This window comes from Crinia signifera, chromosome 6 (assembly GCF_055691185.1).
Source record: "Crinia signifera chromosome 6, ASM5569118v1, whole genome shotgun sequence".
Lineage (NCBI taxonomy): Eukaryota > Metazoa > Chordata > Amphibia > Anura > Myobatrachidae > Crinia > Crinia signifera.
This window is the reverse complement of record NC_139222.1, coordinates 198,042,870-198,114,958: the sequence shown is the minus strand read 5'-3', so window position 1 is coordinate 198,114,958 and position 72,089 is coordinate 198,042,870. Positions and strand designations below refer to the sequence as shown.

Sequence of the window (72,089 nt, the reverse complement as noted above, 5' to 3'; positions counted from 1 at the left end):
GGAGCTATGTTAGGTGTATTTTAGGTGATTAAGGATCATCACCAATTTGAACAGTGATTATGGTACTTGTTTCCTAGCACGGCACCCATCGCATGGCACCTTATTTAGTGGCGTGCGATGCGTGCGGTGCGATGCGATGCTTGTACAATTAAATATCGCATAGCATCGCATGCCAGCAAATGGGATGCAATGCGATTTTTAATTGTACAAGCACCCATGCCATGAGATGTGATGGGTGCTTACAATGAGATGTAACCCCCAGTATGCACGCCATCCAGAAGCATGGCCAGCGCAGCGGTACGCGTCCTCCGACCTTTTCATACCCCCACTATCCACATCGGCGTGGAGTTGATTTCAGATAGTTAGCCCGAAGCGCGGGGATGCGGAATACGAGCCCGTAGCATGGCGAGCGCAGCGAGGGGACGCGTAATACATGTAAAGTAATCCGTGTCCCCTCGCAGGGCTCTCTGTGCTCGCCACGCTTCGGGCTCGTATTCCGCCTCCCCTCGCGGGGCTCGCTGCGCTCGACGCGCTTTGGGCTCGGTGGCTCGCTGCACTCGCCACACTATCTAAAATCAGCTCCACACCAATGTGGATAGTGGGGGAATGAAAAGGTCGGAGGACGCGTAGCGCTGCCGCTCGCCATGCTTTGGGATGGCTTGAATACTGGAGGTTACATCTCATTGTAAGCACCCATCACATCTCATGGCATGGGTGCTATTAAAAATCGAATTGCATCGCATTCATCGCATGCCCCAATATTCCAGGGGGATGAGATGCGATGCAATGAGATTTTTAGGAGCCCATACGATGGAAATCATCGGCGCCGTTCTAGGAAACAAGTACCGTGATTATTTTAGGAAATCAGTGTAACCCATCCAACCAATCCAGTTCCGGATTTAGTTCAGTGTATGGTATTAAAAATTCACAATTCTTGGAAACTTGGGACTACTAAATGGTAGTATGAATATGATTTCATGCTGTAGCACTAGCCATACAAATCTACACCTATTTCTATTAAGTTCTCCAGTGTAACATGCTGAGCCTTTGCCTAGCTTACTGGATATCATTTCTGTGTCCAAATAGCTTTTATTGAGTCACTTTGCACAAACTCTCAATAGATTTTCTGGGCTATGTGTCAGTAAGCAACACTCAGTGCCATATCTAGCTTGGTGAATCCGCCTGGGGCTGTGCTGATATAGTTTGGAGTGAACAGATAAACACAGCAAGATCTAAATTGTGCAATAAAAAAGACAATCATTTCTGTGTTATCATGTGAATTATTTTCATATTATTGTCACATAAAGTATAGCTTTATATGTTTCCGCTGAATCATTTTGTGAATGATAATTACTGGATTCAAACAATTGTGTTAACTAACTGTGCGGTGCATGCAAACAGAGCAATGCATAATGGCCAAATGCCTCTAATTCCCTGTGTTTTAAAGCTTTGTCTCTGGTAATCTTCACCCTTTCAAAAACTATTTGTGACTATTAACCAACCGCGCAATAACGTGCCCCTTTATCTTTGTTACATATAGGGCATTATTCTAGTTCACTCTTTCTGACAAAATACTTCTAATACCCGATGGACAAAACCATGTGCACTGCAGGTGGGGCAGATGTTACTTGTGCAGAGAGAATTAGATTTGGGTGGGGTTTAATTTCAAAGTGAGATCTATATTGCAGTGTAAAAATAAAGCAGCCAGTATTTTCCATATACAGATACAAAATAACTCCCCAAATCTAATTCTCTCTGCACATGTTACATCTGCCCCCTGCAGTGCACATGGTTTTGTCCATCTAAGAAGGATTTTGTCAGAAAGAGTGAACTAGAATAAGGCCCATAATTTCTGAATTTGTTCTTATTCTGTAGAGTGGATATTCAGATTCTTCGATTTAAAACAAAAATATGTAACATCTGGTTTCTCTTCGTCAACATTTAGCGATAAACCCACCACTACACCTACCACCACTGTTCCACTCTTTACACAGTACAATGTATGCTTCTCTGTCTACTTCCTGTTCAGTAATTAATACTAAATATTGTTTTTAATTGGTATGGTAAGAAGTTGGAAATATTTTGGGTGGAAGAGATTTATGTAGCTGTGCTGTATAGTATCTAAGATTGTGAGGGGAAAATTGATGGGGAAGCCTAACAGCTCAGCGACTATTGGGCATGCACCCAGAGTGCCAAAATGGGTGGCATGATGCAAGGTCATGTCTCCATGCCACAAGACCATGTCCTTTTTTCAGACACATTCCTCCAGAGTGCACCTTTTCCTTCCTCCACGATGTTGGGAGGTATGCATTGATAGAGGAAGTTGCAGCACCAGACCATGGTGTTAATTGATAGTTGATTACAACTGCCTCTCAAAAACAGAAATACAAGTTGTATTCACTAAAGAGCCCACAATTTTTTGTATATATTGGCAGATGTCTACAAGTTGGTAGGCGTGTAGCAGATGTTAGCAAGAACGAAATTGAGTCCAACCCAAAGTAGGTTTTATTGAAGATTACAGGTGATCTTGCCTTGCTAATTACTGTACAGCTGTAGAGAACTGAATGCTCCAGTAACACAGTGACAGTATTGGACATAGGCAGTTCCTTTAATACCACTTTTAGACCATAAGATGCTGAGTCGCACCAGGGTTTTTGGACTCGGCTCTAACCCGGATGCGCCCTGGCAATTGTCCCCTTTTCACCGTATTCTCCAAGCATAATGCCAGGTGGGTGAAGCGCCAGAAAATCCACCACTCGGGACCCCCGTGATGACAACCAACATGCTTGGGGCAAGCTCAGCACCCAGGAAAGATGCTGGGCTGACCCAGCCTCCATGCTCCCCCAGCCTCCGTCCATGAGGTGAATGAATGCCACACACAGGCATCCATTCACCTCCTCCCTGGCTCCGCTGCTGTCTACATAGTACAGCATACAGCAGCGGAGGCTGAACACAGCCCCTACCCAACCTTCAGACTGACCGCAGGACACTACGGTCATTGGTGGAAACAATTTTCGTGTCGGATGACCTGGGTTACCTGTTTATGCGGCCCATGACTCCGGGTATGCCCTGTATCTGACCCTGAGCATTTGCAGGGTTGGATTCCCAGGTTACAGAACCCGGAATATTTTTTGCCCCCTTTTACACCAAGCCACAACCCAGAGTGGCGTGGCAATAACACGGTTAGAGGCTCTGGTGTAAAAGGAGTATTATAGAGCCAAGAAAACAACATGCACTTGCTATCTAAACAGACAGACCTTGACGTGATGTTATTGTGGCTGATGAGTCATATAAAATAGCACAGACATGTGATGTTATTGTGGCTGATGAGTCACAAACAATAACACAGACATTGTGGCATGCACAATAACAGTTAAAGGACAGCTTGTAAGCGTTTAACTACAGGTCAATAGTATGCTAAGCCAGTTTATACCCCTTTTACACCGCTGAAAAATCCGGGTCAGTGGCGTGTCAGACCCGGACCTTCGGCGGTGTAAATGGGGTCAAGCCGTGTCCATTTACACGAGTCCTCTACCCAGGTCCTGACCTGGGTAGAACACGGTTAGGACCCGTGTAGAGGCCGGTGTAAATGTTCCCGCTGCGGGTCCAGGCACCCGCAGCGGGTCCGTGCACGGCATGCAGCGCTGGGGAAGCTGTCCCCAGCTGCTGCAGGAGGAGAGGGGTGTCTGCGGCTGGGGTGAACTGTCAGGCTGCTGAGGGGGGGAGATGGAGGGGATGCTCCCCGCTGCTGTAACTCCCCCCTGCAGCCGCGGGGCCGGGAGTGGAGGCAGCGGGAATCAGCAGTGCAGGTGGGCAGGGGACCTCATCACCTGTAGAATCATATCATCACCCCCCCAGCGCGGGGTCCAGCCTCCAGGCAGCGGGGTCCGGCAGTACAGGCGGGGGATCCATTCAGCGTATACGAAGTTGCCGGCGGGGTCCCTCCAGCGTATGGGAAGTAACCAGCGAGCGTCCCTGCGGCGGCTGGGAACTGCCGCTACTAGTTCCCATACACTGGGGGGACCCCGCCGGCAACTTCGTATACGCTGAATGGATCCCCCGCCTGCACTGCCGGACCCCGCTGCCTGGAGGCTGGACCCCGCGCTGGGGGGGTGATGATATGATTCTACAGGTGATGATGTCCCCTGCCCACCTGCACTGCTGATTCCCGCTGCCTCCACTCCCGGCCCCGCGGCTGCAGGGGGGAGTTACAGCAGCGGGGAGCATCCCCTCCGTCTCCCCCCTCAGCAGCCTGTGATTTGATGCTGCAGGGGGGTCATAAGGTGCAGGGGGTGATGCTGCTTCAGGGGGTGTGTGATTTGATGCTGCTTCAGGGGGGTGATGATGTGCAGGGGGGGGGGGGGTGATTTGATGTTGCAGGGGGGTGATAATGTACAGGTGGGGGGGGGTGCTGCTGCTGCTAGGGGGGGTGATGATGTGCAGGGGGGGATTGATGTGATGCTGCAGGGGGGGGTGATGATGTGCAGGGGGTGATGTGGTGCTGCTGCTGCAGGCCATTTGTAATGACAAGGCAGGGCTGACCCAGGTCCAGTGTAAATGGTGCAGACCCTGGTCCGACCCAGGTCGAAGTGCTGTGTAAATGCAGTATAAAGCAGGGTCAGACCCTGGAAACTCCAGCGTTCAAAGACCAGGGTCGGACCAGGGTTTTTGGTGTAAAAGGGGTATTAGTTACATAAGAGCAGATGCTCTTAGCCTTGTATCTTTTTTACACCAGAATCCCGGGTAGGACCTGAGATTTTGAACACAGGAAGTAGCCAGGGCGCGCCCTGCCTCACACCCCATTTACACTGCACTTCAATCCAGGTTATTCCCTGGTAATGTTCTTTTACACTGAAAATGGATCAGCCCTGCCTTTCCTTGCTGCTTTCATTAAAAATGGCCTTTTTAGACTGTTTATAATAGGGATTTGCACTGGCCACTTTTCGCGCTTTGGGTTCTGGTTACCTTTAGGTTTTGGGTTCTAATCGGTTTGGCCAAAACAACCCCTAAACGTTTTGGGTTCTGATTTTTTTTTAAAGCATAAAAACGGCAAAAATTGCAGAATTTGTTTTTTCTTTTTGAACACCTCACACCTCACAATATTGTTTTTAGGCCAAAAGGTTACACCAAGGTAGCTGGATGACTATGATAAGTGACACGTGGACTGATACGGCACATTTAATAGCACCCCTGGACTGATATGGCACACTTAGCATCACCCCTGGACTGATACAGCACAATTAGCACAGTTAGCATCACCCCTGGACTAATACAGCACACTTGGCAGCACCCCATGAATTATACGGCAGACTTGGCTCACCCCTGGACTGATACGGCACACTTAGCATTACCCCTGGAGTGATACGGCACACTTAGCATCACCTCTGGACTAATACAGCACACTTTGCAGCATCCCATGAATTGTACGGCAGACTTGGCTTACCCCAGGAATTATACCATACCCTCCAACTTCTGACAGACTGAAATCGGTACATGTTCCGAAGGGGGAGTATCCAATGTCAAAAGGGTGGCGTGTTCACTGTCAAAAGGGGCGTGTCACTGACAGGAATAATAATAATAATACACCTAAAAAATATACTGAATGAGGGGGATGGCTTTGGTGGGGGCTGATTGGCTATTGGGGCCGTCCCATGTCTCGCAGAAGAGATGATGTTTTAAGCAGGGAAGTAGAATGTATATATGCTTAAGGTGAGTTCACCTGACCCAGTGTTCCCAAATAGACTGGGGGAATATAGGCACGTTGATAGACGGCACAAGTCTCTATTTGTAGTGCTTGACAGCCGGGTGGGTGGTGTGAGACGCCGGTGCTGCGTGTGATCCAAGTTCTCCTGCCGCTTGCAGCCAGTGAAGCGTTTAATGCCGTACACCGTTCAGTGGGTATCTGTGTCCTGTTTTCAGGTGGCCTAGTGGGACACAGCCAGCAGGTGTTCTCATCCTCTGTCAGTGCCAAAACAGGTAATATTAACTTTAGCTTCGCTGTATAGTATGCCTCACTTTGATTAAGTGGGCATGTGGGCGCTGTTGCGGCAGCAGTCTAAAGAGCTTGGGGGCATGTGCCTGAAGATGGAAGTAAGTGGGCTGCAGTTACTACTGTGTGCTGTGTGTGCGGACTGACGCGCCCCCGGCTTCCTGAGCTGGAGAGCATCAGGAGACTGGACTGCCCTTCTTCGCATACAACCGTCGCCTCCCAGCTCCTTGCACTGTGATTAGCAGTGGTGCAAGGCGAGCCTCTCTCTGCAGCCAGCCCCTCTTCTCCCGGCGCCACCTTCGCTTGTGATTGGCTGTTTACCATCGATGGTCTGAACAGGCCAGCACCTGATCGTCAAAAATCGGTACATTCGGTGCACGTTTATTTAGCCGGTACAGGCCGTAAAGAAAAACGGTACTGTACTGGCTAATTCTGTACAGTTGGAGGGTATTTTATACGGCACAGATGGTGGCACCCCTGACCTGATACAGCGCACATACTGGCACACATGGTATTATACGGCACAGATGGCTGAACCCCTGGACTGACACAGCACACATGGAATTATACGGCACACATAGTGACACTCCTGCAGTAAAAAGAGTTTTTATTTTAATAAAAAAATGGCAGCACCCCTGGATTGATACAGCAGACTTAGCAGCACCCCATAAATTATACAGCACACTTGGCTCACCCCATGACTGATACGGCACACTTAGCATCACCCCTGGACTGATACGGCACACTTAGCAGCACCCCATGAATTATACAACAGACTTTGCAGCAACCCATGAATTATATGACATACTTGGCTCACCCCAGGAATTATGTGTCATACATGCGGGCACCCCTGACCTGATACAGCACACATGGAATTATACGGCACAGATGGCTGTACCCCTGACCTGATACAGTACACATGGAATTATATGGCACAGATGGCGGCACCCCTGGACTGATATGGCACACATGGCAGCACACATGGAATTATATGGCAGACATGGCGACATTCCTGCAGTAGAAAAAGAAAAACTTTTATTCTTTTAATTAAAAAAAGAGCAGCACACCTGGAGTTATATACGACAGACTTAGCAACACCCCATAAATTATACAGCACACTTGACTCACCCCTGGACTGATACAGCATACTTAACAGCCCTTGCAGTAAAACTTAAAATAAAACACTTTTTTTCTTTTCATTAAAAAAAGCGCAACTCCCCTGGTCTGATACGGGACACATGGGGGCACCCCTGGAATTATACGGCACACATGCGTGCACCCCTGACCTGATACAGCACACATGGAATTATACGGCACAGATGGCGGCACCCCTGGACTGATACGGCACACATGGCGGCAGACATGGAATTATACTTGCAGAAATGGCGACATTCCTGCAGTAGAAAAAGAAAAACTTTTATTCTTTTAATTAAAAAAAAGAGCAGCACACCTGGAGTTATATACGGCAGACTTAGCAACACCCCATGAATTATACAGCACTCTTGGCTCACCCCTGGACTACAGCACATTTAACAGCCCTTGCAGTAAAAAAAAACAACACATGGACACTTCCGTGCTGTCTGACATTCATTAGCCGAATGAAGATTGAGCCGCAGCCGGGACTTATATAACGATCGAATCCGATGCGGGATGATGGCGTCTTAGCCTCATTTTGGACTCGGGAAGATGGGAGGACCCAGCAAACTCCTTGGAACCAGCCTCGGATAAGATAAGTTCGGGGGCTCTGATCTCTAGGATCTAGGAAACTATTCAAGTTGTTTTGCTTTATTATTCTGAAAATAATATTTGTAATTTTTATATATAGATGATTTGTAGCAATAAGCCTCACTGCACCCTACCAAAGGTGCATAAATATATATTTAAAGAAATGGCAAACAACAAGTTGCAGATTTTGTACAGAGGGGGTTATTTAGAACTGATCGCTTCTCTGCTAATTTGCAGAGACCTGCAATCAGAGAGTCCCGCCAGAATTAAATCTCGGCCTGTGCAAGGCTGCCAATGTCCTGAGAAAATGTTGAAGGTCGGGGATTAGCTGCGAATCACTCACCATTGAATGATTTTTCCATTCCGCATTTCCTGCGTAAACCAGGACCTCCTCAGCCAGCGCAACAGAAACAGGCTGATCAAGGCTGGAGCTGACGTAACACACCCTCATTGAAAACGCTTGTGTTTGTGGCTTCCTGACCAGTAAGCTGCCGGGTTACACCCACAACATCGGCCTCCTGTCAGCCAACTTGCGAACATCACAGGATGGCCTCGCGCATTCGCACTACGATACGTACTGTGACCAGGGCAGCCGAGAGGGAGGGGGAGCGGGTACTAATTACCCGGGCCCCGGCTTGCTGGAGGGGCCCGGCAGGGGCCCTGGTCCGACCACTCCCAGACAGCAACAGCAGCACACACTTCTACAGCATGTGCTGTGCTGACAGTAGTCTCAGCAGGAGTGTCTCACTGACAGCGTGAGAGCTCATGCTGAGCCTGCTGTCAGCACAGCACATGCTGTAGGTGTGTGCTGCTGCTGAGTTTAGAGTTTTTAGCGTTTTCTTGGGGGTGTGGACATACCTCCCACACTTAGGCCACACCCCCAAAGTTTACCGGGGCCCAGCATTTCTTCTCGGCTGCCCTGACTGTGACGAGGATCACAAACACAGGTTCTCAGATGACAACTTTGTTGTTTATTCCCAACAGCAGGTCACAGCATAGCAGGTTAAATTCATATGCCGTTGGTATCACAGGCAGCAGCATACAGGATCTCTGGTCTGAATCCTCCACATTACTTTCATGTGGGTCCGGAATGCTGACTCATGCGCATTTGATCGATACTTATCCAGGCTGCAAATTCACAGCTTACAATCTATATTCCCTACCACATGTACATGCGCACACAGTCATTCTAGGCTTAATGTTTGTTGGGAACCAATTGACCTACCAGTATATGTTTGGATTGTGGGAGGAAACCGGAGTACCCGGAGGAAACCCATGCAAGCACCAGGAGAATATAAAAACTCTGCATACTGTAGTTAGGGCCATGGTGGGAATCGAACCCATGACTCTTAGTGCTGTGAGGCAGTTAAGCTAACCATTATACCGTCCATGCTGCTCTAATCAGGGCCGGTGCCACCACTAGGCAGCTTTAGGCATCTGCCTAGAGCGCCGGCCACAGTGGGGCGGTACAGAGCTGCAGATTAGAAGCAGGAAACCAGCTGCCTGACGCACGAGGAGCAGGAGGAACAGGAAGGAAGCAGGAAGAAAGCAGTCACCTTCCCAGCCTTCAGGTTAACAGCAGTTGAGCCCGCAACCCCCCACCCCCACACCTGGAGGCTGGTCAGTGTCATCGGGGAGAGGTAGCGCCCCCCACCCCCTGGAGCTGATCAATATCATAGACGGATGGCAGCATCCGCATTTCACCCCCACCGCCCCGCCTGTGGATCTGGATCTACGGGTGGCAGTGCCCGCCGCCGCATAACACCCCCTGCCCATGGATCTGGATCGGCGGGTGGCAGCGGCAATTCTCTCACCATTTAAAAAATGTTTACGTGGTTTCGGAATCAGGAAGGGGGACCTGTGGCGCTGTAACAGTACTGGCGCATCAATCAGAGAGCAGCCGTCTGTGGAGCCCGCAGAACCGACAGGGAGCTTCCTGCCAGCCCCCACACCAACGTTAAGCTTCTCCTTGTGGGGGTATGGCACATCGGCACTTGCAGTAGTGGCTGCCTGGGGGAAGGGATTATAATATATGTGTGTCTGACAGAGCCCGTGTATGGCGGTGTGGTTTTATATATATATATATATATATATATATATATATATATATATATATATATATACAGTGCTCGAAGTGGAAATTTTAAAGTGGGGGTATGGCAAAATAAGCACATAAATTTTGCGCGCGCGCCCCTGAAAAGGGTGTGTGGCCAATTTAAAAAGAGGCGTGGTCCATCAAACAGGCTTCTGACATTCCCTCCCTCCCTGGAGTTGATCGTGCCACAGTCAACTCCAGGGAGGCAGGGAAGGTCAACCTGTTATGGGTGTATGTGCACCATATATACTCACAGCTAATGACACTTTATTCACTTTTCCCAAATATTGACCTATGAAAAGCTGATCATGGAAGACATATTGCCTGGTCCATCAAACGGGCTTCTGACCTTCCCTCCCTCCCTCCCTGGAGTTGACCGTGGCACTGCACAACACTCCAGTGCAGTCCAGGAGGAGTGTTGTGCGGTTCCACGGTCAACTCCAGGTAGGGAGGGGACCCCTGACTTCCTGCAGCACAAATCGTCAGAAAGCAAATTAGTATATTAAAAAAAAGCATTCACGCTCACCCAGGGGTATGGGAGATAGAGGCGGGTAAGGAGGTTCTGTCCCCGGCTCCCCACCACCCTTTCCCCGGAATCCAGGCACACACCTCAGTGCCTCCGCAGGTACCCGCCGCCATCTTGGGTTCGGGCGGGTGCGCTCTCCTGCCTTGACCGCCCTCGTCTGTCCAGTCCGTGTGCCGCTGGTGGAGCACGGACAAAGGCGCCATCCCTGCCACTGACCGCCGGGTGTAACGAGGGCTCCAGCCCGCGATCCTGCAGACGCCCAGGGACTTTATCTCAGGCGGCCGCCATCTTGGGTGAGGCGGCTGCCTTCTCCTGCTCCCCTCACACTTTACCTGCAGCCACATCTAAAAAAAAAAAGCATTTCCAGGTCGGGGAAGGAAAAGTGACGGTATGACATACCGTCCCGTACCGCCCCACTTCGACCACTGTATATATATATATATATATATATACATATGTACATTGTGCACTGCAACATGGCCCTCCTTCCTCCATGAATGTCTGTTTTACCCAGTTTGTTCTTGCAGTGTTGTCCACATTTGTAAAGCGCAATGGAATCTGCTGCGCTATATAAGAAACTGTAAATCAATAAATCATACCTAAGGGTTAATGGGGTGGGGGGAGTCAGCAGAGGTATTGCCTGGGGTGCAAAGAACTCTTGCACGGGCCCTGGCTCTAATACTTTATTTGTTCCTGAACTACCATTCTGAGGATTATTTGCTGTAGTTTACATTTCAAAAAACACGTTTTTAAAAAATGTACCAAGCACAGTGTGTGCACATGGACACACGGATGCTGACACAAAGACGGTTACACACAGACACATGTTAACAATGACACTCAGATGGCAACACACATATAACTGGTGATACACTGACAGACAATTACAGACAGATGCCTACACACGGACAATGACACACTTATGACATACTGACTTATGCTGACACACAGGTGCACATGGATACTGACAGATACTGACACGTAGACAGATGGACACTGACGCATATACAGATGCTGACACATGGACACAGACGCAAGCACCCTGACAGCTATTGATACACAGTCACTCACACACTGGCACACCGACAGATGGATTCTGACATACTGACATGACGCATATGATATATATATATGATGATACAATGTATAACACATACTTACCTACCCTCCCAGAACTGCCGAGAGGCTCCTAAAAATTGTGTGGGCCCCCCAGAAAGGTGAGCAAGTCCCCTGCATTCCCCCTGATCTACAGCATCCCCCTAGGCAGGCCACTAACAGAACACAAATGGGTGGACCAAGAAGGACACGCTGAATTGCGTCATCATAGCCCTGCCCCTTACTATAAAGTGCCTGTTTTACAGCATAATAAAATATGGCGGGGAGGGGGGGGGGGTGTGAAGCCACGATGACTTGATCATGTGACACCCCCGATCCCCCCCCTCGATCGGCATACATTTTCAACAAGCCACAGCCTGCTCCAATATACAGACTAGTCTTCGGTAAGTATTATATGTGACAGCAGTTGTTTATGGTTTACAATATACTGTATGTCTGGCAATGGGAGGGTGTCATAATTTGTGGCTGACAATTTACAAGGTTATCTTTTGCAACATACGGTTGCCAATGGCAATGTTCACACATAAGAGTAAAATGAGAAATCTTCCTATTCCTGTACGAGTGGTGGAAACGTGTTGCGTACTCACATATGAACGCAAATCAGTGATTCTGTCACCCACACCAAGGTGTTAAATTTTTATACATGAGCATCATTACCATAGACAAGATTCACTTATGATATAGACCTACAACAGAACAACACTCTGTAAGATACACTAGACCTCACAAGGAAAACCCCACAGAAAGAAGACAAGTGGTGCACTGCAGTAAACATATTATTGCATATAGGCGGGGCCGCTGAGGGGGGGGGGGCATACTAATTACCCGGGCTTGCTGAAGGGGCCCGGTGGGGGCCCTGGTCTGTTGCCCCTCCGTCCCCCTTAAACATTTTTGCGGCATGGCCATCGCCTGCGATTAGGCCACGCCCCCAACATTTTACCGGGGTCCGGCATACCTCTCGGCTGCCCTGCATATAGGTAAATGCTCACCATTGCCAGAGGCCCTCACATTAAGTAGTTATTTACAAACAACTTCCAATCTGCCCCATCTAATTATTTTTAGAAAACTCACCACAACCTACAAATGCATTAAACTGGTGATACTCATTACAGTTTTGTGTTGGGAGTTAATGATCACTTTAAAGAGTTTATTGGGGATTGAGAGGAATGCTGATAGGGGTTAACGATTTTGTTAATGTATGGTTCTGATGGAAGTTAACAATAATAATGAGTGCTAATCAGAACAAGGAATGCAGGGATTATTATGAGTAAGAATCTTGAAATCCAATAATTAATGACCTCATGATCATCCTAATCAATTTCTAATTCATCCTGTTCATTTGGGGAAATTTACTAAAATGGGATTTCTATTTCACATGGGATTTCGCTATGGTAACCAATCAGAATCTACTTTTTTTATTTATTTATCACCTTCTAGAAAATAATAGATATTGGGAGAAATTTACTAAGATGTGTATTCTACTTCACATGTGATGTTGCTATGGGCAACCAATCAGATCCTGTCTACTATCTTCGAGAGGGTGTTAAATAAATAAGAAGTAAATTATGATTGGTTGCCCATAGCAACATCACATGTGAAGTAGAACTCCTATCTTAATATATTTCCCCCATAGAGTGCAAAAGAGGGAGGGACTTGGAGGGAGGCATACCAGGGCATCTGAGCAGTCCCAGTGTTGGACATGCCCCTTTGTTTCATTACCAATATTTCAGTGGTATGCCGTATGCGTCATTTGGTCGACCAAATGAAGGATGACATACATTTGGTCAAAAAAAAGAAAAGAGAATGATGGAGCACTAAAAAAATTGGGATGAATTGGGTATTTCAATATTACATCCCAATTCATCCCATTTTTAGTGCTCCACATTTTCTTTTCTCTTTTTTTTTTAGGGGATTTGACATCCCCCTGTGGGAGCAGCTAGGCAACACACCCCAGTAGGCACCCGTTGTATATACATAGCCGCAAAGCTTGTAAATACACCTCTTTTTTTTATACATTGGGTCAACCATTGAAGGTCGGCAGGCAGTGGCGTAACTATAGTCCCGCGCTGAGTAGGTGGGGGTGCCGGGGGTCTGTGGGGTTATCGATGCGCTGCGCTGCCTGCTGGTGCTGCTTATCGTTGCTGCCGCCGTGTATGGCCTGGTCAGGACCCGCAGATCTACTAGTCTGCGGTCCCGGCTCTCCTGATTGGCTCCTGCAGTACTAATGAAAAACAGCTCACACAAAATGTCCACTTAACAGCAGACACTTTTTGAGGACGCTGGAGGCGGACATTTTGTGTGAACTATTTTCTCATTAGTAGTGCAGGATCCAGCCAGGAGGAGAGCCAAGTAGATCTGCGGTCCTGGTCATACATCGGCAGCAACGGCAAGCAGCATCAGTGGGGTAAGGCAGGGTTGGGGGGCCAAAATTTATGACGGGGGGGCGCTGTTTTTATACGCTACTGTCGACAGGCCTTAGGTCGACACAGACAAAATGTCGATTGACGGCACATGTCGGCTAAAAAAAAAGTGAAAAACTGTGTTGACCTTTTGACTGTTGACCTTCTTAATGTTGACCTAATGCATGTGTTGTTTTTGTTTTAAGGGTCCATGGATGGCGCCTGACGAGAAGTTCACTTGTATGTGATGAACTCATGTGTGAGTTGTATTTACGTATACACCTTTCTCTTGTCATGGGGTGACTATTTTGTGTTTGTGTTAAGCAATAAACAGCCACACGGTGGCGATGTATTTCTATCGCACAGCACATAAGCACTTCCAGTGTGTAAACTGGCACAAAGATACATCTTAAACTAATTTGCACACTATTAATATACTCCTCCTGAAACCTTTTTCCCTGGTTGTATGCTTCTACAAGTCCATCTGATGGGAGATCATGGAAGAAGCGAGGAGATTACATTTTGAAAGACACTGCTACGAGTGAGAATTATATTTATTTCTGGTACGCGCATATCTGATAATATTTAAGGATTGTTGTTATAAACCTTGAACACTGAAGGTGCAGGAGTCTTACCACCCATAAACAATTTTGCCTATGGAAATTAGACCATCTTGAAGACTTCTTGCAGCCACTATATATAATTTGGAGTGTTTTCTTGTATATATTTGTTGCTTTATTTGTTTGCACTATATATAATGTGGAGTGTTTTCTTGTATATATTGTATCACTTTAAATGATTTATTCACTAAGTGAGGGGCAGTGCTGTAGTGCACTATACACTTTGGAGGTTATTCTGGTTCACTCACAAATGCAAATTCCATATGCACTACAGGTGGGGCAGATGTAACATGTGCAGAGAGAGTTACATTTGGGTGGAGTTTGTACTTCAAACTGATATCTATATGGGTTGGGATCATTTGGTGTAAAGCATAATGGTCGACCGTCATCAGTTTGACACCATTAGTTCGACATGGGAAAAGTCGACACGGGTGTAGGTCGACATGGGAAAAGGTCGACATGGTTCTAGGGTGAAAGGTCATTAGTTCGATAGGTTGTTAGTTCGACAGGTCATTAGTTCGACAATGTATAGGTCGACAGTCAAAAGGTCGACATGGGGTTTTTCACTTTTTTTATCTGAATGTCAACACAGTCAACATGGACACAGTTTAAAGTGCCCCGCATTCCCTCGCATCGCTCGCTGCGCTCGCAATGCGTAGGGCACGGTACCTTGCTACGCTTGGCACACTATTTTATCCTCCCACCATGCCCTAGTGGATGGTAGGGCATTAAATACCTCCTGTCGGCACATGTCGGCTCAAAAAAACAGTGAAAAAACCCATGTCGACCTTTTGACTGTCGACCTAGACTGTCAAACTAATGAACTGTCGAACAAATGACCTTTCGACCTAGACCCATGTCGACCTTTTCCCATATCGAATTAGACCAATGGCGACATTTTCCCGTGTTGACCTAATGGTGTCCACCTAATGACTGTCGACCATCATGCTGTAGACCAAATGACCGCATCCCATCTATATTGCAGTGTAAAAATAAAGCAGCAAGTATTTACACTGCACAGAAACTAATTAACACCCAAATCTAACTCTCTCTGCACATGATACATCTTCCCTAGCTGCAGTGCATATGGTTTTGTCCATTAGAGAGAGAATTTGCCTTTGCGTGTGAACCAGAATAACTATATACAGTATATATATATTTAACCTATTTAATATTTAATATTTAACCTATCGTCCTATAAATTGACTGAGGTGGAGGAGTCTGTCCTCTCACGTGGGCTGTCATTCGTCCCAACCATGCATCACAACCAATTTGACTGGGTCGTGGATAACTACCGTCTGGGCAGAAAGCTCAGGTTAAGAGAATTTTTTCCCGAAACCCCTAACATTGATAGTGGGAGTAAAATGAGTAAAAACTTTAAACCCAGCACCTTCGACCCACAATCAACTAATTCTAGCATACGTACCTTTGTTCGTATGACAGAGCACGATATGGCACAGATGGTCACATCTGCGCCTGAATATCGGAATCTGTCATATGCGCAAAGAATCGCATTATCTGGCCTCAAGAAAAATACGGATATAGTGATACGCCCCGCCGATAAAGGCGGGGCAATAGTCATCCAAGACTGGCATGATTATGACAAGGAAGTTCGACGCCAACTTTCAGATATTGACACCTATAGTAAGTTGACAGCAGACCCGACGGCTGCTCTAAAAGCACTAATTGACTCATATGTAGCAAACGGTATGGTAGCTGGATGGCTAGACAAAAAGACAGCTGATTTCTTAACAGTGGACTATCCTGTAACTCCAATAATTTACACGTTGCCAAAGATACATAAGCGGCTGGACAGCCCCCCTGGTCGGCCTATTATTTCGGCCAGGGGATCGCTGTTGCAGCCGCTGGCTATCTACGTAGATGGGTTTTTACAACCGCTAGTTCATCAGACCCCCAGCTATATAAGAGACACATCTGACTTTCTGGAGAAGATAAAACAACTTCAATTACCAGACATGGAGACCTGGTTGGTGACTCTCGATGTACAATCACTGTACACAGTAATCCCCCATGGTGAGGGCATGCGGGCGATTAAGGAACATCTGATCGAGAGCCACCACCAGCATCCACCCACAGAATTTCTGATGACATTGGTTGATTTGGTATTAACCAAAAATTATTTTCTGTACGGGGCCGATTATTATTTGCAAATTAACGGCACCGCAATGGGGTCGAACCTGGCGCCAGCATACGCCAATCTGTATATGGCGAACTACGAAAAAAGATATATTACATCAGTAGCAGAGGCAAATCTGTTGTGTTACAGTCGATTTATCGACGACATATTTTTAGTATGGGCAGGAACAAAGGCATCTTTTGAGATGATGGTCCATGACCTCAATACTATGCCAGAGCCTATCCGACTGACTCACAATATCGACCAACAAACAGTAACGTTTTTGGACGTCTTAATCTTCAAGGAAGGCGATCGATTGGGTTATACAATGTTTAGAAAAAGCACGGACAGAAACACATTGTTACAGGCCCAAAGCCAGCACCCTGTCCATTTAAAAGAGAGCCTGCCGATTTCCCAGTTCCTAAGGGTCCTGAGGACAAATTCGAATGAAGAACGAACCTTGGTCCAACTAGACGAAATGAAGGGAAGGTTCCTCGAAAGAGGATACTCACGAAATATAATTGACCGATGTCTGAAAAAAGCAAAAGCCAGATTTCAAACCCCGCCAATAAGACCACAAAATAATAAGGACCAAAGAATGGTACAAGTCAATACATTTAATCATACAGCACAAGCGGCAAAAACCGTATATAAAAAATACTGGCCACTCCTAACAAGCGATCCTGCCCTTAGACTACAGAGGCATCCACCACCTATGATGGCCTATCGCAGGAATCCAAATATTCAGCAGATCCTGATGAGGCCTACGGCGCGCCCAAGCCCGAAAGGGACACAATGGTTACGTTCCACTAAACCTGGCTGTGTGAAGTGCAAGGGTTGCACAACCTGCAATGCAATGCTGACCGGCACGACAGTGGCGCACCCACATAGTGGTAAAAGGCTGAAAATTCGATATCGACTTACGTGTACTACCGCATACGTAATCTATGTGCTAATCTGCCCCTGTGGATTATATTACACAGGCATGACAACCAGACCATTCCGTGATCGAATGGCAAACCACAGATATACCATTCGACAGGCATTGGACACTGGGAAAACTGATAAACCAGTGGCACAACACTGCCTTGAACAAGGCCACCAAGTATCAGCTATCAAATGCATGCTTGTGGACCACATACCTGAATATACGCGAGGGGGAGATCGAACCAAGGCTTTAAGACAACGTGAAGCGCAATGGATTTACACTATGGACACTGTGGCCCCCCGTGGCCTAAATGAAAATAATCCACTAAATTGTTTTCTGTGAACCAGTAGGAATTTACAGGCGATCTCTTGTCTGGTGTCTCATGTATATAATAATTTTTTCATTTTTTAATTTTTCCCTTCTTTGTTGGTACGATATTGTGAACAGACGGTGGCATAAGAGGCATGTGGACCCATAAGGTCCCTAAACCTTTTTTCCATCATCTCCATAAACTAATGCACAAAAAAAGGTGTATACACAGAAAAAAGAATACAAAAGAATTAAAAAACAACAGAAAATACTAAAAATACATAAAAATACTTCTTTGTAAATATGTATATATTTGGATGTTTGTCCTATATGTTTGTATGTGTTTTATTGTATAATTGCCAAATATGATTTCAGCAGTATTTCTACTATTGAAGCTGCTCTATAATATTTAAAAACATGTGAAGATATATATATTGTCAACTTGTAGACCTAATTTGTAAGATCCATGCTCAGTGTTCCCTTATTAACCAGTACAGCAGTATCCCTAGCAGCTATTAACGATAGCTGGAACGCATACAGCCGCAGTGGAACGCACGGCCATTTTAAATAGCTCTCATAGAGAGCGATAGAGACATCGTTTTACACTCTCGTGCAGCGCTGTAACGCCTTGGCACAGGGTGGACATATGTTTGATATACAACATAGTCAGTCTATTGTCCCTAAAGACCATATAAATTACAGAAATCGCGGTAAACGGTGCTGGAACGCACCGGGACCGCGCTGGAACGCACGGCCATATTGGATTGATAGTATTTCCGGCCGGCTGACCAATTAGCTGGCGGCATTTGAAACATGTGACCAGGGACGCATGAGCCTTGCAGGCACCAGTAGGTACTGCACCAGGCTGTCAATAATTACCACATTAGGCTGCTATATAAGGGAGCCCTTGAGCACAGGATCATTGTACTTGATGTGCTTGTGCTGTACGGATGTGCCTGGTGAATTGTCTTGACAAAGGCCCTCTAGTGGCCGAAACGTCGACCTCCTCACAAAAGTAAGATGTTTTGTATCTTTAACAAGTACCATTAAATTGCTATTGGTCTTATTGGTGAGTGCTCCTTGTGGATCTATTTCTGGCTCTACACCTGTGATATATATATATATAGGTACTTGGGTACTCTTTACCTAGAACGGCGCCCGTCGCGGGCATCGCGGGTACATTTAAGTGCGTCTGCGACGCGACCGACGCGATGCCCGCGATTTCCCATTGAAACCCATGTTAAACATGGAAATCGTGTCGGTCGCGTCGCGGCCGCACATAAATGTACCCGCGATGCCCGCGACGCGATGCTCCCGATTTCCCATAGGAATCAATGTTAAAAGGCGCGATGGACCCGATTTTACTGTTAAATGGCTCAATCCACCCGATTTGGCAATAGGAATCAATGTTAAATGGGCCACAGAGCCCATTAACCCTTAAATGCCCCCCCAAATTTTTAACGCCACCCCACGATCCACGCCAACCCGAAGCGTGGCGAGCGCAGCGAGCCCGCGAGGGCCGGCGGTACGCGTCCTCCGACCTTTTCATGCCCTACTATCCACTAGGGCGTGGTGTGAGAATATAATAGTGTGGCGAGCGCAGCGAGCCACCGAGCCCGAAGCGTGGCGAGCGCAGCGAGCCCCGCGAGGGGACGCGGATACCTTCACAGTTATGCGCGTCCCCTCGCGGGCTTCACAGGTGTCCGTGGCGACACGGACACCTGTGAAGCCCGCGAGGGGACGCGTCTACCTGTGAAGGTATCCGCGTCCCCTCGCGGGGCTCGCTGCGCTCGCCACGCTTCGGGCTCGGTGGCTCGCTGCGCTCGCCACACTATTATATTCTCACACCACGCCCTAGTGGATAGTAGGGCATGAAAAGGTCGGAGGACGCGTACCGCCGCCCCTCGCGGGCTCGCTGCGCTCGCCACGCTTCGGGTTGGCGTGGATCGTGGGGTGGCGTTAAAAATTTGGGGGGCCATTTAAGGGTTAATTTGGCCCAAAATCGGGTCCATTGAGGCATTTAATAGTAAAATCGCGGTCAATCTGCCGTTTTAACATTGTTCCCTATGGGAAAATCGCGGTGATCGCGGTCATCGCGGCCATCGCGGCCATCCCGATTTACCCGCGATGCCCGCGATGACCGCGATCACCGCGATTTTTACCCCCGACGCCCGCAATTTCAATCGCGGGCGCCGTTCTAGGTAAAGAGTACCGGTACTTGTTTCCTAGCACGGCCACAAATCTTATGGATCGTGTACCTTTAGTTAAGGTACACGATCCATAAGATGGACCCGATTTCCTTTGAAATCAGGTCCATTTGGCCGGCTAGGATAAAATATCGGGGGCATCGCGTCGCGTCGGGACCGTTAACAATGGTCCCGACGCGACCGACGCGATGCCCGCGATTTCCCCATAGGCTTCAATGTTAAAAAATATTTTAACATTGAAATCGTGTCGGGAAAGGTAAAATATCGGGGGCATCGCGTCGGTCGGGACCATTAACAATGGTCACGACGCGATGCCCCCGATTTTTCCATCGGGTTCAATGTTAAAATATTTTTTGACATTGAAATAGTGAAAAAATGTGAAAAATGTGAAATGGGCCAATATGACCCATTTCACATTATAGATGTCCCCGTCGTCACCCCACGATAGACGCCAACCGAAGCGTGGCGAGCGCAGCGAGCCCGCGAGGGGCGGCGGTGCGCGTCCTCCGACCTTTTCATTCCCCTACTATCCACGTCGGCGTGGAGTTGAGAATAGAATAGTGTGGCGAGCGCAGCGAGCCACCGAGCCCGAAGCGTGGCGAGCGCAGCGAGCCCCGCGAGGGGACGCGGATACCTTCACAGTTATACGCGTCCCCTCGCGGGCTTCACAGGTGTCCGTGGCGACGCGGACACCTGTGAAGTCCGCGAAGGGACGTGTTTACCTGTGAAGGTATCCGCGTCCCCTCGCGGGGCTCGCTGGGCTCGCCACGCTTTGGGCTCGGTGGCTCGCTGCGCTCGCCACACTATTCTATTCTCAACTCCACGCCGACGTGGATAGTAGGGGAATGAAAAGGTCGGAGGACGCGCACCGCCGCCCCTCGCGGGCTCGCTGCGCTCGCCACGCTTCGGGTTGGCGTCTATCGTGGGGTACGGTGTACGCCGTTAAATTTGGGGGGGTTGGGAATATTTTTACATTGAATACAATGTAAAATCGGGTCCCAGGGACCCGATTTACATTTCATTAAAAAAAAAATCGGGTCCAAAATCGGTCGGTCGCGACGATCGCATCGCATGCGACCAAATCGCATGCGATGCGATTGACCCGATTTTTCCGACACGACCACCCCGATGTAAATCGGTGTGGCCGTGCTAGGAAACAAGTACCTATATATATATAAAACATAGGGAGAGTCCCGGCACTCGCAAACGACGGATAGCAACTTAGGTGCCTTTCCGTCCCAAAGAGGGAAAGATAATTCCAAAAGCAATGGATGGCACTCAGGAGATTTCCAAAGTACTGCACGGCGGCAGTCAGTAGTGTAACAAATTCAGACAATGCTGGTCTATGTGTCAACGTGTCGGGTAACAACCCTTTATCAAGACATAACCTATGTTGTGTCTTGATAAAGCGTTGTTACCCGAAAAGTTGACATATAGACCAGCATCGTCTGAATTTGTTACACTACTGACTGCCGCCGTGCAGTACTTTGGAAATCTCCTGAGTGCCATCCATTGCTTTTGGAATTATATATATATATATATATATATATGTATATATATATATACAGAACAGGAACAGAGTGTGCTAGGAGTGAAGGTACACAACTTATTTCACAATATAAAAATTTAATAAAAAGCCTACAAGACGGCTTATAGAAGATACAGTGTTTATACAGTCATATATTGGAATCAATTAACAGAAACTGTGGTGGTTCAGTACAACAGCAGGCCCAACGCGTTTCGTCAACCACGTGACTTCATCAGGGGCATTAGGCGACTTGATTAACAAAGCTGCAGTTGCTCTTCTTGCAGTGTCTCAAATTGACTGAACACTAATAATTAATGTAGACAGTGATATTCCACCAAAAGACAGAGCTCTTGTGGTATAATTTTCAAATGTCCCACTTAATTATAGATGCCAGCAGAACATTACGATCACAAATCCAATAATGCCGGGTAACAGGGAACAAGCTACAAAGTATCCTAGCAGCCGAGTGACTGATATATACATATACATATACATATACATTGCGGTCAGTCAGCACTTGCAATCACAAAATCAGCATGGCGGTGCAGCAGACAAAATTTGTAGATATATAGACGAACTCCGGCACTCGCTTCAATAAAACTTACAGACTCAAGTGTTGCATAGTGCAACGTTTTGGACCCTTTTATTGCGGTCCGTCGTCAGGCAGTACAGTATTAAAGGCAATCATTACATAAGATACCTTTATACCGGAAGCGTCTCCCATCCTCGCACTGTCCCGGTCTGTGACTTCCGCCCTCTCAACCGGAAGTGTGGAGCGCACATCACTCCTTCTCCCTCCGAGAGCTTGGTGCGTTGCCATAGTAACCCGGTGCGTCTGGACGAGACGCATACATACAACTTAATCACCTGTGCATGAACATAAAAACAAACAATTATATTACTACATATCTACATATATACACTGATAAGAATACTTGTACATTACCAATACTCATAACCCAATTACTGGCAGGTTACCCAAACTGTTTAGTGTATCTCTCAATTAATTTATATAAATATACTCAGGTTAAGTTATTCATTTAACCTTCTCTGGTGTACCGTATCTAATAGATGTATCCATTTTAATTCTAAGCATAACAACTTCTTTCCCCTGTCGCTCCCCCCCTGTGGTCATCAGGGATGTGATCAATTATCATATGCTTTAGATTTGACATGGTATGAATGCTTGGCTACGGGCTGGTCATTTCCTTGCTGCCCTTATGGCTGACCGGTGTAGGGCCATACGCTCCTTAAAAGGCAGTATGGTCTTACCCACATACGCCATGCCACATGGGCATTTTATCATGTAAATAACATGCAATGTACTGCATGTTAATGGAAGTCTGATAGTATATTTGATACCATTTTGGGGATGATAAAAAAAACTTCCAGCAATCATATGGCTGCCAGTACATTTGTGACAACCATTTTGTCTGGCAACAATACCTTTCAATTTGTTGGCATGTTCAGTGATGTCTGACCTAATCAACCAATCCCTGATATTTTTACCTCTTTTATAACAGAGGCGAATCAAAGTTCTCTTTAAGCATTTAAGATCTTTATCATTTTGAATAATGGGCCATAAATTGTGTGTGATTTTTCTCATTTCTTTGTGAGCCACATCATAATTATGTACCCAAATAATCATGTCCTCACTGGAATTGTTGGTAGGTACAGATGCCAAAGTGTCTTGTCCGGTTAATTTATCAACCTTTTCCTAAGCTTTTATCAGGGTTACTTCTTTGTTTTACTCTCAGTGATTGGGAATAAGGAAGACTTTCCAGGTTGGGTTGTGGGTGGAAGCTATCTGCTCTAAGAAGGGAATTGTGGTCTGTGGGTTTGGTATAAAGACTAGTCACTATTTTGTTATTTTGTTATACTGTATATTTGGTGCTTGTGTATTTTGGCGGCGCCCATTGCATCGCATACCATAAGGCATACGATGGTATGCGATGCGACGCGATATCGCGCGATATTGTACAATGCCATATAATTTTAAAATTGTATGGCATTGTATATGGCATACAATGCCATACAATGCGATGCGATGCGATTGAACATTGTATAAGCACCCTAATGGGTGCTTACAATGTTAAATGCACCCCCACGCCACCCCCCCACATTAAACGTGAACCCGAAGCGTGGCGAGCGCAGCGAGCCTGCGAGGGGCGGCGGTACGCGTCCTCCGACCTTTTCATACCCCCACTATCCACGTCGGCGTGGAATTGAGAATAGAAAGTGTGGCGAGCGCAGCGAGCCACCGAGCCCGAAGCGTGGCGAGGGGACGCAGATACCTGTGAAGCCCGCGAGGGGACTCCGATACCTGTGAAGGTATCCGCGTCCCCTCGCGGGGCTCGTTGCGCTCGCCATGCTTCGGGCTTTCTATTCTCAACTCCACGCCGACGTGGATAGTGGGGGTATGAAAAGGTCAGAGGACGCGTACCGCCGCCCCTCGCGGGCTCACTGCGCTCGCCACGCTTCGGGTTCACGTTTATAGTGGGGGGGTGGCGTGGGGGTGCATTTAACATTGTAAGCACCCATTACGGTGCTTAAAAGCACCCTTTAGGGTGCTTATACAATCTTTCATCGTATAGGGGCCAAAAATCGCGTTGCATGCCATCGGGTGTATGGCATGCAATGCGATTAAAACATCGCGCAATGGAAATCGGGGGCGCCACTATAATACACAAGTACTGTATATTTACATCAAGGAGGGATACACACTCCCTGCTCATCTCAAAGGTGAATTTTATGGGGCTTTCTAGATTATTAATGGAGATCATGAGTTCATGAAATTGTTCATAACTCCCAGACCATATTAGGAACAGGTCATCAACAAATCTCCTGAAAAACAGGATTCTATCTCTGACCTCCCTATTGAAAAACAAACCTTTCTCCACTATGTAAGCTGTCTTGAAAAAAGCCTTGATTAAAAGGCTGAAACGTCAACCAAACCTTTGGGCTTAAGTTGATTTATTGTACGTCAGTCCCGAGTGCCGCGACCTACTCCTCCTTTTATATATATATATATATATATATAATATTTCCCCATTATACCCTGCCCACCATTACACAAAAATGGTGGGCACACCCATGGAAACACTGGACGGACCCAGGAAACGCAGGCATGCCCTGCCTGCATGGGACGGGAAGATGACATCACATGACATCATTGCCCGACCCCAAATTTGTCGGGAATCGTCCATATGAAAAGTAAGTCCAGGCACTTTTACAACAAACAGAGGAAAAATAATCTGATGGTGAGCAACCATCAACTTAGTTTTCCTCTGTGCAGGTGCATGCGAGCAGATGTGTAAGCGTACACATCCGTTCACATGGTTGTGTAGGGATTCAGGCGGTCGAGGTGGGCCTGCATAGGCAGCACAGGAGGGGAGAGCATTCCGTATTGACTCCTCCTCCTGAACCAGTGATGTTATGCCTAGGTGGCAGGGTCACTGGCTTTTGGTGGGAAGTAGAAAGTAGAGCACTGGCCGAAGAGGTCTAGGACACTCATGGCAGTTCCACAGAACATCCTTTTGGCTCTGCAGTAGTGCTACTGGCTGCAGGGTGCTGTTCCAGATCAAAAAAGCCACATACAGGAGGGTCAACTGTGTGAACCCCCTCCCACCTGCAGCTGCATCCCCCCACCCACTGTGCACATGTACCATATTATGTTTTTATGTCGATTTCTTCACCATACACATTAAAACTCGCATAAGAATTTTAAGTTTTACTACTTAATTGAAATAAATCCATTTTTCCCAGTAAATTTTATATTAATAGAAAAATAAAGCTGGCGCAATATAGTATTTAGGGATCAAAATATGAATACCCATGTTTTTATTTGATATTAATATTGCCACACAGCTGGTACCATATACAGTATGGGTGACGCTGAGCACAGGCATAATTATTTTCTATTTAGGGGGTTCCAGGTGGTCAATGTTTTCCTAAAATGAAAAAAAAAATTATGTATATATTTGTCAGCTTCAATATCAGAGAATCCACATTGTCTACACAGCATGACACCTGGGAGCAGAGATTCAATATGGCAGAAGAAAGAAGAGGTGCCGTTCTCAACCAAGGGATTTTGTCAGGGTGATGAGTCCATTGGCTGAAGAAACAGAAGAGATTTTCAATCAGCTGTCCTGTCCAGGACCCGGCATATGGAGCTGTGAATTTTGCATCTTCTTTCTTCTGCCATATTGAATCTCTGCTGCTGGCTGTCTAGTGCTGTGCTGTAGGCAATGTGGATGCTCTGATATTGAAGCTGGCAAGCTGTTGATTTTTTTACCCTTCATGTATGTGAGCTTATACTGTACTTACTTATTACATACCACCATCTGCAGCCTGGCCACTGGGACACCCATCATTTAGGGACATGGCCTATTTGTCAGGGATCATGACCTAGAAATTGCATCAATTCCAAGAGGCCATGCCCAGATTTTGCTGCTGAGGGGGCATGGCAAGCTCTCTGAGAACAGCTGGCCATGCCCCCAGACCCCTGTCTCAATAGACGCTGTCAGCCTTAAAGAAGGCTAATGCAGGGTTGCCTACCTGACCCTCTCTATGAGGGAGAAAATGCTCTGTTCCAGGACTTCCCTGTAATGTATGATTGCCATCACCTGTGGGGAGCTAGGTAATTGGTAAGAAAGGTGTTTCACTACAGGTGCTGGCAATTATACATTACCAGGGAAATCCAGGAACAGAGCATTTTCTCCCCCATGGAGAGGGTCAGGTAGGCAAGTATGGGCTAATGTCATGGTCAGAGTATTAACACAGGTATATTTACCTTCCACGTGTTTAGCAAGAATGTCACTGCATTCGAGAACTTGCTTCCATCAGCGCTGTGTGCGCTTAGCTCACAGTGCAGGTATCCATCACACACAGGGTGCATCTGTGTCCACAGCGATCCAGCAGTCTCCCAGTGTGGCAGCTGCCGCAGATAAACACCAATAAACACCAGATAAACACCACGATAGCCATGCTCCATGTGCTGTACAAACAACATTTCCCGCCTTTCCTGAGCATGGTCTTCCTGGTCCAGGACCTAAGTATTCCAGTGTGCAGCTCGCCTTTATCCATCGATGTTCCCCCATAGGTATTCACTATCGGTGATCCTCCCGCATCACCGGTAATTCTTGAGCTCCATTGATGTAACCGCCATTGGTGATTCTTCAGCATCGTCAGTGATTCTTCAGCTCCTTAGATATTCACCATAGATACCTACCATCGGTGAATCTCCAGCATCATCGGTGATCATCAGCTCTATCGATGTTCCACCATCGGTAGTTCCCATTCAAGATTCTTCAATTATTTCCTGCATTATTATCTGGACCCAATTCCCAGGACAAGTCTTCAAGGGTCAGTACCACTTTGCTGTTTCTCTATATTGCATTTTCTGAGACTGTGTTATTATCTGGACTTGATCAGTGTTCCTACACTGCACCATACCCCATTATCTTTACAGTGGTTGTCATTATTCCCTGGACTTCATCAGTGTTCCTACACTGCACCATACCCCATCATCTTCACAGTTGTCATTGTTACCTGGACTCCGTCAGTATTCTTTCACTGCACCAATCGCTACCAAGTACTCTGTGCTTTCATAGACTGCATCAGCGTCCCTACGCTGCACCTCTTACTGTTATTCATTCTCCTCCCATAGTACTAAATCTTGCTGTATTTACTGCTGTTTCATATTCTCATCAAGTCTCTCCAGTCACCATCTGTACCATCTGTGGTATTAATAAAGACTTGGGCTTTTACCTTGTGGTCCTGCTTCTAACTAACTGTTCTGGGTGCCTCCTGGCAGTGGCAAAAGCAGGATTTTCATGGGGGGGGGGGGATGTTTCCAAACACATATGTATATGTATAAATGTATGTGTGTACTATATATATATATATATATATATATATATATATATTTATATAAAATCGTTTTATATATATATATATATATATATATATAATATCTTTATATACATACAGATATTATATATATATATATATATATATATATATATAGCATGAGGCATAGGCGGCACTTGGGATGTAATCAAATATTGGACACAAAGCCCCAAAGTAATAACAACACTTCACAACACTTCAGATTGCATGTTAATTCTTCTTTCATCAGAGACTCTAAGTGACTTTGGAGGACACCGGAAAAGCATTTGCTTCCCCAACAGCAGGGCCGGACTGGCCCTTCTGGGCCGATTTTGCAGGCTGAGCACCAGGCAGCAACTCCCACACCCCTATGTCCACATCCCACATGTCCCCATTCAAAATGGCTGAGAAACATTAAATGGTAAGCAGCTACTATATCCCTCAGTAAAAAAAAAAAAAAAAAAACATGATAGGTTCTGTCATCGTTTCGATAGCTCTAAACTCTGTGCAAATTTATAGAACATACTGTAGGAGTTACTCTTTAGGCTGAGAGTTGTGTTATGTCACTACTAGAAGGATCATTATTAGGGAACTATATTTAGATAATAGAAAGCCTGCTCAAAACAAAAGCTTTGAAAGCTAGTCTACTACCTTCTGTGTTTGTCCTTGTGTAAGAGATGTAGTTTCACTCTCTGCCAGCAGATGGCAGTGTTTCGGGAGACTCACAGAAACTAGACATGTATATACACACACACAAATACAGGGACTCAACACTCACCATAATGAACTAACTCACCTTAGTATAAAATGAATCAAATAAATAATGGGGTTTTAGTTCATGAATTGATCAATACATTTCAGCTTGCAGCCCATCGCCAAGGGACCCTATTTCACTGCAAGTCCTACACTAACAACTGTCTCTCAAGAGCCTGGCAGCTGCTGACACATCATAGGTAAAGTGAGTGTTGAGTCCCTATATTTGTATTTATTAGAGCATGTGGTCAAAGGCTACTTCACCCCATCCTGGGAATTGCGAGTGTTGCTTGCACCCCATTTGCAGAGATAGCGAGTGTTGTGGTACTTTGTATCTATATATATAGGCGTGGCCTAATCTACGACGCTGTGCAACTCTGTTCCTGACCCACTGAATGTCCACAGGCGGTTTACGGCTGGTCCCGGTCTGAAGCTGTTGGCGTGGTGCGGGGGTTTATTCTGGCAAGCAGATTACTGTTTACTTTCATGTATGTGAGCTTTATTTCACTTTTTAGTAAAGAATTGATTATTATGCTCATGTTGCGCTCCATCTCCATTTCTTTTTACATGTTTGTGGGACATTGAACCGTGGTCTGGTTCCCTTGGAGAAAGCTGCAAATACTATTGAAAAAAGGACGCACTCATAATTATTTCTGGCTGTGCGCGGTCTGGACTTCCATTTCTATATATATATATATATATATATATATATATATATATATATAAATATATATCATTGGAATATTTGTCCAACTGCAATTAGACACCACCGATGAAGTTGTGCTAGATGAAACGCATAGATTGAAATTGAAATGATAGATTTATTATCCATATAAGTATAATTTGTGCCATGAGCTCACATCCTGTAGTAAGGGGAGACTGGAGCATCTTACTAAATAAGGATAGATTCCTTATGTAACTATAATTTTATGTAAAGAAAAATACATTATTTTACCAATAAATATTTTAGTAATATAGTACATTATGAGCAGCCTCTTGGTGACATTTTTTGGTACTTGTTTCCTAGCACAGCGCCCGTCGTGGGTCATCGCATACCTTAAGTTAAGGCATGCGATGCACGCGACCGACGCGATTTTAGGGCTATTTTTAGCCTTTTCCCCGACAATTAAAAAATCGCATCCTTTGCGTCCATCACATGCCTTAACTTAAGGTATGCGATGCGACCGACGCGACCGACGCGATTTAACATTGAATGCATTGTATTCAATGTTAAATTCCTATGTAAAATCGGGTGCATTGTATGCCATTATAATGGCATACAATGCGACCAATGCGATGGACCCGATTTTACATAGGGAACAATGTTAAATGGCCCAATGGACCCGATTTTTGATTGTATACCCACCCTGATGGGTAATTTATATGTAAAATGCCCCCCCATCGTTAACGCCACCCCATGATGAACGCCAACTCGAAGCGTGGTGAGCGCAGCGAGCCCGCGAGGAGCGGCGGTACGCGTCCTCCGTCCTTTTCATACCCCCACTATCCACGTCGGCGTGGAGTTGATTTTATATAGTGTGGCGAGCGCAGCGAGCCCCGTGAGAGGACGCGTAATACCTGTGAAATTATGCACGTACGCTGTAATTATCGCTTTGATCCCGTCGATCGCATCGCATGCGATTTGGTTGCATGCGATGCGATCAATGGGATTTTTTAGGTCCCGATGGATACAATTTTTATCGCTGGCGCCGTGCTAGGAAACAAGTAACCATTTTTTTGTGTGCTTCCGGTATAGGGTCTATTTGTAGGATCTAAATGAGTAAAGGTATCTTCCAATGTTCTGGATTAAGCCAGAGGATGTAATACACATAAAAAAATAGATTTGAGATGCAGTAAAACGGCTTTCATCTTTCTGGAATATACCCATAGGATCTAATTTACACTTGGGCACACATTTGGAGAGACTGCTAGAAAAGCAACTAAGACCTGAGATAAGCATATAACACATGACTGTATGTTTTATTGAAATTTTATTGAACATCTGAGATTATTTGAAATACCATACTAATGGGAGTTCTATCTTGAGTTGCTGCCAGGCTATTGAATATTCATATTTTTCAGGAAAGGATAAGTTTTTTTTTTTTTTTTTTAATGTACTGGCACCCATATATAAATTATGTTGAATGCCAACGATTAATCTCTCTCTCTCTCTCTCTCTCTCTCTCTCTCTCTCTCTCTCTCTCTCTCTGTCTCCTCCCCCAGTCTGTAAAAGTATACACTGTAGCCCTATAATTGGTAAGTAGTGAAGTCATTTGGGATTTTTGCTCTCCCCTTATATATTTTATTGGACTACCTTGATAACATTTAGAAGCCTTGTAAAGTAGTTTACAAAAAATTCTTACTATATCAATTGAATACATATATTGTTTTTACTGCTGTTGTTGTATTTTTACATTCGCTAAACACTCCCATTGTGTTCTTCTAACAAAGAATGGATTGCTTATGTCCTAAAACAAAGACTACTCAATGCTGTAGGTTCTGTATATGTTTATTCAGTGAAACTAATGAAAAATAGTAAGTGTTAGAGCATTGGGTTTCAGGCGCGCATAGGTTACATGTTTACAGACTGTCCTTTTCTTGCCACAGTTTACAAAGCACTAAGCTTCCTTTATCTTCTTCTAGCTGTCTTATTACATTGCCTCATTTCTCTCTTACTGACCAGTTTACACTTTGCCTGCCTTCCATTACAAATAAAAAAACCACAAAGAGCTACCTTAACATAACATACAAGGGGAAGCCTGGCTGCTTTATAAACAGAGCACGTTGGGACATGGCATTGATGTGACCTGTGCCATTGGCTGATTTGGAGTCACAGTATATTGCAGATGGCTTAATGAGGCTTGGTGGCCATTGGGACAGGTCATATCTGTATATTCTCATACACCTACAGGCTGCAGATTTATTTTGTCCTGGAGATCTGTGACTTTAGAGTTCATCTGTTTCGCCGTCAACAGGCACGGTAACTTCGATGTTGTAGTTTATGTTGTCACCTGATCCCAACCAGCCAATTGGTGTCCTGTTGAAGGACGGTCTGTTGGTGACAGTTGCGTTGAAGACAGTCACAGGTTCAGATTCTTCAGCTCCAGCATCAAATTCAGGCATCTGGAAAGTCATCAGTTTTGATGCTTTCTCGTACCCTCCAAAAGGCATTGCTGACCTAAACAAAGACAATAAGCATATAGTAACTGCGGAGCTACTTCAGAGCCTGTGTAATAGTTGGATTAGACCCAAACAATATATGCACCATTGGTGCAACATGGATGGTGTAATGGTTAGCATCGCTGTCTAAAAGCAGGGGGATCATGGGTTTGATCCCTAACTGTGTGGAGTTTGTATATTCTCCCCATGCTTTTTGGGTTTCCTCCAGGTATTTCAGTTTTCTCCCACAAACCAAAAATATACTGTTAGGTTAATTAGCTCCTCAGGAACATGGGTACTACAAACAGGCTGGAGAGATATGCAGTGGTAAGGATGGAAGACATCTGGGCAAGCTTTTATCCTAGAGGGCAGACATAAGTAAGGTGGAAATAGATAGAAGTAGATATAATATCTAAAGCAAAAGAGTTAGGATGGCTGCTAAGCTTGAATGAACAGATGCAATTTGAAGGCACTTTTGATGCATGTGAATGTGTTCAACAGGAACCCAGTAGTTCAGCTTAGGTGGTGGTGAGAGGGCGAAATATGTGGTACTTGTGTATTACCTGGGCGCCCAAGATTTCCATCGTACGACAATGCGATCCGATGCGACCAAATCGGACCCGATTTTAAATTGTACAGGCACCCTGATGGGTGATTACTATGTTAAATGCACCCCCATTGTTAACGCCACCCCACTATCAACGGCCACCCGAAGCGTGGCGAGCGCAGCGATCCCGCGAGGGGCGGCCGTACACGTCCTCCGACCTTTTCATACCCCCACTATCCACGTCAGCGTGGAGTTGATTTTAGATAGTGTGGCGAGCGCAGCGAGCCACCGAGCCCGAAGCGTGGCGAGCGCACGCATATTACTTCACATGTAATCCGCGGCCGCTCGCCACGCTTTGGGTGGCCGTTGATAGTGGGGGTGGCATTAACAATGGGGGTGCATTTAACATAGTAATCACCCATCAGGGTGCCTGTACAATTTAATATCGCATTGCATGCCATTTCTAATGGCATGCGATGCGATGCAATATTTTATCGCACAGTGCGGGTCTTTGCGCCCGGAAATCGGGTCCCATCACATACCTTAAATAGTGGTATGCAATGCGATGCGATGCGATGGGCGCCCAGATAATACACAAGTACCAAATATGTCAATCAGCAGCTTGTAGTATAGAGGTGAGATGAGACATGATGAAGAGAAGGAGGTCACAGTAAATGAACTACGTAGGTTATAATGATGAAGTGATAATGAGTTCCTATTGATTCCATGGTGACAGATGTGGGAGAGGCACTCAATGTGGTGATTAAAGGAGAGCATGCATTTGACGGTGGAGAGAACAGAGAAAAGTGTATTGCATTCAGTAGCAAAGGATAGACGGGTATTTGGAAGGGGGATGAGACAGGACATCCAGGAAAGGATGTCTAAAAGACAACTGGAAAGACAAGATGGAGTGGGAGAGGTCAGGTGAGGAGAGATAAAAGGGGGTATCATTGGTGTTTAGAAGATTTTGGAGGCCAAAGGAGTGAATCTGATCACCATCAGAGGAGGTGCAGAGGGAGAAGAGTAAAGGGCCAAGAACAGTTACCAGGGGGACTGTACAGTATTTAAATGTAAGGAGGATAAGTGATCAGAACAGGAATAGAAACAATAGGAGTAGTTGGTGAGATACTAAGGGGAATGGACAGTGCAGGAGGATGATGGAATGGAGGGCTTGTAAGAGAAGAAGTTAGTCAACTGTATCAAAAGCAACAGAGAGGCCTATAATACTTTAATACTCCACCTCCTGCCTCCGATAAGCCACTAAAAGCTCCTTAATTGCCCTCATGTGACCTCCCACATGCCCCTTATATGCCAGTTGGTCCTCCTTAAATGCTCATGAAGAAAAAAATAGGTAATTGTGTGTTGCGCAATCAATTAGCTGCTGGCACAGGGCTTGTCAGGCCCTAATTGGTAACCAAGAAAAAAGAAATATATATGTGCCAGCGCTTGCTGTTTCAGTAATTACACGGTTCTCATAAAATATAAATTTAATTAACGTATAAAATACATACATACATACATTTAATAAGAAAATAAAAATAAATATAGAAATAAAATTGAATTGAATGCTGGTGAATCATTTATCGCTTGAGGTTATTCTCATATGTGATAGAGTCCCGTAATAGGGGGGATTGTAAGCTGACTTATATTACCATCAATCCATCTGGTAAGGTTTTGAGTCCAGAATCTGTGACATCGATGGTTCTGAAGTGCCTTATATTTTCAAAGGCTCACGGTTCCCTTTTTAGAAGACTTCTCCTCCTCTGTATGGATCTTTAGGGATAATGCAAACCCAAACGATTTTTCATCCAATAAGACAAAGGGGTGTCTGTAGGGTGTTGAACCAGGTCACTTTGGGGATGGAGTCAGCAAGATAATGTACAGCTCAACGCGTTTCCCCGGAATATCCTCCTCCGGCTTCCTCAGGAGCAAATGTCTTCATTTGATTCACCAGCATTCAATTCAATTTTATTTCTATATTTATTTTTATTTTCTTATTAAATGTATGTATGTATGTATTTTATACGTTAATTAAATTTATATTTTATGAGAACCGTGTAATTACTTAAATGCTCATGAGACCTCCCCTAACATCATAATCAGACCTCACACACGTGACCCTCATGCCTTTCACATCTCAACCACATGCCTCTGCCACTTTGATTTACTAGTCTATTAGTTAGCACTCTCCCCGCTGCCTGAAAAGAGAGGAGGTAGAGATACAGCACGCCCTCCTCCTCTGTTGTGCTGTGTAATCTCCCTTCCTTGTACCATATATATTAGCTACTACAGTTTGTTTGTTACTACATATATTGGATACTACAGTAAACCAATATAAACATAAATAAACACATACATTTTTGTATGTGGTTTATATATGCTTCTACTTGCATTTTCTTATATGCTAAAAGATGCCTTCCAAACACCAGTATGTACCCTAAGGCTTGTGCTGTTTACCTATGGGTGACCTGCTGCCTAATGTGCAATCCAACACCAACATGCAGAAAAGGGACTTGCCTCATTAAATATACAGTTTCTCATGGCGGTAAATGTCATTATTGCTTTTTATTTTATTTTATCTCCGACCTTTCAGGTAGGTTTTACTGGATATAAAGTAGCGTATAACCCTTCCTTTGTTCTGTCTTCATCACAGTCCCTATTCACACAATCACTTATAAATGTCACATTGATGATTTGTTAGGACACTCACTGCTTACCTGTTGAATGATTTATATTTGCAAAGTTCGGCCTTGGCACCATAATCCAGTAGGTTTATGTTAAGCTGCTGTGTTGCTTGTTGAGGGTCCATACCCATGGCTTTTTCCCAAGGGGAGAGGTAGGTCTTAATTATGGTGATATGTTTCCCGCCTTCACCTCCTGGTTGACCAGATTGACCATCTGTAATTATACAGTGATATTATTTTACTACTTGTATGTGGATGGTTAGAAACAGCAGTAATTCATTATACAATCCAGTATAAACACCAGACAAGACCGGCACTCAAGCACTTTGACAAACTCTACACAAATTAACACATTTATTGAAGCATACAAGACTTTTTTATTCTTTTGGATGCTTCAACAAATTTGTTATGAGGTTCTCAAAGTGCTTGATTGCCGGTCTTGTGTATATATTTGTATAAATATATTGTACAATTTAGTCTACGTAAAAAGGGTTATCCCTAAAACATTGACTTAAAACTACTGACTCAATGTTCCGCCACTATTCCCGATGGGGGAAATAGCAACTGGCCCCTATTCAATGCTGTGTGTACCGACTCATTCTGCCGATTTTACGTGGACATGCCCACTTTTCGCCGATCGGCAGGCGGGACTTTGAATCCCGCCTGACAATTTGCTGTCGGGCAAATGTAAACGGGCCTGAAACACACATTCCTGGAAACAGTGCTGTGTCATCTCCTTTTTTGGGAGTGAAGAGGCCAGGGTCTGTTTCAGAAGGCACAGATTTATTGGCCTCCGCTACACAGGTAAAAAGATAATTCTGTGTAGCCTTTGGCTTTCTTAGATGGTTGATGGTACAACCATTGCGTCCGAATGTCATGATATAATACTGCTGGTCAGATCTGCTATGCTGTCAGGAGGCATCTTTTCTCTTCCTTTTCAACAACTCAGAAGAATAATATCTGTGCAGAAAAGATCAGCATGTATGCGCCCTCAAAATGGCCATTATGCTTGGGAGTGGACTCATAGAAATGGTTCAGATTGCTTTTGGATGTGTCTTAAAATACAGGTGGCAGATAACCCTGGTTGGATTGAGTCTGTGGTTATCTGCCAATCCCACTGGCAGGGCTCACCTGCCCAGGCTCCTAGCTGTCCTGATCAATGAGTGGTCGGTTTCATCTAATTTGCCCACCGATGTGTTTTGCCAAACTGGGAATGAATCCTGACCATTGATGATGTGACTCACTATCAGTATTGCCCTTGTGGCAAAGATTAGTAATTTTCTTTTAGAACTTTTTAGCAAAAGAGGTTTCCACATTAACATTGACTTCCTTAATTACAATGTAAAATAAAATAAATGCATTTCACCTGTATATCATATTTCTTTTATATGGTGCTATCACTGTATTTGTGAATGCATTGCTGGTGGTGGAAACAATATGTTCAATATAGACATAGATGTATGTCTGGTCATAAATGTGAATGAGTAAACAAATTGACAAAATGAATAAAAGTAATTTACAAACTTTTAAAATTATAGACATCAAACAATTACCTTTTCCTCCAGCACCATCAACAGTCACAACTCCCCCTTGTCCTCCACCACTACCACCGGTGCCTTGCTGACCACCTGCACCAGCCTTGCTTCCTGGTTTTGGTGGAGGAACAGGTGGTTGACCTCCATGTCCATGGTGTCCTCCAGAAAGACTTGACACAAATTGTCCACTGCCTTGTATTAAGCCATAACCACCTCCTCCAACACCTGTTTGCCCACCAACACCTGGCTGTCCTCCAACAGATGGTATAAACTTCTGGAAGTGGTCCTGTAGAAGATAACAGAGTTAGGCACAGACTGTTCACACTGATTAAAACCTATCTGTCATGGGTCTTTTTAATCACATAAGACTCTGAGCAGTGTTTAATGAATTGAGTGTCAGCATGTAGTATTCAAATTAACTTAATAAAATCATTTGAACTTATGTGATTGAAAACATTCAAGCAGCACAATTTGATGACTTCATAGGAATAAAATATTGTGCCTTAAACACATTTGTGTAACCAGTGTGAAGACTGCAAGTCCTAGTACATTTTTTAATCACCTAGGCAGATTGTTACAATCAACACATTGTTTATTCTGCAGATGGCAATACAGGCCAATGGATATACAATTACCAGACAGAAAATAATTGCAGGCACAACATATACAGGCGATGGAAGTGCAGTTCTTATGCCAATACAGTTGAAATCACAGGTTAAATCTTTATTATTCCCATTTTGTTGGAGCAAGTGGTGGAAAGATTAGGAGTGGTAACCAGATTGTAAAGGTGGTGAATTGTTAAGATATTTGAGCAGTAAATGCAACACGTATCAGAAGAATCAAGCAATAGAAGCAGTATTAAAATAGCATGCTGATATCAGGGGGCAAAGTATGAAGGTCATCAGTGCTGACCGTTCCGAGGACTGCAGCTATTAATATTGACAGCTGCAGCAGGTGTCTTTGCCCTATCTCCACAGCAGGAACTTCGCAGTCCCAGGCTATGGCATCCACCAGCTTTGGGCTGCACAGAAGACCTTGCGCATGTCCAGTGGAGCTGGCTGTGCACTGAGACATAGAGCATCAGCACTAGGCTGATGTGCAATGCGCTTTGATGGAATTTTCTCTACCCCAAGAGCCCAAGATATTAATACATCTTGTAGATATGGTTTCCTGCTATGCCCCAGTAAGAGGCAAAGCAGGAAGATACGCGCCACTATAGTACATCTATTGTGTGTTCTCAACTTATGGCAATTGGTGCTAAGTGTCCTCCCCCTATGGCATTTGGTGACTGTTGATTCTCTGTGGAGAAGGTGCCTAGGAGTCCAATACAGGAGACATGGGGACAATTGAGGACACATGGAGACAACTCTCTCTTCTCAGCTTCCTATTTCCCCCCTTACCGAAAAATGCTTCTATTTCAGGTCATGTGGGATATAATTCTATTGGCATAGTACATCTTAATCAAGGTTGATTAACCATATTCTCTCTGGCTGGAACCTTAGCTTGCTTATGGGTGTCGGGTTTACTATCCCTCACCCATTCTTTTATTTCTGGAGCCAATTTCAAAAGTAGTTGATCTAATATGAGCAAGTCCTGCATCTTTTTTATGGAAGAAATTGGTTTCTCTTCTAGCCATCAGGTGCATGCTATACATAGCTGGTTATTATCTCCCCTTTTAACCACCCAAAACTTCAATCTATAGGCCTGCGGCTTAAATGAGTATAGTGTCAATAATACGCACAACACCTCCTGGCATGCTGCCTTACTCAGGATCTGATACAGTATGTATCAAGGGGCTGATAACAAAGGAAGGGGCCCATGGCTAGTACTGGAGTCCGATCTAGCAACTGTACTGGCATACCCAATAGTACTTCCATTATGCGGGCATTTTTATGGTCCTCAGGGTTGATTTTCAGGACTTTAAACATAGCCTCCATCAGTTCAGCTTAGGTCAAAAAATAATTGCACTGAGTTGCATTGCTCATAGATGCACACCCTGTTGGCTGTCTGTGACATGTCCTGCATATCCCCTTTGGATTGACCTGGAGGAAGCTCTTGCCTCCATTGCAGCAATTTGGCTACCAACACATTGTTTGTGTCCCTTTCTCACAATTCCTTGGGGTAAGGGTCCTTTCTACATCTTTTTGTACTACTGTTCCAGTGCAGTCATTTCCCCTGTGCAATCCCTCAGTGACATTTTTTGGCCATGGATGTTTGCGTAGAGTATTTCTTTTAAATCACCTAGGCAGATTGTTGCAACCAAATGGAAATTCAGGCAAATGGAAACACAATCACCGATGCTTGGCAGGTGCAGTATACACAGGAGATGGAAGTGTAGTTCCTAGTCACCAATACAACTGATAACACAGGCCAATTCATCTTTATTTTTTCACATTTTGTAGGAGCAATTAGTTGATGGATTAGGGGTGGTAACCATAATGTGATAAGTTGGGAAATGATAAGACTTACTGTATCTCTGTGTGTCTCCCCCCGAAATACCGGTGCTTAGCGAATCAACAATTATCAGGGCCTATGTGCTGGTATCTCGCATACAGATATTAGATGATTTTTTAGATGGATCTTTTGCAGCCAACAGGAGGTGGGTGTGACTGTGAGCCCCAGCTCTAGTGTAAAGCCCCGTACACACAAGGGGATATATCGCTGAGCGATATATCGCTCGCGATGAGCGATATATCGCTCAGTGTCTCGTTTGCATCAATGACCAGAGATGGAGCCCGGCAGTGGAAATCAGCTGGTCGCAGGAGCATGTTCCTGCGACCAGCGATCACTATGGGGGAGAAAACAGGAGCGCGCATCCGGCGATATATATCGACGGTGCACACTCCCATCGCGGGCAATATGGTCGCTCAGCGACCATATTTCCTGCGATATTAGACAAAATCGCCCCCGTTTGTACACAGCCATAATGTTAGCATATCTTCCAACATGACCCTCTCGAGGAGTGTTACAATGCTCTGTTTCTGGACTTCCCTCTGAATGAATAACTCTCATCACCTGTGGTGAAAAACACCTTTCTTATCAATTACCCTGTTAGGCATAGGTGATGGCAACCATACATTCAGAGGAAAGGAAAGAAACAGAGCACTGTGTCCCTCCACTGAGAGGGTCATGTTGGGAGGTATGTGTTAAGCTGGCCATACATCAGAAAGATCGATTGCGCTCATGATTGTGTACAATTTCCCTTGAAATCCCCGGCAGTCCTTGGTGGTTTTTGGACACACAATCTACACACAATCGATCATATGATCAGTCATACAATCCATCTGCTGCATGACTGTGAACACAAGATGTGCACACAATCTGCATACAATCCATCTTACAATCAGTCATACAATCCATCTGCTGATTGATTGTATGATTGTGTACACAAGATGTGCACACAATCTGCATACAATCCATCTTACAATCAATTGAGATTGTATGATTGGGTACAATGTCTTTCTGATGTATGGCCACCTTTAGGGCTGTGGCTGGGAAAAGAGTAGGCGGAGCGATGCATATGGGAATTCCTCCCAACATGACCCTCTCCAGGAGGGACACTGCTCTGTCCCTGGACTTCCCTCTTAATGTATGATTGCCATAAATGAAGGGAGAAGTGCAGAAACAGAGCATTGTGTCCCTCCTGGAGAGGGTCATGTTGGGAGGTATGTATGGGTGAATAGATACTCACATTACCATGCATTAGTAAGTCTGACAGACATAAGCATTTGCTTATGTGGTCACTTTTTATCCAACTTAGAATCAGGCACATAATGTGGTCATGTCCAGTTTAGTACATGTTTACACATGAATAATAGAATATATAGAAAATACAACCATCTCTCAGAATGGATAACTATTATGAGAAAAAGTCATGACCAGATAAGATGTTTTACCTCCTGAATAGGGAAATACTGTGTTCATGGCCAGTTCATTGTTGGATGACCATTGGAAACAAGGACAAATCATGACCAGATAAAGATACCTTTTGCACAGAGACTGGCTTAATGCCAGTTTAGTTTGGTTGCCTACCTGACCCTCTCCTTCAGGGAGAAAATTCTCTGTTCCTGGACATCCCTGGTAATGTATGATTGCCATCACCTGTGGGGAGCTAGGTACCACAGGTGATGGCAATCATACATTAGTAGGGAAGTCCAGGAACAGAGCATTTTCTCCCTGAAGGAGAGGGTCAGGTAGGCAAGTATGAGACTCCCGTGCTTCATTACACCACACAGGGCCTTAAGATGGGTACACACCTACAGATTTTTCTGTCCAATCTGTCTGGTGGAAACAAAAATCTGGCAAATCTGCTCCCAAATGATGGAAAATGGATAAAAACTATTGTTTGGAGAATTGTGTTAAAACAAACAGCTTTAGCCAATTTGTCTGAATGACCATTGTCTGCTTTCCTGCATGTGGCAGCAAATGGTTAATTGTAATTTGGCCCCATACATTACCAGATTTTTATTCCCACCAGAAAGATTGGACAGATAAATCTTTGTGTGTGTACCCAGCTTTAGCCTGGTTTATACTGTAAATCTCCTCGCTCACAGAAAATGGCACACATATGTTCTAAATCTTCTAATTTAGGTGCCGGGGGTTAGAAGTTCAGGACTGACACCTGAGGTTGGAGTGGTCCGGCTGTCTCAATGACAGACAGCATAGACCTTGCATTTCAGCGTTATGTCCTTTGCAATTCAACTCTTTTTGTATGCAGTGCCCCTTTACGTGCAACTTTCAGACAGATTATTATTTTGTATTACTAGTGGCATTGGCAATAGTAATGCAGGAAAATATACATAGTTCAGTACATGCAGAGCAATGTTCCTGCAATAGGCCTTTACCAATTAGTAATCTATAAGCTAGTGTTTTGCCATGGTCGGTTTAAATGCAAGCTCTACAGAGAAAATCCATAAACCAGCTTCAGGAACAGCTGTTACAACAGCTATATATAGACAGAAATCAAGAAGTAAAAACCAGGAGCCGCATTGGGATTATATAACCTTGTGTGATTAGGGCTTAAACAGTAGGACAGAATTTACCAGGCAAAGCAGAGGAAAAGGTGCAATTGGCGATTTATAAAGCAACACATTCATTATATTATGTTTCTACTAAATTTGTAATAGTCACTATTATTTAGTTTCTTCTATAGCGCAGCATATTCCGTTGCGCTTTACAATTCCGAATAGCCAATTTAATCATAATAATGATGTTAATAATTAAAAATATATATATTTAAAAAAATAAAATAATTCCAAAGTTGTATTAGCATAGTCTCAATGATGGAGACCAAAACCACTAGATTATAAATTGATTTCTCACTGCCCTTTGTTTTCTGAATTTATTTTGGCTCTTTGGGGACTCAAATGAATCTCAACATCATTAGCTTAGGTTAAAGTTTGATGAACTCAATAGGATATTAGACCCTAATAGTGTCCTTTAGCACATCTAAAGGTTCTAGATTTGTAACTCATTGATATATTTTGGTAAGTTACCATTCTTCTCAGCCTGCTAATGGTAAAATGTATCTAAGCATAAAAAAATGACTCAGGATCTCACATTGCTTACCTTCTGCACAGGGGCGGATCCAGGAGAAAATGACAGGGGGGCACCATGATATGAGAGAGGATGGGAGGGGGGGGTGTTAGTGGTGCCAGTGTACATGCTCAGAGAGTGGCGAGAGAGAGGAGGAGAGCAGAAAGAGGGCAAGAATGGGATTAAAGATAGGCCCTGGGCTTTAAAGTACACAGGCCCACCCAGGCGGGGGGGTGTTAGTGGTGCCAGTGTACATGCTCAGAGAGTGGCGAGAGAGAGGAGGAGAGCAGAAAGAGGGCAAGAATGGGATTAAAGATATGCCCTGGGCTTTAAAGTACACAGGCCCACCCAGGCATTGAAAGTGAAGGATGTAGTTCTGTGCGCGCTGATGGCGCGTGCTCTGGAAAAGGGTGTGTGGCCATTCAAAAGGGGGCGTGTCCTTCAGTGTAGTGTACCACACCATATACCACTTCTTACACATAATGCCAAAGGGATTGAGCCAAAATTCCCAATATGCTTAATAAACAGGGACATTGCGCGCCGAAGGCGCCCATAAAAAATTACACCGTAAAGCCCATTACAAGTTAAGCCACACACCATAATGTCCATTCCGTATTATGCCAAACACCATAATGCCAATTAAAAATGATGCTACTTAAGTGCTGCTTACCTACGTGCTCATTTCCAGAGGTTCCATGCTCATTGCCAGGGGTTCCATGCTCGTTGCCATGTGGGATTACATGCTCATTACCAAGGAGGAATACATGCTCATGGAAACTGGGGGACAGCCGGGCAAAACTGACAGCCATTGACAGCTGGGCTGCCCGGCTGTATTCAGAGCACTGCAGATCTCGGCTACTTGAAATAATACCCATTTCACACTAGAAAATGCAGGGTCTTTCTTAACCACAAATATGGTCCCTGGACCATGCAGGGACATTCTTGGGTTGACCCCTTTCCCACCAGCCTAGTCCTTGCGTTTTCTGGTGTCAGGGGGAAGAGAGCCCCCCTTTAAACAGCTATATTGTTTAACCGGCTATATCTTCAGAACCAATTGACACATTTACACCAGTATCATATGAAAGAACTTTCGAGTGGGCTTCGAATGATACTGGTCCCGTGAAACTGGACTGTTTGGTTCCAGAGAAATCTGCCCTCCGAGAACATAAACAGCCATGAAATTACATTTTAAAAATCGGTTTACCCGCAATAGCTCTGGAACCAATTGACTCACATGGACTAGCCTGATATCAGATTGAAGGTATGGCAATTTGGGTTTGATACAAGCTTCTGTGATACGTGGGGGAATCAGCAGCCGTGAGAACCAGGTGGGAGTCAGAATTAGCGGGTCACATGTTCTCCTATGAGGAAAATGTTTCCGGTTTATCCGGTATCTCTGGTTCCCGGGGAGCTAGCAATGCGAGGCTGGTCTCGTTAAAATGCTTCAGTGCTCATCTACAAAATGACAAGGGGGGCATGTGCACAGTTGCGCCCCCGTGAATCCACCACTGCTTCTGCACATGGGAAGCCCTACGGTCTTGCATGCACACATTATAGGCTGGCAGAGAGGGATCTGACGTTCCCTTATCACTAAGGCAAGCAGCCGCTGCCATGGCTCGCAATGTAAGCCTACCTCTCTGGCATTAGGCTCCACCCTCTTTCAAAGACCCAGGAATCGTAGGTTGTACTTTGTTTAGTTGTCCTGCTGTTGGTTGCCTTGGAAGCTGCTGTAAACTCCTACACGTCTCTACTTCAGTCCCTCCTCTAGCTGGTTGCTGCTTCCTATCTGATCCTCTTTCTGGACACACTTGTTAATGCCTAATAAAGCCACAAATTTCGAGTTTAGATTATTTCAGAAGATACTAATATATCTAGTTTCTTCCACGAGATGCGGTCAGCGTTTTGGTGGTCCGGATGCCGGCTTCAATATACCAACACTGAAATCCCTACTACTGCTGGGAGACCAGTGCCAGAATCATGACATCATTTAGAATGCCAACTGCCGGGATGCCAAACGGTAAGTATGCTTACATTACTAGAGTGTGGCTGAAGAAGGGTGGGAGGGGGGGTTAGGTTTGAGCACTAGTGGGGGGACTTTGGGTTAGGGTACAGGCAAGGAGGCAGTTAGGGTTAGTGCATATACTGGGTCACATCAATCTCCACCCCCGTGCTTAGCTCCACTCCTCTCTGGAAAACCCCTCATGCAAGTCCCTGCGTTTGCCCCACCTGTTTGTAAAAAGTGTAGCCTATAGGCTACAATGGCTAGTGTCATTTGGAAATGGCATTAACTATCAGCGTTAATATCTAAAAAGTAAAGTTGTTTTGGAAGTTGGTAAACAGGCCAAGACTGCAGGCCACATTGACAATAATGGGCACTGGGGTGTCCTGCATTACATAGCTGAATGCAGAAGATACTGTAACAGATTTTGGTAAATAGCAGATACATAAAGAATGTTGAAAAAGCCAGTGCTATTTTTCATCAGGAACCAGCAGGAACTCAGTTCCTGAACCTTTAATTAAATATGACATCACCGGGAACGGAAAATGTACTTTCCATAAGATAAGTTGGTACTTATATGTTAGTTGGGCGACCACTATAGTTACTATGCTCATACCCCCACTATCCATGTCGGCATGGAGTTGATTTTATACAATGTGGCGAGCCCGATGCGTGGCGAGGGGACGCGGAAAACGAAGCAAATAGCTTAGAGGGCGCCCAACTAACATATAAGTACCGATAAGTTTTATTTTAAATTCCCTGTGAGTGCCTGTGTTTATTAAATACAATATATACATTTCTCTCTTTCTCTCTCTCTTTTTATTTAATAGAACCACCCCCAGACACAAACTTTCTGGACCTATTTTTCCAGAAAAATAGTACTGGAAACAGCCATTTTCGCATTAAGAAATATGTCCCTAAGACTGCGATTTATCCAAAGTCTAAAATATTAACAAGAGATTTATGAAGTTGGAAAGTTTGCAACAGACAAATATTGTAAAATTACAATCATCAAATATAGTAAGTGATAATGGAAACATAATACACAAGTCAGCCCTAGGAGAAAGGTAAGACTTTTTTTCTTTCTAAGGAGATGATTGAGGATGCCATGTGTGTTTCTATTTCCACCATCATGTTAACCAGCCTCCTAAAACATCACACAGACTCTTCTAAATGTTACTGTCTCTCAGCAACAGATGCCAGTCAACTTAGACAATTCTCAAGTAGGACCTTGTGTTCATAAGGAAATCCACAGTCGCTTAGCCTGCTACATTATTACATGCCACCCCTATTTCCCAATGTCCTTGGATGAATGGTGGACGGATTTGAGGAGATTAGTGGAGTAACCACACTAGAGAATGCAAGTAAAGCTAATAAAAAGTGTATAAAAGATACATTGCAATAAAAAAGTAATTCTTATTACATCTTAAAAATGAGTTAAACACAAAGGAAAAAAAATTAAACAAAATATACAATCTCACAGAGCGTAAAAGCGGATGATGCAGTTGTAACTCAAAAATATTTCTCACTCACAAGGTTGACAATAAAAAAATGGTTACGGTACAGATGATAGACAATGTCTAGGTGGACGACAAAAAAGGGTCAACATACCTTTGGTTGACACTGCCAGCATGTTGACACAAGCTTATTTTTGACATAGGCAATATCGACATGAAGTTTTCATTATTTTTTAGTGTCTATGTAATCGTATGTCGATATGGACACTGTATATATATGTACAGCGTCCCCTCGCATGGCTCGCTTCGCTCTCCATGCTTTGGGTACAGTACCTCACTGCGCTTGGCATGCTATTATATTCACACTACATGCCCATTTGGATAGTGAAGTATGAATAGCCACTTTTGTGATAAAATCATGAAAAACTCAAGTCAACTTGTTTGACTGTCGTCCTTGCTTATGTTATTGTTATTGTTTATAAGCATGTGTCAACCTTATGGCAGTGTCGTCCTAAGGTATTTTGACCCTTTTTTAGGCGTTGACCCTGTTACTGTCGACCATTATTGGTCAACCCAGACATTGTCTATCTACTGACTGCATACCATAAAAAATTAAGGTGCTGTTGATTCAGAGATGGCAAAAAATGCAACCCCCCCCCCAAAAAAAATTGCTATTTAGAATTCAGCCAGGACAGACTCATCCTAACTCTAAGGGGGGTATGACCATCAGACCCTATTCAATGCTGTCTTCCCCGACAGCATTGAGCAGGGTATCTCGGCAGAACGAGCCCGACATCACAAGCTGTCGGGCTTGTTCTGCCGAGAACGGCCGGGAAGTGACTAGCTTCCGCCTGCAGCTTGCCTCTTCCTGGCCAATCAAAAGGTCGACATGAAGTTTTCATTATTTTTTTAATGTCTATGTAATCGTATGTCGATATGGACACTGTATATATATATATATATATATATATATATATATATATATATATATATGTACAGCGTATGTACAGCCACTGTCTCTGACTAAGTGAAGCCAGATGCAGTCTGTGAGACTGCTATGGATTCAATGTGACTGGCAGTGACTTCCTATTGGAAGTCCAACCTGCCAGTCACTCAAGGCATCCCATCGGGAGGTGTTCCCTCCTTCCTGGATGCCTCTCTGTGGGCAAATGCAGGACAGCCCCCAAAACGGTTCTGCGCATGCGCAGTACTGCGGATGATACTGCACATGCACCGGACCCGGGAACCTGATTAAGCCTTCAGGGGCTGCTGCAAAGGCAGCCCATGGAGGCTTGGACAGTGCATGCGCAGTATGTATGAAGTTGCTGCGCATGCATTGGCCCTACACAGGGGACCAGCAGCCAGGACCGGCAGGTGCAGGGAGTGTGGCAGCAGCTGTGGCAGTGGAGGGGGGGGGGGCCGCATTGTGGCAGCCCCTCTTCTCTAAAATGGTAAGAGCCACCACTGATAACAAGGGACTCTTGGTGATCATGTCTGATCATATGACATTACTAAAAGCAATAATTACTCACTGTTCTTCTCTTTTCTGTTTTTAAGAACTGTCCGGATAAAGGTTTCCATAACTAGGTTTTATGAACCATGGAAGATTTCTGATTTGCTATACGTGACATTTATTGCTGCAATAAACAATTGTTTATTTCATTGGTTTATCAATAATGGGTGCAGGGTGTGCAGTGTACATGGCCCATGAGTCAAAGGGATCTTACGTTGCTTACCTTGTACCCAGAGTTGTGTATCGCTTCTTTCCACCTGACTCCTGCATTGACAGACCAGCCCAGGTGGATACATTTACTATCTTATGTGCATCAACTCCAGCCTGGAGGCCAGGACAGGAACAGTCAGAGATACTATAGGCAGGGCTATTTTTCAGCAGGCTCCAGCAGGAACTGAGGCCCTTATTCTAGTTCACTCTTTCTGACAAAATATTTCTTAGATGTACAAAACCATGTGCACTGCAGGTGAGGCAGGTGTAAAACCCCACCCAAATCTAATTATCTGAGCACAAGTAACACCTGCCTCACCTGCAGTGCACATGGTTTTGTCCATCTAAGAAATATTTTCTTAGAGTTCCTTCTGGAGCCTGCTGAAAAATAGCCCTGACTATAGGAATGCACTAGCCAGACCATCAGCATAAATCAGCACTGACAACTGATGCAGAGGGTGTGGGTTGTTAGATCTACAACAACTAGGCCGACAAGAATTGGGTCGACACCACTAGGTCGACAGGCAACAAGGTCAACATGGGTCTAGGTCGACATGGGTCAAGGCCAGTGTTCCCTCTAAGCTGTGCGCGTGTGCGCGCGCACACAACTCGACTAGCGTGCGCACAGACATTACAACAGAGCGCACAAAGCAGCAGTGGTCCCTTTTTGCAGTTGTGGACTCAATTAATGTGTGTTTCACCCATTAACTAATTAACTAACACAAATGCTGGACGTCATTTTCCAGTTATATATATGTGACGCACAAAAATGTAAATTTCCTTCCAAAGTTGCACAGCCAAAATCTTTTGCCGCACACAGCCTTCGTAAAATTAGAGGGAACATTAGTCAAGGCCGACATGGGTCTAGGTCGACAGGACATTAGGTCGACACAATCATTAGGTCGACCTGGGCAAGGTCGACATGGGGTTTTCCACAGGTTTTTTTACCCAAATGTCGACACAAATATTCTCCCACGACGCCCTAGTGGATGTCAGCACATGTTGGCTCAAAAAACAGTGAAAAACTCCATGTCGATCTTTTGACTGTCGACCTTGCCCATGTCGACCTAATGCTTGTGTCGACCTAATGACCTGTCGACCTAGACCCATGTCGTCCTTGACCCATGTTGACCTAAACCCATGTCGACCTTGTTGCCTGTCAACCTAGTGGTGTCGACCTAATGACCGTATCCTGATGCAGAAGGGGAGGTGAAGGACTAGGTTGCCAAGCTGCACCTTCTGGTAAGCTTGTAAGGACAGGGGACTTCCTCCATTGGGGTGGTATAGATGATTTACAGTAATTAGATAATCATTACTTCGACTCCACACGGTCAACATGCATGGTCAGCAGGGTCAAAAGGTCCACAGGTAAAAGGTGGACAGCGAGTAAGGTTGACAGGTACAAAATGTCAATAGGGTCAAAAGTTTGACATGTCAATGCTCATCACAAACTTGGTCAACACAAGTTTTTTTCATGGGTGACATTTTGTATGTTTTAACATTTTGAGTAAAGTGGTTTGTTCTGCTACAGCTGTGCTCGCCGCATGTTTTATTACCAATCGACCTTCCTCACAGGCCGATCCTCCCCCTACATTAGCTTCTGAATTGACTTAATGGTGCCATTAATATGTCGCTGAGTAAAAAAAAAAGAAGTTGGATGCATAGAATAACGCATTTAGCTTTACCTATATGCCTGTCTAAAACAGAAGAGGTTAAAGGGGTATTCAATCTATTGAATAGGCGCCCGCCGCTATTTCCCCTGTCAGAAATAGCGGCGGGCGCCCATTCAATGCTGTCTTGTCCAAAAATATATAGAAATATGTTCTATATAATGATTTTTAAATGTTTTTGTCCTGCCACCAACACATTCCTGATATGGCATTACCTGTCAAGCATTGCAGTACTCACATCATCCCTGTATTAACTGCCAAATCTAATTTTTGCTTTTGTTTTACTTGGTTTATTGCAAGACTGAAATTTAAAGGGTACCGGGCAACGCTCCGACAGGGAAAATCCCGACCAGCTGCACTGTTTTCGGATGTTTAAGCAGAGAACTGTCACGGTCAGCCCGGGCCCCCTGCATACTCACCCATCCGGCGCCTTCGGTCCCTCCGGTGCTTCTGTGTGCGGCAGTCCGGCGGGTGACACTTCTACACTTTAACCGTCTGGCATCCCTGGTCTTCATGCCAGATGGGGATCTCAGCGGGCATCAGGTGGTGGCAGGTCCGGCAGGCACTCCCTGTCGGGTTCCATGTGCACCGCCATCTTTGTTAAGGGTCGACAGTTCAGGTCTCTTTATGACCTTTCCGGTTGGCTGGTCCAATGGCAGCTGCCCAGGGGAGTTAAATTCCAACTTCTGGGACTTCCTGTGCTGGTACAACTTCTGGCATTCTCCAGGACAGCTGTGTCATAGTTTTTATCCCAGTCTTCCATCCATACTTCTGGCTCCCAGATCTGTCCTGCTACCTGACCGTTAATGAACCATCAGCTCCTCCATTTCGGACCTCTATTATACACCAAGTGGGCCAGTTTTCTGTTCAAGTTCCGTTATACACCAAGTGGGACAGTTTTCAGTTCAAGTTCCGTTATACGCCAAGTGGGCAGGTTTCAGTTCAAGTTCCGTTATACGCCAAGTGGGCAGGTTTCAGTTCAAGTTCCGTTATAAATCAAGTGGGACAGTTTTCAGTTCAAGTTCCGTTATACACCAAGTGGGACAGTTTTCAGTTCATGTTCCGTTATACGCCAAGTGGGCAGGTTTCAGTTCGAATTCCGTTATACATCAAGTGGGACAGTTTTCAGTTCAAGTTCTGTTATACGCCAAGTAGGCCTGTTTCAGTTCAAGTTTTGTTATATGCCAAGTAGGCCAGTTTTCAGTTCCAGTTCCGTTATACATCAAGTGGGACAGTTTTAGTTCAAGTTCCGTTATACACCAAGTGGGACAGTTTTCAGTACAAGTTCCGTTATACGTCGTGGGCCAGTTTCAGCTCAAGTTCTGTTATACACCAAGTGGTACAGTTTTCAGTTCAAGTTCCGTTATACGCCAAGTAGGCCGGTTTCAGTTTCTGTTTCAGCCTAGGGGGTTATTTTCAGTTAATTAGTTCAGTATACCAACTTCAGTTATCTCCAGGGCATTCTCTTTATCTTGCCCCATTTCACTGGGCTCACAATGTACTTCCTTCGGAGTGCCGCAACCTGCTAAATAGATGCCGCAAAGCCAAAGTTCCCTTGCGGGACCTCTGGTGAACACCGCATACTCAGTTAGATTCTGCGCCTCCATCCAGGAAGTCTAGCCAAACTCCTTGTGTATCCGTCTATACAAAGACAGTATATTCAACCCGCTAAATTCATTCTCAACCAACCAGTATCAGAACAACCATCAGAAGCGGATCCACAAGACCAGCCTGTGACAAGAACCTTCTAATTCAAGAGTTTGGATGCGACAAAGTAATAACGACAAAGTAATAACAACAAAAAAATCTTCTTTAACCTACCAAGGAATTGTCAGAGAACACGTCAGGATTATTCTCGTAGATGAATTTTTCCACTCTCTTTTGGCGTAGTTTAAACATCTTGGAGCCCTTATTGCTTAATAAAGAGAGCTCTTCCAGCATAATTTCCCGGGGGACACTGATCTTCTTTCCCAAATTCAGTCTGGAGGCATCCTGTTCTCCATCTCTTATAGCTAAAACAATGATTACAGTAATAGGTTATATTTCCTAATTAAGAGCATACATACTCATAAGAATGTTACATTATAGTTTATAACTACTGTAGAGGTAAGGGGCAATGGGCCTATTCAGACCTGTTAGCAAGGCTGCGATTTTTGCAGATGAATAAAACCATGCTGCCCTGCAGGTGGGGCAGATGTAACATGTGCAGAGAGAGTTTTGGTGCATGCTCACAGGGAGATTACATAAGAGTTGTGTTATGTAAATAATACATTTGTATTAAAGGAGTGGGGGTGACGTAGATCGTTCAGATCACTTCTTAAAACACAGGCGATTTGCAGTTCTCTTGCTAAGCGATCTGACTAGATCTATACCGCATGCTTGCATGATCTAGACCAGCGATAGCGATGCACGGGACCGTGCACTGCCATCACTATGGGGCATACACACTGAGCGATTTCTGCTTAATTGATAAGCGATTTAGCCAATAAAACATTTATAGGGGCCCATTTTATATTTTTGCCCCTGGACCCACAACCCACATTTGGGCAGGACAAATATGACATGATTTGTGGTCACCATGCACCGCACAAATGCATTGCAGGGTCTCCTGGAGAGGAGTTCTCAAATGTAAGAGTTGGAGAGTTATATAGTGGAGAGAGATAAACTAAAAACTGATCAGTTGCAAACTGTTTTATTACAGACTGCATACCTTCCAACTGTCCTGATTTTTGTGGGAGAGTCCCATTTTTCCTGGGACTGTCCTGCTTCCCACCTGGCCCGGGGCCAGCACTGGGGAATAGACACTGTACTGAGCAGGGCTGCAGAGAATTCACTGAGACAGGGGGACAGGGGGCATTGCCAGCAGCTCATACAGCGCTGGCCATGCTCCACGGTGGTAAAAATGGGGGGTGCCCCTGTGATCCCGCAAAACCATCCCCCTTTTCCCAAAGTATTGCCCCTTTCTTGGCTGCATGGGAGTTACAGAGCTTGGGTGGTATGAGTGAGGCTGTGTTTGAAAAATATCAGGTGCTGATTGGCTGGTACTTTATCAGCCAAGTACCTCCCAAGACTTAGTACACCTACCTCAAAGTCAACAACTACAGTATGGGGGTTATTCAGATTTGATCTCACGGCTGCTACTGTATGCAGAGCCCTGTGACCAGGTATACGCCAACCAGCCAGAGTGAAATCCCGCCCTGTGCAAGGCTGCAGTAAGCTTGCAAAAACTTCACAGCTGTGCGATCAGGTGTGAATAACCTCCTATGAGTGGTTGTATAGAATCCAATATCTCTAATAACATATGTAAGTGATGGGGACATACCGGCTGAGAAATGTGGAATGTTAAATGTATGTCAAGTAGACAGTGTGATAACTATCTTCTGTCTCCAGGAAATATATTTGGTATATATGAATTATGAATTGTATGTACTTACCATTTAGCTCCATGATGATTTTTGTAGACTTTTTCCTCTTGTTTGGGGCTGGAGTTCCTGAAAGCGGCATCTCTGCAATTTATGTAGCTTTGTTCTGTTCAAAAAGAATGTGAAGGTTATTAGTAATGACTTGATTATGTAATATAGAAACACCCAGAGGTGTATAGGCCTGATTCTGATTAGTACACAATGCCGATGTATACACAGCTGAGTGATTATCGGCCAAATGCGTATGCACCGCAATCGCACTGCACATGGCCTAAGGTACCTTTGCAATGATGCTTGCATTGAGGATTTACTCTCAAAGTGACTGGCAGGAAGTGACCTTTGGGAGTGGTAATTGGGAATGGCAGCATAAATGCAAACGTGTCACGGCTGTTGTCGGACATGGGTCTGCCTTTAGCTGTGATCATCTATGTCGAAAAACATGGCTCCGCTGTCGCTACTGCCATGTCCAGTCTATACGAATGGACTCACTCGGGGATTGTGCTGTCCTCATTAATGTGCTGATGCTGCATATGAGTATGCAGTTGCTGAAGACCTTCTGAAGGGTCTGGCAGGAGTCTATATTCCTTTCTTTCATTCTACATAGAGCACATTAAATAGTTATATACCACATTTATGTACGTAACCGGGGGCAGTGGCGTAACTGTAAATTTTGCTCCTCCCTGCCAAATAGTTTGTGGTGCTACCCCCACCCCCCACCCCCCCCCCCCCCTCGGGCTCCTTTCCAGTGTGTTTTGCCAGTGACATTATGACATCACACGCATAACGGTGGCACTGTGTGCATGAGTACTGGCAGCAATATAATATGGGGGTTATTTTTGTTCACTCTCTCTGACAAGTTCCTTCTTGGATCGACAAAACCATGTGCACTGCAGGGGGGGCAGATGTAACTTGTGCAGAGAGAATTAGATTTGGGTGGGGTTTTACTTCAAAGTGAGATATATTGCAGTGTAAAAATAAAGCAGTCAGTATTTTCCTTGCACAGAAACAAAATAACTCCCCCAAATCGAATTCTCTCTGCACATGTTACATCTGCCCCCTGCAATGAACATGGTTTTGTCCATCTAAGAAGGAATTTGTTAGAAAAAGTGAACCAAAATAACCCCCTATGGCATATTGTTAACTTGGGGCATTATATGAACTGGGGGCACTGTGCATGTGGTATAATTTGGACTAAGGTACTACTATGGGCATATTATTAACTAGGGAACCACTGTAGTTCATAAAATAAACTAGGGCACTGCCATTGGGCTAACATTCAAGATAGGCACTGGGGTTCTTGACACTTGGTGCAGTCAACATCACCCTCCCCACCACCACCACCACCACCTTTGTGTACCTTTGCGCACACCACCTCTAAGGGGGGGGGCATGACCTACAGTAGTGAGAAGTTTGTATGTAATACAATCTGGGGCGTGGCCTTGTGGGTAACCTCCCCTTTATATTATTCTACGGGAAAGCTTAGCATGCCTGGAGGAGATGCTGGGCAGTCCCTGGAGACTCATCTGCCTGCAATGCCAGCTCATGTCGCCTCAGTGACAGGATCTTGGGTCTGAACAACAATGTCACAGTGCAGTACCCTGCTCCCTGTCACTGCGGAGAAGCTGGCATTTTGTATAACCCCCTGAGAGGGTGACATCAGGGTGCAGTCCTTACTACAGGTATGTTTTTTCCCCTGCACTATTTTCAGTATCAGTTCCACTTCTGTAGAGTAGCACTTATTTATCAGCTGGCTGGTTGTTACTCTAGTCATTTGCAAATCTGTATAAATAAATAATTGCTCACACACTATCTAGTTGTCTATGGTGGCTCATTGTGAGGGTTATTCTGGTTCACTCCTTCTGGCAAATTCCTTCTCAAGTGGACAAAACCATGTGCACTGCAGGTGGGGCAGATGTAATTTGTGCAGAGAGAGTTAGATTTGGGTGGGGTTTTACTTCAAAATTAGATATATGTTGCAGTGTAAAAATAAAGCAGTCAGTATTTTCCCTGCACAGAAACAAAATAACTCACCCAAATCGAATTCTGTCTGCACATTTTACATCTGCCCCCCTGCAGTGCAGATGGTTTTGTCCATCTAAGTAGGATTTTGTCAGAAAGAGTGAACTAGAATAAGGCCCATGGTTTTGTCCATCTAAGAAGGAATTTGCCAGGAGTGAACCAGAATAACCCCCTGTGTACTGTGAACAAACGTGCAGTACTATTTCTCTTTATATCTGTACTTGGTGTAATCGCATTTTCTTCTTCTAAAGGTGCCCATACACGTTACAATTATTGCATACAATATTGTATACAATATCGCATCTCATTGCATCTCAGCTATGCGATAAGATCAGATGAGATAAGATCTAGAAAAAAGTATGTGCAGCACATACTTTTTGTACTAGATCTCATCTCATCTGATCTCATCGCAAAACCGATATGCGATGAGATGCGATATTGTATACAATATTGTATACAATAATTGTAGCGTGTATGGGCACCTTAAGAGACAGGATATTTGGGGCATTCCCATTGCTCTAGTTCTGTATACGCTGCAGGTTCCATGTACAGCTTAACCAGATGAGACAGATTCTTCCACTCTGCCCTTGGCCCTAAATAATCTCCAACCAGCCCTGCTGTATTCTCTAAATGTATTTGTTATTAAATCAACTGTACTTATGATGGATTAGTCACTCAGTTATGGCAGCAAAATGATAAGTAAAGTTCAACAATAAAGACATAGGGGGAGATTTATGAAGTCATGTTGTAAAACCTGACACTTCTCAGCATGTTTATGCACGATATTTTAAAAAGGCCACCACAATTTCGTTGTCCAGGGCCCCCACAGACCTTAATCTGGCCCTGATAGGGCATGAAATACCGCCTGTTGACATTTTGACTGTAAACCTTCCCCAATGTCGACCTAAGGCAGGTCGACCTAATGACCTGTCGACCTAACCAATGTCCACCTTCAGTCATATCAACCTTCATGCATGTCGGCCTAGTGGTGACGACCTAATGCTTGTCCACCTAATGCTTGTAGAGTTAGTGACCGTATCCCATAGATACAGTAACAAATCCTGTTATATTCTCAGCCAGATGTTGGAGAACAGGTCATCTGGTCTGATGGCTGGAACACTAGTCCTGTACCAAATTTGACCATAAATGCAGGATACATTCAGGGCCGGCGCCACCACTAGGCAGCTTTAGGCATTTGCAGGGTGGCAGTTAGGAGCAGGTCCCCGTGGATGGAGGTGAGCGGCAACTCCCCCCCCCCCCCCCCCGGAGCATCTCTACAGCCACCGCCGCCACCACATCACCCCCTGTGGAGTTACTCAGCGGCCCTTGCTGCATCACCCCCACCCCCTCCCATTGAGCGTCCCGGTGGCCTGCGCCGCATCACCTGGAAATCCCCCCCACCCACTCACCCAGAGCGCATGGCACCCACCCTAGTGGAGCGTCAAAGCGACACCCCCCCCCCCACGATGGAGCTGGTGAGCACCGGCCCTGGATACATTTACTGTACACATGTGTGTTGCCTTGTTCTACCATCTAGGAGTGTTTATACTGTATGCAGCTGTACAGACAAAATGTGTGTTCTCAATTCCAAAATGCTCACTTAAGGTGCGTACACACTATGCAGTCTATTGCTCTGGGACCCCATCAAACAATAAAAATTATTACTGGACCCCAGCAAGTTACTACTAATTGGCCCCCGCATGTGTGGTCAGTGAAGTGAAGTGACCGCTATTGTGGCAGGGAGGCAGTGGGTAATGGGGTGGATGGAATAGGGTCACAGGGGGATGGAAATGTGTCCCCCCTCCACAGACACATTTGCCTGATGATCCGCAACATAGTCGTGACCCCATACTGAAGTGGTCAGGACCCACTTTGGGGTCGGGACCCTCAGTTTGAGAACCACTGGTCTATTGGCAATATCATCAATGATTTCCCCTTAAACACCCAAGCTAATGATTTAGTGCATATACACTGAACCCGCCACCCTACTGAACATGCAGTCATTGACGATATAGTAAAATTGAGCTGCATGTACAGATAACTGGGGGCTTGATAACAACCTGCGGCAGCACACATTGATAGGATATTGCGTGTACACTAAAATATATTGTAATATTGCATACTGAAGTACGCTCCTTTAGCCCTCATATATAGGGGGTTATTCTAGTTCATTCTTTCTGACAAAATCCTTCTTAGATGGACAAAACCATGTGCACTGCAGGTGGGGCAGATGTAACATGTGCAGAGAGAGTTAGATTTGGGTGGGGTTTTTCTTCAAAGTGAGATCTATATTGCAGTGTAAAATCATGCAGTCAGTATTTTCCCTGCACAGAAACAAAATAACTAATTCTATCTGCACATTTTACATCTACCCCCCCCTGCAGTGCACATGGTTTTGTCCATCTAAGAAGGATTTTGTCAGAAAGAATGAACTAGAATAAACCCCATAGTGAGATACTTTCACAAAAGAAGAAAAATAGTTATCGCTCAAGACAATATCTTTGTTTTATTTTGTTTATTTGAGTCATATATATATATATATATATATATATATATATTTTTTCAGTTTTCTAGGCTGAAATTTTAAGAGCAAGATGAAATCGTACATTCTTTTTGGATATAAATTTTCCAAAAATACATGCGTTCCTCTTATGAATAGCAGTATCCACAGATAGATTTGTGGTGTTTAAGATTGGACTTTAAATTGAATGCATTCGTTTTGGTGTATGGTGGTTACAGACTGCCTACCATGATGATATTTTGAAAGCGTTGGGCATAATCTTATGAAACCCGATTAAAAAAACAAAACTTTACTTTTCATGCTTTGTTGGTAAATGCGTGGATATAATTTATATAATTTAAGTCATTTTTTTATAAGGTTCTTATTTCTTTGCATATTTATATTAGTTCAAAATAATTAATGCTGCTATGTTGCTAAATTATTTAGGGACAAGTTATCGTATTGACAAGTAACTAATATAGATCACTTCTTTGTGATTGTCAAGCCATAACAGTTGACTACATCTTTTACAATCAACTGGAGAACCTTTGTTGAACTCAGCAAAAAGAGAACTACAAAGCATATATTCTTTTTTTAACCCTTTGAATGCCAACATCTCTGTGAAAGATGAGCAAAATATCCACAAAAAATGCCTGCGTCCCTCACATTTGTTATATACATTCAAATAAATTATTATATTTCCTATATAAACTAAACAGTACAGGTCATTATGAATAAAAATGTTAGCAATTTTTACACCTCTTTTGACGAATTAATGCCCCTTTCAGACCGCACTTTTTAACCTGTAGTTTGCCGTTTTTTAACCGTTTCAAAACGGTAATATGTACGGTCTGAAAGGTGCAGAGTGATTTTACCGTTTCCAAAATACCGTTTTTTGGAAACGGTAAAAAAGCAGGGTCCTACCCGTTTCAGACGCGTTTTTTTGCTGTCTGAAACGGTACCCAGGCAGCAGTGAACACTATTGGTCCCCAGCGCAGTGCATATTTAATGAGCCAGCCGATCATTACATATGCGCATATGTAATCAGCCTCTCATTACATATGCACATATATAATGAGCGTCCGGCTAGAAAATCTAGAAACATAAAAAAAAACTTTTGAATTCAAAATTGGGAACAAAACTAAAATAAAACAATACTTTGGAATAACAGACAGACAAAGGTGAGAGGGCCTAGCTTGCATATGAACAAATGTATTGTCTATTGTTTGTCACTATATTCTACCCTCTGTGTCACCCCTGCCCCTCCCCTTTAGACTGCAAGCTCTTTGGGTATGCCATCTCTACTGCTATTTAAACATTATGGGGTACATATACTAAGGTGTGAGCTCTACTGAAGATGGGATGCTGCCCATAACAACCACCTAGCTATTACTGCTGATGTAGCAATGTTTATAAACCAAGTCCATGTCCTGCAATTTTCTGTACTGTAAGTGACTTTATTGTTGGGATGTTCATCCTGTTTATGTACTTTGTAAGGTGCTGCAGACCCCTTGTGGCAAGGTTGCTGATTTTCTGCTGGCGAAGCAGGGGGTGGGGCAGACAGACGTGATGTGATAGGGGGCAGGACTCACTGGAGGAGGCTGTGTGGGGGAGTGGCAATAGTGATTGAATCATTGTGTCTACGCCCCCGCTGCACAATGCAGATATTAGAGGCATTGTACAGTGGTGGTAAGGGCAATAATGACACAGTTCAACACTGAGAAATGTAACACGGGGGACTGCGGGGATTCCTGGGGACTTGTCCACATTTCCATTTTGCCGGAAGTGAGAACTCATTTTTGGGGCCCTCCAAGTAGGCCTTATAGCCACATATATATATAAAGGATAATAATACTAATAATATGCTCTCTATACTGTACTTGCCATAAAAAAAACCTTATGCAAGCTCTTCAGTAGCCAGCAATACAAATACAAGTCATAGGGCTCTATGGGGCAGATGTTTGAAGCAGTGATAAGGGAGGAGAGCCAGTGGAGAACCAACCAGCTGCACTGCATAATGTTATATTATGCAAATTATAGATGTTACTTCAGTGCTGATTGGTTGCCATGGGTAACGTCTCTTTCTTCACGCGTATCACTGCTTCATACATATCGCACATATGACCCCTATATATCTTGGAGAGAGATAAAGTGGACAGAGATAAAGTACCAGCCACTCCGTTTCTACCTGCCATGTTGCGGGCTGTGTTTGAAAAATGACAGTTAAGAGCTGCTTTTTGGTACTTTTGGCCTGATTCAGACCTGTTCGCTAGGCTGAATATACTCGCACCCTAGCAAACAGGTCAGCATCACCCGCAGCCTCACCAAATGACCGCCCCCACCCACACACACACACACTGTCAGCACGGCCCGCATCCCTTAGCTAGCATGCAAGGGTATCTGTACGAGAACCCATCCCCTCGCAACCGGCCGAAGGAGAGGTTGCCGACCATTGAATGATTTTTCTCCCCTTCAGAAATAAAAGTCAGTGAAAACTGACTTTTATTTCAGACGGAGATGGACGAAAAGTGGTCTGGCACTACCGTCATGTGACAGCAGCTGCACGCCCCCGAGCAGGCATTGGCCCGCCTGCATTCCCAGAGGAACGTCCCCCATAAAATGCTGGATGTTTGCCTGCTCCAGCCCCCTATCTGCCCCAGCCCACGCCCTCTGGAGCAATTGGCTCGACAAAAGGGCCAAACATTGGGGAAAGGGATGAATTCTGCCCGCTACGAGAGGGTCTGAATTGGCTCCTTTATCTCTTTTACTTTTTCTCTCTCCAAGGCTTGGTACATACAGTAGATCTGCCTGCATCAGTCTTAGTACATACTGTAGACCACATAAAAACGCAGTGTGTATTTTTAATCAAAGACGTCATTGCTGACACGCATGTGGTTTAAAATGTCACCAGAAAGCTTAGCTGAACTTGTCATGATGTTTGAAATGTTTTATTGTCCCATTAAATCCTGTCAAAGTGACAAAACAGAATTCTGACAATCTGCACAACAAAGCTAAATTCAAAAGTGTAAATGTAACATTTGCCGGATGCTGCAAATAAAATGATAAAATACATACTTTATTGGTAGGAACATAGAATAATGATTTTTTTTTAGACCCTTGTGTAGAAAGATTTTTCAGACTAAACATGCAACAAGCACAGAGGGATCTGTAGACAGTGATAGACTTCAATTAAATAAATGACTAAATGACATGCTACAGTATAAAAATGTACTATAGCCACAATTTCAGCGAGTTTTTGTATTTGTTAGTTTTAATCTTTATCAAATTCTAGAAAGTTTCAGAGGCAGGTCATACAATATTTTAACTAACAACCCTGCCATACTTAAGGGAAGCCCGAAATATTATCCTGCCTAAAAACATGATCTGTATAGTAACAAAAAGCCAATAATAGATTTGTACAAGTGACTTTAGAGAATATGACTTTTTAGGATGAGTTGTAGATTCAGATTATCAATTGGTAAATCCTAAATAAAATAGTAAACATTTAAACAATTTACAAAAAAAAGAACCGAAAACTGTATAATTAAACCTTTGCGTGCCAATATCTGTGAGAGATGTGCAAAATATCCCCTAAAACTGCCAATATCTCTGTGAGAGTTGTGCAAAATATCGTCTAAAAATGTCAGCGTTGCTCATATTTGTTATATAAATGCAAATAAAAAATGTTGTGTAAAAGAGATTATATTTCCCATATAAGGTAAACATTACAGGTCATTATGATGAATAAAAGGTTTGCTTGGCAATTTTCACACAAATTGTGACAGATTCACTTGGCACTCAAAGGGTTAAAATAAGAAATTCAGTATATAACTTTTTGGTGTTTTATTGAATAAAATGGTCAACTGCCAGACTGTTTCTACAATACAAACTTATCCTACTGTGATTAGACAGATTGATAATTACCCAGAGAATGTTAACGTCTTAGAAACACCAAGTACCCTGCTCATTTTAGCCAAATATACACAAAGTTCCAGATAAACCGCTGTGTACTGTAAATTGTAAAGTTATTATGGTGTAAATATCATCAGATTCTTGGAGTCAACACAAAACAGCAAAAGTAGAAACAGTAAGGTCTCCCCAGGGCAGTAAAAGGTCTACAGAGAACTGAGCCAGCCTAGAGGAAGCCTCTAAGGGGGTCTTACGTTACCCAAGGAGCATTTGGCTGCAGGCTATATTCATCCCATACTCTAGCACATTGCATTGCAGCCTCAGCAGTATTCCCTTGCACACAGCTTCAGTTTCAGCCCAAGCATTTCTGTACTTATAAATAAATGTGGTCATTCTCCTATTATAACAGGCTTACATTGTAACAAAAACTTATTTTCCCCAAAAATTATTTCACATTATGTTTCTGAGACATAGTGTATGTAGCTCACAACTGTTGTGTTATTATTATAGTCCTTACCTTGGTGCAGGAATTGGCAGGTCAAACTGCAAAGTCAATTGTATTAATCTTCCTTCTGCAGTAATGTATTAATCTAAATGGTCCTTCTCTTGGTGGATCTCTTGTGTTGGTTTCTTGGGATCCTGCTCTGCATGGACCGGCAGCAGAAGGAAGGACGTGTGCACTGGGGTGTCTGCACAGCACAAAGTGCTGATGCAAAGTGCAGTATATTTGACTCTTGGATGTTGCTTGCAATGGCATCCTGGAGTTTATTAATAGTAAAAGGAGTAAGGGGGATCTCAGATGGCAGGAGCACAGAAGAGGAGAGGAAAAATATTGGATCTCAGCACTCCTGAAGACCATTAAATCTCAGTTTCTAGGGTAACATATGACATTCTATTTTACTATTGTGGAACCGACTTATAATATACAGTATTAAGGAGCTGTTCAATTTACAAGTGTGTCTAGTGTACTCAGTGTATTTACTTAGCCTAATTCAAATAGCGTGTTTGAGATTATTCACATAGCCACTTGCCTTGTCTGCTGAATGATAGGTGCAGGCAGTTGATTGAGTTTAGTCATCTCAATCATTTTCTGTCTGTTGTTGTTCGTTAAGTCTCACCTAATTCTTTGCTACTCTTGGCTCCCGAATCATCTGAAGAAGTGCTTGGGAAATGCAGCCCTGTAAAGCCGTTTGCACCACATTGGTAGAAAAGTGATAATGAGCAGTGGTTGAAAGGGCAATCTGCTAACAATCCTGTCTGTGCCATTCTCCTGTTTCATGTCAACTAAATGTACCACGTACTGTACAGGGAGGTTTTGAGTACTGAACCTGTATGGTGATAAATTATACTATATCGGCGGCCTACTGCTTTGTTCTGACACACGTGGCCTAGGAAATGTTTATTGCAATGCTCTAATTCAGTGGTTCCCAAACTGTGCCATGGCACCCTGGGGTGCCTTGGAGGACTTGCAGGGGTGCCCTGGGTTAGTGGTCCTATGTATGTGACTTATTGAAAACCAATGTGCACCTGTCACCTGCCCTACACTAGATTGCAGTACAAGCAGAAAAAGCTGGTGTTAACCCACAGACACACAGTAAAAAGACAAAAGTATATAAAATATGAAACAGAGAACAATAGGCACATATCAACATAAAAGTGACAAGTAAAGAAAGTCCTCCAACAGGAAAGGGCAAGGTGCAGTCTGGTAGAGAGTCCAGATTTGCTGATGTGTTTCAAAACTGTAATGGTTCTTCTTCAAAGGCTGGGGCAATCATCTTGGGCTCAACATCCCTACATACTCCAAATCCCCATCTGGTTAAGATCATCACATGCCTTTCCTGCTGGAAGACTTTTTATGTTAATATGTGCCAATTGTTTTATGTTTCACATTTTGTATACTTTTTATCATTAAATTGTCTTTGTGCTCTACACCTGTTGGTTATCACCAATTTTTTCTGCTTGTACCTACCTATACGGTCAGAGGGAGACTGCAGGTGATTCACACCAACACTGCAACAGGGGGTAGCACTGTGAAGCGGCACTCATTTCTTGCTATAACCGATCACAGTGGTTAAATGGCTTTAGAAAGTATAAAACTTGTTCTAAACTTATGTAAGTGATATAATTATGTTTTAGTGGACAGAAAGCAAATTTGAATGTGCATTAGTAGACCATACTATAGTGGGATCAGCAGTGGCTCCTACCCAGGGTGCCGAGAGGGGGGGCGGGTACTAATTACGATGGCCCAGGCTTGCTGGAAGGGCCCTGCCCAACCCCTCCCCCTTCCCCCACCGTCCCTCCTGGGCAGCAGCACACACCTCTACAGCATGTGCTGTGCTGACAGCAGGCTCAGCATGAGCATCTCACTGACAGAGTGAGAGCTCATGCTGACCCTGCTGTAGGTGCTGCTGCTGAGGGGGGAGGGGACAAAACCACACCCCCCCCTCTAAACATTTTGGGGGCATGGCCTAATCGCAGGAGGTGGTCACGCCTCCTGTGATTAGGTCACGCCTCCAACTTTTTACTGGGGCCCGGCATACCTCTCGGCAGCCCTGCTCCTACCTGGGAGTAGGAGGGAAAATGCTGCTAACCGTACTGTTGGTTCTACATCATCTTATCCCCCTTCACTGGCCCACCCCTGTACAATGTACCTGACAGGCACCGGTCCCGGCACATGTACAGAAGCGGTCGATGGTTCTGCGTATGTACAAAAGCCTGGCTTCTGTGGGCTGCATAAGCTGCATCACAAAGAAGCCAACTAGGACTGCATGGTAAGGCAGGGAATTTTTGCATCCCAATGCACATCTGATTTAAACTGATGCTGAGCAGGGTGGCAGACTTGACTGGGGGGGGGGTTGCAGTCCTGTAGGCCATAGGTAAAACCTACCACTAGTTAAGATCTTTCAAACCGTGTAAGAAATAAAGTTTGGGAATATAAGCTATCCAATCAACACTTCTATAATTTTTCAAACACTGGGCCTGATTCTAGTTTACGTGCATCTCCGATATCTGTTGTTTGCGGGGGGTGGGGTGGAGCAGGGGGTTATGGGCACTGTTGTGCAATATCAGCATGTCATCCAGTTTTCCAGGCCCAGATGTGCCATGCCCAGGGCTGTGTCTTTTGCTGTAGAATTCCTAGCCCGGGTAAAGGAGTTTTAGCACACAGCCTGAGTAAGCATTAGCTTTTGATACCAGAGAGCAAGGGGAACTGGGAAAACAGTCAACAAGGTCTGGGTTTCCTGGTCAAAAGAGGGAAGCAGGGTAAGAGGTTGACATTGCGTGGAAGAGGGACTTATTGGGGAGAGAAACCCAGGGTGGGAGAGGGCCAGAGATGGAGGAAGAACTTAGGGGAAAGGTGGCACTGGGTGAGGGGGGATGCAGGGTGGAAGAATGATAGAGGAGGAGGAGGGGCACTTTGTGGGCTCTGTATCAAAATTTTGAAAGTGTCCCCTTTCTACAGAGAGGGGAGGCACAGGGCGACACACATGTAGTGGGAGAATAAAAATTGTCACAAAAAGACAGGGGTAGGGGGGGCATTGGGTGCCACACAGAGGGATATAGGGTGTACTCAATGTGTGTACACAGGGTGTGGGTAGGAGGGTAAAGGTTGTCTAAAAATACACACAGGTAGGGGGTGTATAGTGCATGGGATGTAGAAGCTTGCAGAGTGTCTTACACACACACACACACACACACACACAGAAGTACAGGGTGTATAGTGTGTCATGCATGAGTGAGGGGGTACAGGGTGTCACACACTAAAGTGTAGGGTGTAAAACAATTGAAATTGTTTGTGTGGATTTTTTCCCAGCCACTGCAACTCATGACAAAACCGAAAAGGGGAACATTGTTGCAACATTTGGACTCTCTTTGGATCAAGAGATGATAGCTATGACTTACACTCAGGGGCGTAACTATGCCCCATAGCACACGTTTGTAAGGGCCCCCTTTTTAGCAACTGATGGTGATAAATATATATAAAACATATTACTTAAACAGTAAAGATGGGCGTCCTGCAGTTCTGGGCCCCATAGCAGCTGCACCACTTGCACCTATGGTAGGTACGCCCTTGCTTACACTGTAGTTAAACACTTTTCCAGCACTCCTGTACTATACTTGACATATTCTGAATGTGTGGTGTGTTAAGATTAAAGGGGATTCCTCATACACAGACTTAGTTCAGTTTCTTCTACGATCCCATGGCAGCCTTAACATTGGGATTTCATCCCTCCTCCTCGTAATTAGACAGGTTACTTTTTTCCCAGGGACCTCCCCTTCCTGTATAAATCCCTGCTCCTCCCAGACTCTGGTGTCTTTTTTTCCTGTCTCCTTGTGTAGTTAGAGGCAGGAGTGGTTACTTTATTTTGGGCTCACTTCATAGATACAGGGGGTCACTAGGGGAAGAGCAACATGGAAGCGTGGCTTTAAGAGTACTGTCCATGTAAAGAGGTCAGGAGCAGATGGGTAAGTCTCCTTAAAAGCATGTATTTATATCACCTGAAACCGCTGCAGAAATTCAACCAGCATGGTTGCTTCTACATGGCTTGAGAGACGCTGCGTCCAGGACATCGTGTGCGACTACAAGCACCAGGATTCAGAGCGCCGGAGGCTAACTTCCGCCGACGCCAGGCTTTGAGAGTGGCGGTGATGCGCTTCCGCTGCGGCAGGACTACAACGTCCACAATGCATTGCGGTACGCTATTTCCGGCGACAGCACGCTCAGGCGCGCTCTGCACAGTTTAAAAGCCGCTTTGCTAGCGGCAGTATGGCAGCTTGGATTGAAGCAGAAGGGTCTCTGAGCAAGCGATGGTGCAGCATTACTGAGAGTCCGGTGGCAGTGACTTCATTAAGCTGGTTTAAGGTAGGACACGTTCCTTTACTATTTGGATACCCCAGATTCTTAAAGGACCGCTCTTATGGGAATATGTTCATTCAGGTCCTCTGACAGTATGGAGCAACAGAAAGTGCCTTCCCCCACTAGAGAAGAAAGTGCCCCTGTGAGGTGAGCCTTGTTGTTTTTATGCTAATAGGAATAGGGTTTTTGTTATAGCATAGTGACAGGCTTTCTTTCTCCATAGTGTGCCGGAGTGTGAGGTACAGACTGGAGCTAGAAAGAAAACAGTTAAGAAGAAGCATAGAGATACAGTATATGCTGCATGAACTGTGACAGAAAGTTTGAATTTATACAAGGCAAAACACTATGTGAACAGTGTGAAGTGCAACCTAAGCAGGACTCAGGATCAAGTAGTGACAGTCATACCAAGATGCTTAAAGATTTGATGGACTGGATGAGAGACTCTTTTGTTTCTAAAGCAGAGTATATGGAACAGCAGGGCTCTAAAAGGTCTAGAGACCAAGCAGGTCTGTCATATGATGATCCCAATACTTCTGATGAGCCTGACGGGGCACAGGTTGCCGATGATGAGCCTGGTGAAATTAAAGAGGACACTAGAATATTCAATTTTGATACAGTTGAAATTATTCTGAAGAATATATATAAAACCATGAATTATAAAGATCCGGTAACACCTGTGGAGGGTGCGGATGTATTATTTGAGGATAGGTCGAAGAAGACAAGATCCTTTCCTGTACACCGTGTAATCAAGGAGGTCATTAATAAGGAATGGACAAATGTGGAGAAAAAACAGGGCAAATTGTTCCGAGTCGACCGGATGTATCCCATCAAAGATGATGAGTTTATTAGGTACTTGTTTCCTATCTGGGCGCCCGCTAAGTTAATTGCGCACCATGCTATTCTCCGTAGAAAAATCGGATCGCATCGCATCGTACACATACACGATATTGAACGATGCGATGCGATCCGATTCGATTTCCCATAGGAAACCATGTTAAATGGATCAATTTACCCAAATCAGCATAGGGAAGAATGGTAAATGGGCCAGAAACCCCAAAAAAACCCACAGAGCAGTGGAATGTCCCCCCAAAAGTAGTTGACGCCACCCCGCCATCAACGTGAACCCGAAGCGTGGCGAGCGCAGCGAGCCCGCGAGGGGCGGCGGTACGCGTCCTCCGACCTTTTCATGCCTTACTATCCACTAGGGCGTGGAGTGAGAATAGAATAGTGTGGCGAGCGCAGCGAGCCACCGAGCCCGAAGCGTGGCGAGCGCAGCGAGCCCCGCGAGGGGACGCGGATACCTTCACAGGTAAACGCGTCCCTTTGCGGGCTTCCCAGGTGTCCGCGTCGCCATGGACACCTAGGAAGCCCGCGAGGGGACGCGTATAACTGTGAAGGTATCCGCGTCCCCTCACGGGGCTCGCTGCGCTCGCCACGCTTCGGGCTCGGTGGCTCGCTGCGCTCGCCACACTATTCTATTCTCACTCCACGCCCTAGTGGATAGTAGGGCATGAAAAGGTCGGAGGACGCGTACCGCAGCGCTCGCCACGCTTCGGGTTCACGTTGATGGCCGGGTGGCGTCAACTACTTTTGGGGGGACATTTCAATGTTCAGGGGTGTTTTTGGCCCATTTACTATTGTTCCTATGATAATTTGGCTAAATTGAGCCATTTCACATTGTTTCCTATGGTAAATCGAATCGGATCGCATCGCATCGCATCGCATCGTTCAATATCGTGTATGTTTATGATGCGATGCGATCCGATTTCACTACGGTGCCGTACGTAGAAAACCTGGGCGCCCAGATAGGAAACAAGTACCGTTTATTAAATGGTGCGGATTACCAAGAATTGATGCAGCTGTGGCGGAGGTTACATCTCGCACTACCTTACCATTGGAGGACGGGGCCTCCTTCAAGGATCCAATGGATCGAAGAATGGAGAATTCATTAAGGAAACTACACTTCTCCACGGCTGTATCTTTGAAGGCTGGGGTATCTATGGCGTCAGTAGCGAGGGCCCTTAGGGTATGGTGTACCACTCTTCATAATGACATTGAGGAGAAGATCTCCAGACAATATCTATTGAAGAATTTAGAGGTGATCCAAAAATCGGTGGAGTTCTTATGTGAGGCCTCATTGGATGTGACAACATTTGCAGCCAGGGCTATGTCAGCAGGAGTAGCCACAAGAAGAGCTCTATGGCTAAGGCCCTGGGCAGCTGACTCCAATTCAAAGAACCGTCTAGTATCATTACCTTTTGAAGGAGCATTTCTATTTGGGACCAAATTGGATGCTCTAATTCATAGGCTCACGGGAGGTAAATCCTTGAAATTACCACAAGATAGGAAGACTCGGTTCCAATACCCTTCAGGCTCTAGACAAGCATTCAGAGAAGCCAAATCTTATAGGCCGGGTAGGCCATACAATCAAAGAGGGGCTTTTGCCTCTTCTCGCCAGTCCTTTCGTCAGAACTTCCGAAGAGGTGGCAGGCAATGACAGTCAGCAGTTTCCCCCTGTAGGAGCCCGGCTGTTACTATTTGCCAGCATATGGGGGAATTCAGTTCAGGACATTTGGGTTCAGAACATAGTGTCCGAGGGTTATCAGCTGGAGTTTGCTCAGACACCGGTCAAGAATTATTTTATGGAGTCAAGAGATCCAAAATCAAGGTTGGAAGAAAGAGAATTGAAGAAGATCATAGTCAATCTGTTACTAATAAGGGCGATAGAACCGGTTCCATCAGAGCAGAGGATGGAAGGGTTTTACTCCAATCTTTTCCTGGTAAAGAAAAATACAGGGGGTTTCAGAACTATAATAGACCTGAGGCGTCTGAATCAATACCTGGAGGTAAGAAAATTCCGAATGGAAACTATGAAGACGATCACAGCAGGAGTAAGAAGAGGAGACTTCATGGTGTCTCTAGATTTGAAGGACGCCTATTATCATGTTCCGATCCACCACAGTCACAGGAAATTTCTCAGGTTTTCGATAAAAGGTAAACACTATCAGTTCACGTGCCTCCCCTTCGGGTTAGCCTCATCCCCGAGGGTATTCACGAAAGTGCTAATAACAGTGGTAGCGAATCTCAGAAAGAAGGGGATTCTGTTATGGCCCTATTTGGACGATATTCTGATAGCAGCTCCCTCCAAGCAGATTCTAATGGGACATCTCAAGATAGTTATGGAGCACTTGCAGTCTCACGGATGGCTAGTGAACCAAGAAAAGAGCCAGCTGAATCCGACACAAAGAATAAAGTTTCTTGGAGTGATGATAGATTCCGTGAGGTTCAACATTTCCCTGTCAGAGGAAAGATGTATGAAGATAAGAGACCTAACAGTCGCCTTAGCAGGAAGAAGAGTTGTAGCTCTCAGAGATTGGGTGAGGCTTCTGGGAATGATGTCATCCACGATCGGGATAGTTCCATGGGCTCAATGGAATATGAGAGAATTACAGTGGGCAGTGCTGCCATGCCTGAAGAGAAAGTGGGCAAAGACAGAGAAGGTGTCAATTCCAGACAAGGCAAAGAAATCTCTGTCATGGTGGAGCAAGCCAACCTTGAGGGACAAGGTAACGTCGTTGCGGGTTCCCAAGTTTGTAGTCATTACAACCGACGCGAGTCAGTCAGGCTGGGGAGCCCATTCCGAAGGAGAGACAGTACAAGGGCTATGGACAAAAGGAGAAAGTCTGAATTCATCCAATTGGCGAGAGGCCGAGGCAGTGTGGAGAGCAATCGAATTCTTTTCTCCAAGAATCAAGAAGTCAGATTTGAGAATCTTCTCGGACAATACCTCAGTCGTGGCCTACCTAAATCATCAGGGGGGTACGAAGAGCAAGTCCCTGATGAATGTAATTACGAAGATAGTGTCGTGGGCAGAAGAGAATCTGAATTCCCTAACAGCCTTATTCATGCCCGGGAAACAGAATGTGCTGGCAGACTTTCTCAGTCGCAAGCAGATCCTCCCAGGCGAGTGGGAGTTGAATGGAGAAATCTTCAGGGAACTGACCAGTCGGTTCGGGGTTCCAGAAGTAGATCTCATGGCAACACACTTGAACAGAAAGGTAGAGAAATTCTTTTCCAGATATTGGCTACCCCAAACATCAGCAGCAGATGCCTTGTCAGTCCAGTGGACATTTCAGCTAGGGTATGTGTTCCCACCAATTCCATTAATTCACAAAGTGATAGTAATCCTTCCTTTCTGGCCTCGGAGAGCCTGGTTCGCAACAGTACAGAGATTGGCGATTCTAGGTCTATGGACCCTCCCACTGAGACCAGATTTGTTAAGACAGGATCAAGTGTTTCACCCGGATCCAGCTACTCTAGCTTTGACGGCTTGGAAATTGAGAGGAACTCCTTGAAGCAGAAGGGTCTTTCAGATCAGGTGGTTGCGATCCTACTACAAGCAATGAAGAAAGTTTCTTCAAACATCTACTATAGGGTATGGCGTACCTTTATTAACTGGAGAGGGGTAGCTTTACCAATCCAAGAGACATCCACAGCAGAGGTTCTACAGTTCCTGTGTAGAGGGTTTTCCGAGGGTCTGGCCAACTCTACATTAAAGGTGCAGATCTCAGCCTTGAGCGTTCTGGTGGAGAGGAGGCTAGCAGAAGAACAGTTAATTATAAGATTCTGTAACGCAATTAAAAGGATGAGACCTCCAATTAGAGCGCTAGTAGCATCATGGGATCTGAATTTAGTTTTGACGACCTTAATGAAACCTCCGTTTGAACCCTTGTCCGAGACTTCATTGAGATATTTAACATGGAAGACAGTATTCTTAGTTGCCATAACATCGGCAAGAAGAGTCAGTGAACTGCAAGCCCTTTGGGCTGAAGAACCTTATTTAAAGATACTTCCAGGAAGAATTGTTTTAAAAACAAATCCACATTTCGTTCCGAAAGTGATTTCTGAATTTCACCTTAATCAGGAGATCTCACTACCTTCATTCTATCCTGACCCGCAGGATGAAGAAGAAGAATTGTTACACAAATTAGACGTGGTAAGATGTATTACCATTTACCTACAAAGAATGGAGGAAGTTAGGCAATCAAAAAGCCTGTTCGTCATTCCGGAGGGAGACAGAAAGGGGCTTACACCTACCAAGCAGACCATCGCTAGATGGTTGAGAGAAGTTATCTCATTTACATATAAATTGGAAGGAAGAGAAGTTCCGGCAATCATTTCGGCACACTCCACTAGGGCTACGGCGACGTCCTGGGCTCTGAAGGCAAAGGCATCAGTCAAGGATCTGTGCGACGCTGCCACTTGGTCCTCAGTTCATACCTTTTCAAGGCATTATGAGCTAGATGTATCAAGAACTCAGTTTGGGGGTCAAGTTTTGCAGAGTGTGTTTCAGAAGTAAAAATCTATAGAACATGCTATTGTGCCCCTCCCTTTCTTATTGGCTTTGGTATTTTCCCAATGTTAAGGCTGCCATGGGATCGTAGAAGAAAATGTCGGATTATACTCACCGATAATTCCTTTTCTTCTTAGAGACCATGGCAGCCATGGTTTGCCCTCCCTTTGTGTTCTTTTTTCCCAGGAATGGAAGGAGACACTCGAAAAGACACCAGGGTCTGGGAGGAGCAGGGATTTATACAGGAAGGGGAGGTCCCTGGGAAAAAAGTAACCTGTCTAATTACGAGGAGGAGGGATGAAATCCCAATGTTAAGGCTGCCATGGTCTCTAAGAAGAAAAGGAATTATCGGTGAGTATAATCCGACATTTTCTTAGCAAAAGATGCAAAAACATCCAAACACTATTTTCCCTAATGAACTCTCCTACTAAAGGTAAATAGGCCTATAAAGGACTTGTTTTCCCAACCACTGAAAAAAATTCACTTGGCACATTAGCTGGCATAGAATATATGTATGGACTCTCCCAGGGAGATTCTTTCATTTCATCCTCTGGAGTACAAAACACATTTCTAATCATTTTAATACATTTTAATACATTGACAAACTAAGTCATCCAACGCTTTCTGCATTCATATCACTCCTCCAGAGCCGGCCCTAGGCATAGGCAAACTAGGCAACTGCCTATGGCATTTGGAAAGCTTCTGCTGATTAAAATGATATGCAGCATGCCTATATTCTGTATGTGAGTGAGGCTGTATCTGCATATGAAATAGTGTATTCATGGAAATCACTGTAACATAGCATTTCGTATGCAGGTACAGCCACAGTCGCACACAGAATATAGGCATGCCGCATATCATTTTAATCATCAGAAGCTCCTTGTGTGTCCTGGTCACATAACAATGCAAATAAGACAAATTTTCAGCAAAAAAGGCACCCAACGTTAGCAGAACTGGCCAGGAGCTGCATGGCCTATTGAGGCAAGATGTATGAGGAAACATCTGTATCCAAGCAGAGGCAGAGGTCACAGTGTTAGCGGCTGTGTGAGTGCTCTCTTCAGGTGGGTTGGTTGTGCAATAGTGTTTGGCATATGTGTAAGGGGCATTATGTGTGTCATGTATAAATGCATTAATAATGTGTGACATAACAGGCATTATGTGTGTCATGTGTATAAGGGCATTAATAATGTGCAACATATGTGTAATGGGAATTATGTGTGTCATGTGTATAAGAGCATTAATAATGTGCAACATATGTGTAAAGGGCATTATGTGTGTCATTATGTGTATGAAGGGCATTAATAAAGGTTGGCATAATGTGTAAGGGGCATTATGTGTGTATTTATGTTTATGAAGGGCATTGATAAAGGTTGGCATAATGTGTTAGGGGCATTATGTTTATAAGGACATTAATAATGTGTGTCATGTGTAAGGGGCATTACTGTGTTGTATTATCAGGGGTGCAGAGAGAAAGGGGTAGGGAGTACAAACTACCCAGGCC

General features: G+C 44.7%; 1 protein-coding gene across 1 annotated transcript; it reads right to left on the bottom strand.

The window, feature by feature from the left end:
• Positions 1-30,774: 30,774 nt before the first annotated feature.
• On the bottom strand, positions 30,775-52,060 carry MYOZ1 (myozenin 1). The gene is made up of 5 exons (XM_083145551.1): positions 51,965-52,060; positions 50,352-50,542; positions 36,165-36,432; positions 34,645-34,825; positions 30,775-31,399 (listed from the first exon to the last, which is right to left on the bottom strand). Exons 1-5 carry the CDS (start codon positions 52,032-52,034, stop codon positions 31,168-31,170), a joined length of 942 nt encoding a protein of 313 aa, XP_083001677.1. The 5' UTR covers positions 52,035-52,060; the 3' UTR covers positions 30,775-31,167.
• Between the last annotated feature and the right edge of the window lie 20,029 nt (positions 52,061-72,089).

Bases quoted from the DNA above. Each gene is read 5' to 3' on its own strand.
- MYOZ1 (XM_083145551.1), bottom strand. From the start codon at position 52,034: ATGCCGCTTTCAGGAACTCCAGCCCCAAACAAGAGGAAAAAGTCTACA. The intron at 34,826-36,164 runs GTAATTGTTTGA...GTATAATTACAG, and splicing joins TGATGGTGCTGGAGGAAAAG to ATGGTCAATCTGGTCAACCA. The intron at 31,400-34,644 runs GTAAGCAGTGAG...GTCTTTGTTTAG, and splicing joins AAATATAAATCATTCAACAG to GTCAGCAATGCCTTTTGGAG.